The 72,089-nt window shown below is 40.9% G+C and overlaps 1 protein-coding gene across 3 annotated transcripts; it reads left to right on the top strand.

Moving 5' to 3' along the window:
• Positions 1-1,975: 1,975 nt before the first annotated feature.
• Positions 1,976-46,854, top strand: eng (endoglin). Of its 3 annotated transcripts, XM_086187651.1 has the most exons (14): positions 1,976-2,125; positions 2,972-3,157; positions 20,597-20,739; positions 28,174-28,293; positions 32,069-32,246; positions 35,297-35,477; positions 35,565-35,667; positions 36,172-36,367; positions 37,170-37,321; positions 37,917-38,147; positions 38,262-38,328; positions 41,831-41,941; positions 42,025-42,072; positions 42,163-46,854. In XM_086187651.1, the coding sequence occupies exons 2-14, from the start codon at positions 3,121-3,123 to the stop codon at positions 42,282-42,284; spliced, it is 1,689 nt and encodes a 562-aa protein (XP_086043777.1). In that variant the 5' UTR covers positions 1,976-2,125; positions 2,972-3,120; the 3' UTR covers positions 42,285-46,854. The 3 variants fall into 3 exon arrangements, with proteins under 3 accessions (XP_086043777.1, XP_086043779.1, XP_086043778.1); XM_086187653.1 differs by lacking the exons at positions 1,976-2,125; positions 2,972-3,157 and adding an exon at positions 13,316-13,399; XM_086187652.1 differs by lacking the exons at positions 1,976-2,125; positions 2,972-3,157 and adding an exon at positions 15,837-15,891.
• Positions 46,855-72,089: the final 25,235 nt, after the last annotated feature.

Below are 72,089 nucleotides of genomic sequence, written 5' to 3' on the forward strand. Positions count from 1 at the left end.
GTATTTCTGCTGTCGCTGTCAAACTTACACTTTAATTTATAACAACTCTGTCACTCTCATGTTCACCCAATTAGGCCCGACTACTTCCTCAACTTAGACACTTATGAATAATTTTTATTTAACACCATCCATCCCCGATACCGTAGAGTCGCACAGCTGCAGCAGCTTTAGTCATTTAAAAACCTTAACTGCTGCATTGTTAGATTTTAGTAGAAAGTGTTTTTTGACTTTCATTTCAGAGACGTGTTGGCATCAGCAAAACCACATAATTACCTGTGTTTCTCTGCCCGACATAAACTTGCTGAACTTAAATATTAAAAAGAATGAGCGTACGTTGAAAGAACAAGGGAGATGGTGAGAGTCATTGTTATAGACCTTGGTATGGTTATCAGACTGAAGAAGGAGACAAAGAATTAACTTCTCTTAGAGGGACTTTATGTTTGACACACCACCCTTAGCGTGTAAGAAAAACTAAACTGGAGCAAAGAGCAGACACGGCGTCCTTTATGGAGCAAATGAACATCCTCGGAGTCGTCATCCTCCCATCACAACAGCTCTTCACAAAATATTGACAGAGCACAGAGAAAATAGTCTCTTCAGGAAATCTACGGGGTCTAGGATAATTGCAATGCTGCTGCAGAAAACATGAACATCCTTTGTTTTATCTGTAACTCTATAAACTGGTAAGTGAGTGTACAGCCAAAGGGTGTAGGTTAGCATAGCAAGACAGAAGCTAGTGGAAAGTGGGGCAAAAAGTTAGTCTGGTTATGAATAAAAAAACCAAGTACCACAAGAGAAGCTCACATATTCTTGCTTGATATAGGCTATTTAATTAGCTTGAGCTAAATAAAAACCTGGTTACAACCAGGTCTATAGAATCACTCTGGCCCCTACACTGTATACCGCCACCAAGCTAACCCCCGGCTGGCTGGCATCATTTTAAATGTCGGCTAAGTGGGCTAGTTCTCAGCAAGAGATAGAATAATCCTCTACTTTGATACTGACAAAATATTTCAGTAAAAGCCAGGTATGACAGTAAATTTGTTTTGTTGAAAATTAAGTCAAGAGTGCTTAAAATTCAGTCAAAATAGCCTACCATTTTGAGGGCAAAATATCCAAATGTGGATACTTGCGCCAACTGAACCGGCTACTTCTGTTTAGCCCTCTGCTATTATAAATATTGTTAGCCTCATAGCATAGTTGCCAAAGTCATATTTTAAGGTTTTTGGGAAAAAAAGATGAAGAAAAAACTCATTTTTAGGTAATTTGGTTTGGCAGATATCTCATTTTGGCCAAAATATAACTTAGGCAATTATGCTATGAGGCTAACAATATGGATAAATGTGTATTTCAAAAAGGTACCAGACCAAATGGATCAAGTTTTGCTTCCAAAATGAGTAATTTTGTGGGGTTTTACAGCCTCAACATTTACAGTGGAGTGGGCCATGGTGAAGTCAACGCTGTAAGACTGATAGCTTGTAATAACTCTCACTGCCAGAAGATGGAGACAAATTCTCTGCCCTACAGCTTTAATGTTATTGTCTAAACATTGATTTTATTCTCAAAATGGTACTACAACTTAACTCTCAAAATTTTCCTTTTAATTCTCAACCCACATGTATGAAATTAAAACAGTGCCGTGTGTGTTGTATTTAAAAATATAAAACTTGTACATTCAAGAAATTCCTCGTTTTTTTTTTTTGTCTTATCCCTGGCTTTGCAGTGCATTTGTAACACCTGGAATAATCACATAAAATACAGTTTTATAGCTCAAGAAACATCTTGTGTGTTTCATAAAACAAAAGCCCCTTGAGGACGGCCAGTGTTGACAATTGAAAAAAAAAATATTTTAGTAGATTCTAGAACGTATTTTGAGGGCCTGAAAGCTGTGCGTTGACAGGATAACAAATTAGCCGTGTGCAGCACCTACTCTGGAGGGGAAGAGGCGGGTGGGAGGGGTACCACCGGGGCAAATCTGCACCGCCCAGCCTTGCAGCGGCAGGAGCGCAGAAAGTTTGGAAAGTTCTGAACATCGTGACGTCGCCGAACACGACCGCATCCTCGCTGATGGATTAACATTTTAAAACCCCAGATAACAACTCAAGAAGCCCAACCCACGTCAACAGTGAGTTTTATACTTCGTATTAACTTTGTTTTCACTTTGTCGTGAGTTCCTTCGGGGTCTATTTGATTGCATTTATAGCGGCTTCCTTAATCCTCGACCGGTCCAAGTTATGTCAGTGCTGGTTCACATAAAATAAAACCGTTAAATAACTACTTAAAAAGTCTAGAAGTTATCAGCTCTTGAATAGTTTTAAATGATGATTTAGTTAATGCAATTTACATACATATATATATATATATATATATATATATATATATATATATATATATATATATATATATATATAAAATAATCCCCCTTCAGTATGTTGGTTTAAAAAGAGAAATAACTTGACTTTTTTTTGGGTGTGTTTTCTTTTGGAGTGGCATAAACAGTTTACTCAGACTCTTCCTTTCCTTCTATATGACTCGTATAACAAGAGCAGTCTCCATCTTATCTGATCTCGGCATTGTGATATTATTTAAAGAAAGTCGTGCCGTAGTGCTTCCTGAAAGAGCCGGTGACCAGCAGATAACCCTGGAGTTCAGACCCTTATTGTACCTCAGGAAGACCAAGAGGAATATTGCGTGATTTTTCCCATCCTTTCTTCCTACTGGAGGAATTTAAGATATTTCAGTCATATTGTCAGTATTGGTGAAGTGAAGGATATTGTTAATTGCACTTCAATGGACCCAGTGAGTAGATATTCAGGACAGGAGCAGATGATTTAACAGTCTGTGGTCTGTTCTTGTTATTCTTATGCTGATCCAGTGTGAAACTGACATGGGTGAGATTTCAAATTGGTCATGTGCTTATCACAGCCTCCCCCCCCCCCCTCATCTCCTCTTCCTGCTTTCTCTTTTCCAGACCTTTCAACTTATTTAAGACAGGAATTATCTGCCTTTGTGCAGCCACAGCTACTGCAGCTCAGCCATTAGAGGAGGAGGACACGTTAACACCCCGCTATCCCCCGGACTCACCTTCAGCCAGCACCTGGAACCTCAACTTAAGCTCCAATGGAGTGGTTCGCCCTGCTTCTGTGCATCACTGTTGGTGAGTGACTGGGAAGTGACACTGCATTTTCTGATGATTTGGGAGTTTGTTTTTTTTGCTGATGTCTGTTGCTGATTTGACCAATATTATCATCTGTTTTGCAAACAAGTTCATGAGATATTCATAATTTACACATACTGGGGGGGGGGGGGGGGGGGGGAGGAACCCCAATGAATTTGAAAGTTTTTCTTTATTTCAAAACCATCTCAATTAAAAACCCATTAATCATATTTTTAATACATAAGACTTGAGCAAAATTCGGACTGATGCCTTAAAATCAAATTCTCACTGAGCAGAGAGAGAAAAAAAGGGAAAACAGCCTTCTCGTGTCAAACTGTTCACATCCATCATTCCACACCGTGAAGCTCAAACGAGAAGAGAAACACATTTTTGACTGCAGGGGGACTTAAAACTCGAGTTTGTTCATTTTTATCCTGAGGTCATTTCATTTCTAAAACATATTTCAGTGGTGTTTTTCCTCACACGTAAAATTACAAGTCTACCATGAGCCTCTCTAGAGGGGGCAGGTTCCAAATAGTTGTTTTGCCTTGAATAAAAATGAAGTACAGTGGTTCAGTTGTTTAAATTCCTTTCTCAACTCAAAAATACACTGTTTAATTGGAGTTAGGAGATGAATAAAATGGAGCCAGAGCTTCTTCTATGGAACTCCAGATAGTATTCAGACTGCTAAGTCACCTTGAGAAAAAAAAAATATGGAAAGTTTTTTTTTTTTTGAAGGTTTCGCAATCACAAGTCTTTCTTTATCAACAGTCATGGCACAAGAAGCAGAGGAAACATGCATAGATTATACCTGATCCTCCTCTGCTGGCCCTGGCTAACACGTCCTCCATCGGCTGCCCGTGGTTGCCTGTATCGAACTGTAAATCCCTCCGAGGTGGTAGAGGGGAGCAGAAGCCCTCCCTGTGCCCTCGGGCTATAATCTAGCCTCGCACTCTAACCTGCACTCCGCTTTGCTGCTTCGAGATATTTGGGTCTCACTTGCCTGCAGCAATCCGGCATTAGGGGTGGCCACAACGCCACATGGTTGTCAATTAAAAACAAAAAAACAAAAAAACAAAACACCAGTGCTGAATTATATATTATTTGACTTTTATTTCAGTTTTTTTCACGTCAACGTTAATACATTTTCAAGTTAACTGATCTTGACGTTGATTTGTGAAATATATAGGTATTTCTTTTAGGTCGAGGACATAGTTTTGTATTCTTTAGATGTACTACGTTTGAAAATTGTGCTTTTTTTAAAGTATTGAATCGACGGATATCTGATATTTATTGTTTTTATTCGTCAGTACATTACATGAAAGTCAAATTTGTAACATGTTAACTGCACGTCATCGGTACCAGCAGATATGGGTCTTGTTTGTAACATATCGGTATCAGCAGGTTTCCCTTGTTCGTCTCTCTGTTTTTGCTCATCATCCGTCGTTTATTGAAAAAGCACGAGGAAATCATGTTAACATGCGTTTTTCAGTATGTGCAAAATCTAAAAATCTCATACGCTTGTTTTTATGCAGACGATATCACCGTCAGTGTATATCGGCCACATCAGCTGTAAAATATCAGCCTATCGGATATTGGCCCAAAAAAACAAAAGCTATCGTGCGAGTTTCCATCTTGTTACCAAAGCCATTAGCTTTAGCAGATGCCGTCAAGTAACGCAGCTTTAACATTTCGGATTATCGTAATACACACATATTCACGTGTGTTCATCACACCCGAAGATGAAATAAACAGTTAAGTGCCAGATGACCTTTTCCAGGACTCCGGGTCCGTAAACATAAATCCAGAAATAAACAGGCCTTTTAAATGACCTGGCAAACACTTATCACTGTGTAACACTGTGCCAGAAAAACAAGTCTTTTCATTGAATCTGGCTTCAGTACTGACCTACTGTAAGACAAATCACAATGTTGCCACAAGTGCTCAACACCCTCGCAGCAGGGTGTGCTGGTGGCACAGATACAGAGCGAGGTTTTTTTGGGGCCAACTGGCAAAGCTGCAGGGTTGGCCTGATGTGGCTTCCTGAGATGAGTCCCACTGTCTGCTGGTGAAGTCTTAAAGGAACGCTTTAGCTCAGACTTAATTGCCTCTGTGACACATAGTCACATCGGTTTTCCTTTCTGTAAAGAGGTTCCAAAGAGTTCCTTTTTGCCCTTTCTTCTTACTTTTGTATCGGCTCCAGCAGCTGCAGGAGCGAACCCAGAGGGAGCTGTAACGCAGCTCTGGAGCAGCGGGGTACTCTGAATGTTGAAGCATTCAGCAAACGTTTGAGTGACACATGCTTCTCCTATCAAAGGCCGACTTGATATAACTTCGCTACTTTATTATCCGGTATTGTCATATTTATTTCTCATTTTCTCCTGGGCTGCTGATGTTGATCAAATTAAACACAAAAATCAGGCCTGACACACTAAAGCCAACAGAAAATCAAATTTACAGAGAATAGCTGTGGAAAATAAAACTTTGCCTATATATTCAGGAATTGAAGTTTAATAGCTTCCTTGTGCAAGTCACTTTGGGAGCAGACACAATGTGAAAGTATCTCAAAGAAGAAGTAAACACAGAAAAGTAGATTAAATCGCCTGCAGCCAGTCAGAAACAAATCCCACGACACTATTGTCCAGTTGCAGGTGATGTTATTTTACTTGAGCTCGGTTATTCTTGAGTTTATTTAACTTGGCTGACTCCCCTTCAGCTCCTTGGTGATTAACTTATTAAGTCATTTTCACAGTTTTGATAATAATAGACTTACCCCAGGAGCCCGCCCCCCCCCCCCCCCCCAAATGCTGGATCCTAGAAGATCTGAGGACCCGATAGTGGTCCAGTTCACCCTTGCCAAGTGTTGGGGTGGTCCACGGACCAATTATGGGCCTCGTCAGAAAAGTTTTGCTCTTAAAAACATAAGAATTGTTTTCCACCCCCAATGTAATCTTGCAGGCTGTTTATCGGTGCCTGTTAGAGCTCCAGGCTCATCTAGCGTGTCCCTCTAGTATCGTCAGAATCTTTGCCGAAAAGATGTCAGGACAAAGGCAAAGACAAAACTGAGGGTTAAAAAAAAAATGTCATATTTCCATCTCGTGTGGTGCTCTTTCCATGTTCTCTGCCTTGACAGTGTAGGAGTAAAAAAAATGATGATGATGATGATAGTTGACCTTCATGTCTGTGTGTCTTCTGAAATCGGGTTTGATGATGTGAGTTTCCGCGAGGTCTCAAAAATGTGTGTGTTCCTGCATTTTAGCTGAAATATCTGGTGTGAAGAGAGTTCCTGTGAGTGGGGAGATCCAGGCAGGTTGTCTGATTACACCATTACTGAACAAATATGGCAGCCATCAGCAGGTACATCAAACCTGCTGCAGCCTTCATTCACTCGCTGCTCCTTTGACTTTATGGCGACACGTTGGAACATTTTGAAACCACACTATTGCTGCCGCGGTCTCCAGCTTCCGTTCACTTCTCCCTGGACACGGTCTCACCTTCGTCCCCCTACGGACCTGCCATCAAACCCCACGTCACTGTATCCGAACCTGTGATTGGTTAGTGCGGTACAGAGGACTGCCTGACCTAGCAGGCAGGCTTCGCCTCATTTATATATATATTTGATAATCAGTCAGGCCTGTTGCAGCTTGACCATAATCTCTTGATAAAACATCGCTGGTCTCCGTTTCATTACGTTGCCTCTTTTTCCGGGTTAATTTTGTTTAAAATGTTGCTGTTTGTTTTAAAGCCTCTACCATGGTCCAGCCTATGGGTTTATCTCTGTGCGCCTGTGGTGCCACAGTTGGTCTAAATCCCGTCGGTTGTTTAACCGGGGGGGGGGGGGGGGGGGGGTATTTGTGCCAAGATCATGCAAGCGATGATGGCCTTGCAGTAGTGGAATTTGTTTTTCCTCCACATCAGGTCAGCCAAGTCACCCTTTCTTAACAAAGCATGCCTGAGTCTTGCCTTATTGTGTTTTACCATTCATGATACTCTTTATTATTCCAGTTTCTTGTGCATCCCTTTCTATTAAAATGTTCTTAAATTTGGACCTGTACGGTCTACATATATTTTTACATCTGTCAAGTAAAAGGTATATTTCTTCTATGAAGAGGACAAACTTGAGACAGATCATCTGAAATAATGCAAACCCCCACCCAGTCTTTCTGTCATAAATCTCCAATAAGTAAGATAACCCGAATGACATCAGGGATTTTGAGAGGCTTTTAAAAATTCCACATTTTAACATACAGATATTTTTCCTAGATAGCATCACCTGGCCTCTCAGCCTTTGAGAGACTTACAGAGTTTGTCTCCAAAGCTCAAGAGGAGAATATTTTTCATATTTTTAACCTCAAATACCAAATCTGCTGCTACTTCAACTTAGTTTTGTATTGGTAACATAAACATTTATGAATGCATCTGACTGAAAGTCTTTGTTTTTAGCGATTTTATCCACTGTGTGCGTCGGCATTTCCTGGCAGGAAAATAAATTTGAATATGCGCCCTGCTGCAGCAACTTTCCCAGTGGGAGTTGGGCATCATGATGTTAACTGGCAGACCTCCTGCTGCATTTTCTGCCTACCCCAGAGTCTCCCTCCACGCGCTGTAGGAAAAGTACAAAAGTGATTAGTGAGCTGCTGGAGAAGTAGGGAGGGAAGCTTGAAAATGGATCTGAAGGGGGGGAAAGAGAGCGAGCCAGACGGACAGACAAACAGAGATAACAGATTTCATAAAGACTGATTCATGGAGACAGTGAGGAAGTAGGGGGTCAAACTTATGTGACTGTCAAAGAGCAGATAACTGGTTCAGAAGGATGATGCAGGGAAAGATAGCTAAATAGGGGATTAGGCAGAGATAGGGAAAGGGACCAGACAAGAACAAAGAACAGAGGAGATGCAAAAGTATGATAATTAAGAATTTGTGGAAATATAAAACTATGAATAATTAGGAAAATTAAAGAACAGCCCCAGAAAGGAGAAACCCGCTCACCGACAGAAACGAGGTGTCAGGGATTTAAAAAAGAAAATAGAAAAGAAATGACAAAGCTTTCTCGGGAGGGACACTGTAGTAAAATCAGCCCAGGGGGGAAAAAAAACGTCATGTTAAAAATGGCGTTGAGAGTCAAAACAGTCCACTTCCCCTGTTTTACTGTAGTCAGCCAACTCTGGCTGCAGTCAGACTGGGTGGCAGGGAGACGCGACCACTTGTCGCTGCCTCAGACCGATTTCAATCTCCCTCAGTGTTATGCCCCTCCCAAAAACAATCCATTTTTGCCTGTCTTGCTTTTCCTCTGTTTGAACACAGGATTCAGAGAACACACTAATACTATGTTCCTTTCTTATGTTTGTTCCCACATCATTTCATTAGCGAACTGCTTGTATCAAGATAACACATGTAGGAACCAAAAGCGAAAAAAAAAGAGTCTTCCTGTAAACACATTTGAAGCCTCCAAGTGATCCTGTTCTATTTAAATTCTGTTGTACATGCAGCAAAAAAAACCCTTGTCTCACTTACGTTACGTAACTCCAGCACTGCTTTAATTTTTTTTATCTCCAACACAGACAATGAGCATGACACTAAAGAAGTCCTGAAGACCGTCAGTGTGTGACTACAAGGTCTGTTCCCGACGCGTTTCATTATGTTGCCGCGGGAACGCTGAATGGCTCATTAGTACTGCTTGAGATAAACGCCTCGTCAGCATGGCGACCACTTGTGCCCATGTCAACACGCCTGCCGTCTGCGCAGATAAGGCATGGCATTTGCTCTCTTATCTCCAGGTCAGTCTGACCGTGGTTAAGCACGGGGTCTGCACAAGCAAAAGATACGTACCTGTGTATCTAGATGGGCATCAGAGGGAACTCTCATGGTGCTGACGTAACCACGGTGAGACACCTAGAGGCAGGGACGGGTAGTGTTCCCAGATGAACCAAACGAACATTAAATTACGTTATAAGTCTTTGGTTTTGTTTTTTCAACTCCTTGGCAAGCAAGGTTTTATAACTTAAGAATATTAACCCGTTTACCTCACTGTGGTTTTACTTTCAGCTTGATTTCCATATGATGTCAATACGAGGGCCTGGAATATCGATCCAGTGTCCTGAAATAAAGTATTGTGATATGTTGCTGGATTTATTTTATGACAAATAAAACAATAAACCACAATGTGGAGGCTTTGCAACTTTTGAAGAAATTTGTTCGGTACCATGAAATCATCAAAGTCGATGTCTAGTTACTCGACGGTGCTCTAAGGAAGAGTTCAGGAATCGGGTGAGGTGGGCGCTCGGATTTCTGGCTAAACGAGAGATTATTTCACATCGTACATCTTAATTTCACTGAAACTTTAATCACCAGGGACATAAATTAATAAGGATACTGTTATGCAGGGCAGAGTCAGCTCTTTAATTTTCTTTGACACATTAATCATGAACAAAATTTTCTCAGCTAAATTGTGCTGAAAAGCTCCATGTGATGATTTTCACAAAGATCCTTTTCCTTTGATCCTTTCTCCCTCACGCCTAAAGGATATTCCAACACCATCATTTGCGCTAGTAATATTTACCCCAAATAGCATTTCAGAGAAAGTTAATGCAGTGTATTTGTACTGCTTCTATGCAGTAACATGTTGTGTTTTCTGTACGTAGCTGATGGAGTTGTTGGTGCTGTGTAATGTGCAGCTGAGTGTTAAATAAAGGCTCTGGATTCAAGTCCTGGGTGGGTAGTTTTCCTGTTGATTCAGGTGGCACACCGGTCAATCTGTATTTACAAAGCTGAAATCTCTCACTGATGTATGTGCAAGTTTGTGTGTGTGTGTGTGTGTGTGTGTGTGTGTGTGTGTGTGTGTGTGTGTGTGTGTGTGTGTGTGTGTGTGCGCCCACGCGTGCGTGTATGTGTTGAAATGCGAGTGCCCTCATTGGATTTGGACACTGAAGTTTTCATTTGCTCGTATTTCTCTGACGTGTCAGGAAGCAGAATGTGACTCAGAGGGGAAGAAAAAAAACCTTGAGACGTCTGACGGATTATTTTAATCTGCGCATACACTGTATCTACAACAAATCCAAACAGCCAAACTTAGGGGATACTTCATAATCTTTTCACGGATGCCGACGGGAATTAAGTTACTGTAAATTTGTCATACAACTCCTCCTGGATGAGACACTTCACACAGTTTAACAGTAAAGATGTAGGCGCACACTTTAAGACATCTCACAGATCTATTTTAGATTATGTTTGCTCAAATCCTACATGTACTTAAAGAGGCCCAGCCAGTTTTTCTGAGTCACATGAATCATAGTTTTCAGAGGCGATTTTTCATGATCGCACGTTCTCGTTTGTTTATGAAAAACAAACTCTGGAAGTCATAATTTATGTGTGTGCTAAACTAAACTAAAACTAATGACGTGCAACACAGTTTAATTAAACAGAAAGAAAAAGAAAATCCGACATCATGCACGTGTAAATATTAACCAAAATACTCATATACACTCAAAAAAATTACCATAAAAAGTATTTTTCAGAAACCTGGCCTGGAAATTGCCATCATCGGTTTCCAGGATTTCCATAACAACAACAAGTATTGACATGTGGGACGTTACTCATGTTAATATGCATCAGCGCTGTCTAACCTTTAGTAACATCAACGTAATTAAAACATGAGCTCAGGTAGTTGATCTGCCGAGCTGCCAGTAGCCTCCTTTTATCCTACGTGCCGCCACTTTGATGTTTTGATCCTTTTGCTGGGATCTTGGATTTAGACTTCACTCACTGTAAATGAGTCCAGTCATATTTAGAGCCTTCATTGCTATGCTGCCCTCGTATCGGAAAGCATCAATATTTACTGGAAATAATCAGTCAAGAAAAACGAGCTAATCTCTGTTGGTTCTGGATGAAGCATATGTTGCGCTAAGCTACATCAATCTTGAATGATTGGAAGCAGCCACTGTGCAATGAATCTGTAACATTTCAATCTGCTTTGGTTGCACGTAGTTAGCATGAAACTTTTTAAATTAGTCTATCTATCCACCAATTAACAACCAGATGATTAATTGTGTTTTGCTCTTGCTCTTTCATTGTAGCGGAGAAAAATAACCACATAAATGAATGCAAGGGGCGTATCCCAAACCGCTGCTGTCTGAAATATAACGGAACACCTGAGAATGTATGAGCATTTAAAATGATGAGATTTTTTTTTCATACGCCTGCAGCTGCTGTTGCTGCTCGCCTTCAAAGTCCATACAATCACATTTGTCTGCATGCATGAATATTTAAGGGCATAAAGTGAGTCAGTGAACAACAGAGGAAGTGAGCCATAGACCCTCCATACGCCACTGTTGGACTTGTTGTTCCGCTGGCATCCGACAACGATGAGACGACGGAGGAATGGCTCCCAGGGGTGTAAACAGAACGAGTGTGAAGACAGGCTGTCTCCAGACCTCCTATCACATCCTTAGTTCCTCTCCAGCACACACTTGAGCTTTGAGTTTGGCACACAGGCACACAGGCGCGCACACATACACACACACACACACACACACACACACACACACACACACACAAGTCATCAAACTGACAAGACTAATCACCAATTTCTTTTATTTTTTTTTTTGATAGGATTACAGGACTTTCAGGAGGTGAGATGGTCAGGAAGCTTGTGTGTTGTACGGAGTGTGTAATGTGTAGTATGCAGGGGTGAGAGGCCAGGGGACAGTGCATGCCCCTGCAGAGTACTGATAAGAGCTTGTTTACCTTCCTGTGGATGGTCAGGCCTCAATCTGCAGTTGCGGAAACGCCGGGACAATAGGTGTGTGTTCGTGTATGTGTGTGTATGTGTGTGTGTTATTGTGGAGTTGAGAGAGCTAGCCTTGAAGCTACCCTTTCCCTCTGCGACTAACTATGACAGGACCCTTGACCCCTCCCTTCCATCACCAACCCCCCCATCATGAATCCAATTCTGGACACAAACTGTTTATTCTAACCCAAGAGACCTGGCTACACGGTCGGGCTGTCTGCTGTCGGGGGTTTCTCCTCTTGGTTTTTCTTTTTTTTTTCCCTTCTTCCTCCCCTTATCTCACTTTTAAATGCAGCCATGCTCTCCAGCTTCGGGTTCTACAAGTTTTCATTTTGCATCTTAACTCCAGGCTACTAGCTGATGCTCTTTTCCACAGTGACTTACAATGAGGGAGTGCATGAAAGACTGGGCGTGAAATCAAGACTGCCCTGCTTGCTCGCCCAAGGTGAAGGAAAACCTAGCGAATATTTTGGGCTGTAGGAGCTCAATCCCTTGAATCTAAATCAACATTTAGTTAAGGTGTGATATAAATTTAATGTTCAAGCTTCGCCTGCAGCCTGGCACTCTTTGCTTTGGGCAAAGCATGGATGCTCAAATGAAAGTAAGGAGACATACTGGTGGCTCTGAAGAGATTTAATTTACGAGCAGGACGAAACAAAACAGCACTGACAGTAACAATAAACTGCCTTAAATGAGAGTGTACACCAGAGGTGGGGGCAAAATACCGATACTGCGATAAATCGGGATACTTCCTCTTGAGATACAGTGATGATTTTTTTTTTTAAATGAAGATAGCTGTCATTCTGAACAGATTTGACATTTAGATGCAAATATTTTTTGTGAATGTGTGTGTGCACACGTGAGGATGAGATTGTGTACTTTGTTGCAAATCGTCTCATCTCACTTCTCAAATTCAGTCATACTGGCACCACAATGAAGAGAATAAATATCCTGGTAGGCTTGACTATTCCGTCTGCTTAACTGTCTGGCAACATATCAAGGCTAATCTTTTTTTTTTTAAATTAGATATATAATGATATTTATTGATTAGTGATTTAGAGGATTGTTCTTATTTTTATGAAAAAACCCGTAATGTTAAGGTGGGATTTCTGCAGTGATCTGCATTAATGATGATGAATAGGATTCTGCCTGTCCTATTCAGTGAACAGGCAGATGAAGAATAATAAATAGAAATATATGAGCGGTTATTTAGACGTCTATGTTCAGATAGGACATGCGATGTGTATGACTGTGCTTCTGTACTGTGATTTTCACTTTGTTGTAGTTACCAGTGGGATCCCACCAGGGGTCACTGTCGAGTTTGTCTTTTGCCTTGATGAGCGAAGAATAAAAGACGGATGTTGTCCTCCAGAGAGCTCGAGTGGGAGTGAATAGTATAAATCAAGTCAAACGAGAGTTATTCATCTCCGCTGCAGGAGAATAGAACCTGCCAACAGGTGATGGACCCAGGCTACTATGAATAAGAGAGTTTGCAAGGAGTACATGCGTATTGCAAGCGGGAACTGCGGCAGTTAGCACAACGGGCTAAAGTAGCAAGCTAATGTCTGTGAGCCGAGGAAACGGCCCGCTACACGGAGCTACTGAGATGGAGAACGTAAGGAAGAGCGAGTGGCCCACATTCAGTGGACAGGCAGATGAAGAATAATAAATAAACGTATATTAGCAGTTATTTAAATTATTATCTATGAATAGACGTCTATAAATAGACGTCTAGTAGACATCGATTCGACGTCGAGAAATAGACATCTATTAGACATCTATTTGACGTAGAGAAATAGACGTCAATTAGGAGTAGAGAAATAGACGTCGATTGGACATCCATAAAAAGACGTATGTTAGCGTTTTTTTAAACGTCATTCTTCACGTTATGTGTATGACTGTGCTTCTGTACTGTGGTTTTCAGTTTGTTGTAGTTACCACTGGGATCCCACCAGGGGTCCCTGTTGAGTTTGTCTTTTGCTTTGACGAGCGAAGTATAAAAGACGGATGTTGTTCTCCAGAGAGCTGGAGTGGGAGTGAGTAGTACGATCAATGTTCCCTCTGAGATGCCTGCTCGCACAAACGCGCGCTGCTTGCAAATTGACAGTCAGCACACAACAAAATCTACGCTGCACATAGACTTGGTGAGTAACAGGTGTCCAGCCAATGATACGATACGGTTCACTTAATGCTATGATTGGCTGCGTAGCCTGACAGTGCTTGCGTATGTGCCCTGCCCATTAGGGCCGTGGCACAGTGGAGGTTAGCTAGCTAACAACAGTGAGGCAGCGATAAGAGACGACAACGGTAGCTCAGCGGTTGAGTTGTAAACCCCCAAAAATATTAAAAGTAAACCCATAGAAATTGCTGCTTTAATTTGATACTTTTAATAAGCCATGTACCTTGCTATGCTCCCAGGTGTTGAACAGGTGTGTGACCACAGCGTGCACAACTGATGTTGCTCACATTGATCCTCAGTGTGCTCAGGGATTATTGTGTGTAAACCCAGACACATGAGAAATTAGAGGGAACAATGCTCGCCACCATTCCCCTGAATCTCTCAGCTCTAACCGGATGAGAAAGACTAGTGTCTGGGTAACTAGAAATGCTCTACAGCGACACTAGCGGCGGCAGACCTAAGTGCTCTCCCTGTAAAGTGCGGAACACGGGGGATTTGAATGGGGCTTCATGTATCGATACTCACGGCTGAAAAATCGATTCTCTGTGGGGAAACAAAATATTGATATGTATCGCAGAATCGATAAAATTGCTCAGCCCTGCACAGGATCAGCCTTTAACTAATACCGCGTCTTCCTTAGATTTGAAAATTGTAGTCAGCCGTATTTAAGTAAAATTAAGATTAACTGTTCAGCTCAACCATATATCAATTATCACAGAATGACTACATTTTGATACTATTTTTTTGGAGAGCTAATTCAGCCCCTACCGTATTCTTAATGTTATGTTCGTGGTGACAAATAAAAATACGTCAAATGTATCTTCAGTAAATCACAACACTCTCAAGGCAAACTAGAGCATCCTTGGAGAGCACCAAGGAAATATGATGTCATTAGAATTACATCCAGTTTTAGATCAATCCGGAATCAATTATTCCACAACCTAGAAGTAGTAACATTCTTCAAATTTAATCAAATTCTATTGGCAACATTTTGAGTTATCCTGCAAACCGTCGTCGGCCGTCAAACAGTTGAATTTTTTTTTTTTTTTTTTTTTAATCTTACTGAAGAAACGCCCTTTTTCCATCAAGTGACTTGGATTCTGGTCGTTGCACATTGTTTTTTTTATGAGTGATCAGATTTCATTTCTGCTGTCCTTTAAGATGCTGATATTTCAGAATATGTTCAAAACAAGAAGTGAAATATCAACAGTAATACATGTGGTTACTTCTGCTTTTGAGGCATTCAGGACAGTCAGGAGCCACGGGGGTTCATTTCCAGGACAAACCATGTGACCGCTCAGCTGTTTTGTTGAAATCCGTCACCTATACCATTTTTAATAAACATAGGAAGTCAAGCACTTTTACTAAAATACATGGAGGGAGAGGGATTAGCTGATGTTGGAGCAAAGCAGGACACGATGAAAATGATTGGATAATTGCATCAGTAATAACTGGATGCACAGGAGAAGACTCTCAGAGACTTAAATCTTCACATTTCAGGAATTTTGTTTTGCCGTTGTGCTTTCTAGCATGTAGATGGAGTGGACAGACAACAGTTTCATCTTGTTGCATCAGGACTCTGTCATGCTATCAGCCACTCGAGGTTTTTTTTTTTTTTTCCAATTTATTTATTTATTTTATTTTTTCTTGGAGATCATCCTTTTCCCTCCTCTTGATCTAAACTCAAACGCAGTCCACTTCTCTTCGTAGGACTGAAGCAACTCCGTTCTTTCTTGTCACAAGAAGGTTAACAGAGCGTGCAGTTATGAGGTGAGTGCTACCCCGTACTTGGATCATGGTCTGGTAGCATACCCTGCAGTGCTAATGGCGCTATAGCTACATACTGCAATAAAACCTTTCTTCGGGAATTTATAATGATGTGGTTGCACCAACTAGATGGTTGCCACAGATACAAAGACATTTACTGTCATGTATTAAAGAGAAATAGCAAAAGAAGAAGAAGGAGAAATACATCTTGACAGTACTGTATAGAACTACTTGGATCCCTGTAATGATAAATCACCTTAAAGTCTCCAGTACCATCCAAGCAGGACCACTGGTTCTTAGTGCAGCTACGATGCACTCAGTATAATTATGTAGTTCCTTCCTGGACAGGGAGCCTTAATTTAGGAGGTTCAGCTTGGCATCCTGAATTAATAAGATTTTTACTGCGCTTTAATTTCAACCTGGAAAAACAGTCCAGTGGACATGCACACAGAGAGTTTGCTTAACGTGGACGGGACATTACCAGGGTAGCTAGCTGCTTTTATACAGCATTAACTCTTTATAGGTTCCATATCAGATACTGACAAAAAAGCCAATATTGTGCATCCCTATTTATAAATTAATGAACAAAGACTATTCAGATAAAACTTGCAGCCCACTCTCTGGATTAATCTTTATATATTTACTTTGCAGGATGCGCAGTGATGAGGTAATGTATCTTTTTTGCGTTTACGCAAGTGAAAAAAAAAAAAAAACTACGACAACAACAGTGAAGCCTGTAGTTGTAGCTAGTAAACATTTCATCATGTATGTTGTGTTGCTTGGTTCCAGTTCTGTTCATTTTTGCATGGAATCTGACCTGAAAGCTGGCCTTCAGAGCCACTAATGAGGCTAAGAATCCAAACCACCAGCTCATTCCTTTTTAATTGAGTCATAGAGTTTATTGCAGAGTTCACCCGCCAACATGACAAACCAGGATGAGAGCGCGTCCCTCTGTGCAAGACTCAAACATGTAAAGTTCCATCTGAATTTTTAATGACCGAACCACGCAGCGCGACTTTACTAATCCTTGGTGGTGACTCACAGTTGATTGGGAGGGAGCACAAATTGTCGCTGAGTGGTCTTACAGCTGCCAAAAAACTGTTGGTTTGTGCTTTGAATAAGGCTGTATTTCTTAGGAAGTAAAAGTCTGAGCCTGAACAAGCCAAGAAAATCGCAATAGGTGGTAAAAGTAGTCCATTTTGGCATCCAAATCCACTGATTGACACAAGTCAACAAACAATGATCTTTTCCGCTTATATGCACTTTTCATGAATTGAGTCTTTTTTCTGTCCTCCATAATTCCCTAATTGGTTTCCCTCACATCTCCTCATACCTAACATCTAACGAAATCCCCAGCAGCTATAAACATATCCTCTCATGGAATGGGAAATGGCGGGGACTGATATAAGTAGATAAAGAGGACAGGGAATGGAATAGCTCTTCTATACCTCATTTACCAGCAAACCGCTTAGCGAGGCCATTGGCATTTCCTGGGTCAAGAGGGCAAAATGAATGTTCTTCATATGCTATGGTGACTCGTAAAAAAAGGAGAACAGTGACAGATACTACACACAGACACACAGACAGACACACACTCAAACTCTTTACACAGTTTGTGTGATTTATACCGAGACCTCTTGGGCGACAGTCATGGAACATTGACTCTGTCACAGCAGAACAGGAGAAAAATACGTTTATAGATGTGGATATTGAGCAACAGACATTAACAGAGAGCCAGAATAACAGGAAACCAGCCTTGACCTCGGGGTTGAGAGAGGGAAAGAGAGATGGTAGAGGAGCAAATGTAGCTCTCCATCTTTATTTGTAAGAGAGAAGCAGTAGTCCAAAGATGAACAGACAGAAAGATTGAAAATCCACAAATGATACAGCCACCCCCACACTTCTCTAATAAGTTCCAAGTGTGTCAAAGATTTGGCAATTAAATCCTACAAAAGTAAAGTGGTGGGATTATTCCCCCCAAAAAAGTAACAAGATAAGATTTGCCTGGAACACAGATTTTTATTTTTTATTTATTTATTTTTTGCTATATATCGTCTTCAGCTGAAGTTTAAAAGAAAAATATTTGATCTTATCAGCACCTCTTTTTCCATCAGATACTGTGAGTCACAGATGTTATGAACATGTGAATTCAGGGGTTCGTTTTACCAATCTAATTGTCTGGACAACAAAAACAGCAGAAAGAGCTGATTATGTAACGTGTTCGCGCTGTCTGGTTCTGCTCGTTGTTCTTTGCATCCATCCCTTTCTATTCTGCACAATGTTTTTTTTTTTGCCATCTCTGTCCATTCTCCTCCACTGCCAGTGATGACATTGCCTCATCCAAGGACTTTGATTAGCGCTGCCTCTAAATCAGGCACATCCTGTTGACCTTCCAAAGTTTGCAATTTCGCATTAACCCCTTCCTCTCCATCCTTTCGTTTGCACTGAGCAATTGTGGCCTGCTGGTCAAACAGATCACAATTCATCATAAAACCAGCGGAGCTGAAATTTCAGCAAATTTCCTGTCATGATTACACTTAACTGCTAATAGCAACGGCTAGCCTGGCGCGTATAGTTGATTCTGAGGTTTTTATGGCTGTAGATATAGCCGTCAACAGACCAGGTGCTGGACAGACATGATGTAATCCCACTCCCTTGTGCTAAATCTGAATTTCTAAATTTAGGAAATTCTCAGGAACACATTTTGCAAGGAAACATCTGTTCAGCAATCCAGTCAAAAGCAAACAAACAAGCAGCTGTTGCGGCACATCTAAACTGCTGTGATAATCCTTTGTAAATATTGGTGTGACTTAGTTTTATGCACATTTCATGGTAGTATTACGAGGTAGCAGTGTTATTTGTAATACTACCATTGAACACGACTGGTTTGTGACCAAATACCTGATAAACCAGTGATTTTCCCATCAGCTGGTGATGCTGGAAATACGTCAGAATCGGAGCTCGTGTGAAAATGTCTTCATGGTGTTTCATTAAACGCTACGCAACATTTGTGATTTTTGTACTGAATAAAATGGTGTAAAACATCTTTGTAGATCATCAAAATGATTCACACTTGACAAGAATCCACAAAAAAAACACAATAAAATGATAAAAGCAAGGATATATGGAATAAAAGCAAATAACACAGCGAGTTAGAGGTGAATGCATGTCATTGTCTGAAGCTCAAAAAGTGCTCAGCACTGTTTGTAGTCTGCAATATTGTCAGGGAGGATCGTGGCTAACAGGCAGGTCCAGTAATTTGGTTTTTACCCTTGCTGGGTCAGGAGATCAGATAGCTGTTCTGGACCAGCCGTAAGCGTTTCAGCGATTGATGGACAAGTGGTAGAATTTTTAAGTGAGTTCTTTCAGAACCAGGTAGCCAGTGTGATCTGAAGTTGTGTCCTGCTGAGATTTTTTTTTTTGGTCTGTGCGACAGTCCTGGCAGCAGTAATCTGTACCAGTTTAAGCTGTCTGATTAGAATACGGAATATAGTATTGTAACCAGTACTAAAATGGGGGAGCACTGCAACGAAAAGTCAAAAGCACTCTTGCCTACCTGGTGCAGACGGGGGGTGGGGGGTGGGGTGGGGTGGCCATGCTGTCCACTTGAACATCAGACTGCATAGAAAAAAATGAAATACATTTCTTTTACTGATTTCTTAAACACAAGGGGGATGCTTGAGCACTGGCAGATGCTACAGCACACTGAGATGCTGAACAAAGAAGACAGGAAACATTCGCACAAAAGCTTTTAGCATTGCAACTTTAGCATGTCGATCAAAGTGCCCAAGAACACCTTCACTGCGCTGCGAGCATGACTCTTGCTTTTGTTGTGCTACAGTGAGGCTGAGCTTAGTCCCCAATTTATGATTTAGAGACATTCAGAAGTTCGGAGACAGAGACAGTCATGCCACAGCCCTTCGGCAATGCCCAAGTCAGACTCTTTCATCTGCAATCAGCAAATGGTGGACCTGGGCCAGGAAAAGGTTCCTGATTGGGTTGGAAAAGACATCTGACCTTTTACACCGCATTCCACCTCCTCTGTTCTCCTTGAGGAAAGAGGAAGTATGCTTGAGAATATTTTGTCCTGCATCAGCTTAAGGCAGGTCAAAGTGAATATGGGCCCACTTACTCTAATCTAGCACAATAGCACGCACACTCACAGCCCAGGTCAGCCATCAGGCGGTTCGCCCCAGCCTTATCCGAGACCACACAGCCCCGGCCAGATTAATTCGGCCACCAGAGACAGGATCCCCAGGTTAAACAGCAGAGAGCAGAATGAGCAGGCCTGATAGATGACTGAAGCCCTTTATCCTGACACCGCTGATAAACGTGAACCAGAGGATTCATTTTAAACAATGTTGTCCCGCTCACACATTTTAACATCCATGCTCAGAGACCCGGGAGAAGCTTTCACACTGACTGATAGCAAATTCAACCCCCTTCCAGACGAGGAATGTGTAACATGCCTGAGTTCATCCATCTGTTCAATAATAGCTTTTTGGCTTTCACACATACGCCGTATGTCTTCATTCATGTTGTCTGACAAGATTGTTTTAAATGTAGATGCTTGCTGCAATATTTGGCATTTAAACTGACATTTAAATCTTGATAACGCAGGAAGTTGCTTGTTAAGGAAAGAGACTATTAAGACATGATAATATACCACTGACACTGCTTAACCATTTGTACTTTGTGCTTATTTTAGCATCAAGTCAGACATGTGATCCAGTGGAGGTAAAGGAAAACCCCTGGGTCTCCGTGAGGGAGATGCAAATTGGCTGCTGGACCAGCTTCACTGGAGAGGACAAGGCAGAGGTCCACATCCTCAGCCTGAACTATGTTGCCACGGTAAGAATGTCAAGGTTATACGAATAAGAGGCAGCGCCACTGCAGCTAATTATGTAAATGTGAACAAGCCTGTATGACAGGGGCAGTAATGTATGATGTCTATGCACAGGCAGTAGCAATGGCAAATATTGCATGCAACACTTTACATCAGCACCAAAATAAATAAAAAATAACTCCTCTCAAAGAAGCTGCTGGAGATTTTTTAGAAAGTTTAAATGTAGCTCAATCAACACGATCACAAAGTGTCAAGCTGTCAAACACTGCTCGCCTGATATTTGATAAGCCAAAACAGCATTGCCTGTCATGCCTATGCTGTCATCTGCTGATAATTATGCTTAGCTGACAGTAGAATATATCAGGTCCAGTTACGTGTATTGCACAAACTTGTTAATGTTTCACACTTTGTTAGTAATTAAGTCTGTCACTAAATATAAAGTGAAAGAGTCTTGAGCACACAAATATAATTAAGTTTGATCTGTATGAGGAAAGAAGCTGTCAGGTATCCAGAAAAAAGTATCTTGACTGGAGAAACCATCTGCTGCGAGGGTTCCAGAGCTAGCATCAATGTTAGCAGTTCAAGCCTAGCCACTGGAGGTGCAAGCGCTATCTGAGGAGGTAGAGCGTTAACTGTTTATAAGAATTAATGTTTGTGAGGCACTGGGTTAAACAAATGAAATACAAACTGTCTGTACCAGTTGCAGTGTGTATTTTTCACTTTGGACAGTGCTAGTTGAGCTGTTCTAACCCGTGTCTCATTTCTATGCTGCTGCAGGATAAGCATGACCTGATTCTAGCACCTTACCAATGCGCAGACATGAAATCGATACCAATCTTCTCATCTGACTCTACAAAAGGAAGCCAATTAGAGTCATTTCCAAAACGTTGAACTATTGCTTTTATAGAGACAAATGGAGGGCAGAACATAGGCGAACAAGAAAAGAATATATGCCGAAATGCTAAGCTATCATGGATGACCTGATAGCTTTCCCACCGAGGCTGATAGCAAATGATGAGCTGTTGAGTTACAAGGTGAGTGGGTCGCACGATAAAATGAGGACAGAGGGAGAAAAATGGGAGGTGTGGAATGACCTAATGAGATGAATCGGACAAAGCAGAAGAGAAATGAGGGGAGGGTGCAGCTGCTGTCATGCAGTATTGATTTTAACACGTGATTTTGTTGGTGTAAAGGTAACTTTTAGGTGTTTTTGTTGCTGATATAATAAACTTAAACCCTTGAAAGAGGTTCATTTGATTATTAACCGTCTTCCCACTTTGTAGAACATTAACATTCATCTCTATTGAAGACAGATAACTGTCAACAGATGTCAGACATAAGGCTTCTACATCGCATGCCAAAGGATTCTGCTTTTCAACATAGCGACCACTGTCATTACAGATTGTGTTTTTGAGCCATTTTGATTGTTTACACAGGAAAGTAACTCTGGAAAACTTTTAATCTATATGTTGTTATTGCTGCTCCAGCCTCCATTTTTCACTGTCCAGCAGTGTCGCTCTGCTAACATTAGTCATGTTTTTATCAGTCTGCTCGCTCTGTTTGTTTTTTCTGTTTTCTCTCAGTTTGGGTTCTTTATGCATTTCTTCCACATAACTTGTTAAGCAACGGCAGTTAGTGATTCTGATGAGGGAAGCAGCTCCCTCAGTGCACCACAGCAAGACACTTTCCTGCCGTTGCTTTTAGGGGCAGAAACTCTTTGATATTTGCCTCTTAAAGTGACCCCCCCCCCACAAAAAAAGGATGTGTTTATCAATTACTTACAATTATATAAGACACATGACTTCTTGGGAATTTAGAAAATGCGAGCTGTGTACTAAAGATAAACAGCAGAACGATACGTTCAAGAGTTTAACAGATGTTTTGTGTCATTTTTGCTGTTGTCGCTCTTCCAGAGGGGAACAAAAAGACATCTTTGTGAACTGAGAACATCTTAGGGTGACTGGTTGAGTTATCACTTTAAGTTTCGCTCACTCTGGTTAGCTTATTGGAGTTTTACAAATCATTCTTTTGAGTTTGACATTCAAGGTTACTGAAGCTTAATGGAAGGTCAGAGGGTGACTGACCTCCCTGATTCACAGATCTGGAAGAGGTGTGTTGTTTTTTCTTATATACATTCGAAAAAAATGTTACCTCAGTTGTTGTTTCCAGTCTGTTTTGTAACGAATAAATGTGCTAACGTTGTGCAAGCCCAGGATTGCCTTTGTCTTTCTCAACGGCTGGTTTATTGCCATCAATGTTGCTGAATTCTTCGGCCAAGTCTTTAATCTCATTTAATGGACTGCTTTGTTACAGCATATTTAATGGACTGGAAATCAGAACAAAAAGCTGTTTGATGACAAAACAGATTTAAAGTGTGTGTGCGCGTGTGTTTGTGTGTGTGTGTGATTGTGTGTGTGTGGGGGGGTAGTCACTCAGTTGTCATATATGAAGACAAGAGTAAAATCGAGAGCTTTATTTTTTGCAAGAGAATAAGAAAAAGGTTTTTTTCATCCAACAAGTGAGATAAAGTTTGTGGTGCAAGTTGTCTTACGGAATTATACTTTGTGGGAGTTCACAAAAGGAATTTGGCTCGGGACCTTTGTGATGCAATCACTATTGTGCAGTTAGCACATCATGTTCTCTTGTGGGCCACTGAGTGGATATTGTACCGAATGTAAGAAATGTGGCTATGAAACCTTTTAACGGAGAATCCTTATCTGCTCTTGCCTGTCTGTTTAGAACAGACTTCTCTTGTAAACACAGAGGAAGGGGACTGTCTTCATCTTTTGCCAAACTGTCCTGTCAGATGGGAGGTTCTGTCCCCCCCCCCCCCCCCGTGTCTTTGTCCCAAAAATTTCCTTATCACCGTCTTCCCCATCCTTTTGTTTTTCCAGCTGATTTACAGCCAGCCAGAGACAGTTGACGCTCCGAGAATTATAGCGGGAGCATCAAGGGGCTCCAAAGGCCGGGAGAATTCATAGGGAGGAGCTGCGTTTACTTGGCCCATTGATGTCACTCACTTGCCTGGGTAGTCAGGCTCTTGGCACGAGGCCGCGACTAGTCCAACGGAGCCAATTCATGTTAAGGGGAGAGAGCCAAAAGAATAACTGGAAACTGCATCAGCAAAGGCCCTTCAAAAAGTGCTCCTGAAAAAAAATCTGAACAGGAAAGCGACTGTGTCTTGAAAGCACAGGAACAAAAGTAGAAAAGGTGTGATGGGGGTCAAGAGCAGACATGATTCAGAGTTCAAAAAGAAAGAATGAAAGTCACAGAAGGATGAAGGGAGGGAAACTAGACAATGAGGCTCATTAGAAAGGAGTATTTAGGGAACGCACCTCTGAGTCATCTTAGTATGGAGCCCAATGAACTCTGAGGGAAGTGCCATTCATGCATTTATGGGATGTGTTTGTAAAAACATGCAATATTGTAATAACTCACTCGTTGTTTGGCCCCTGTAGCTTCATTCTTCAGGGCAAGCAGACTATATTATGAATATATGATGCACCAGTGGAAACAAGTGCTTTATCAATGCGTGGTCACTGTTGTGGTCTACCATCTTCAGCGCGCAGCCAAATTCCCATGACACGTCGTCTTTACCTTTTCCTGCCGCCCTGGACATTTTAGTAGTTTGATTTTCATTCAAAACAAATGAAATGAACCCACGTTTTCAGAGTTGTTTTTTTTTTTTTTTTTTTGTAATCAATCGCAGGCCCATGAATCCTTCAATCTTCATTCAAATAATCCTTATTATTCTATATCACAATGACACGTGTTTTACATCCCTGGTTGTCGTACATGGATCTTGTTGGTTTCCTTTCTGTAGATTTGTCTCAAGAATTCCAAATATCTAAGTAATGAATTGGATCCATTTGCTTCGAACAGTGTAACAGATACTAGTGTTGTTTTTGTTGAGACCTCAGCACTTGAATACTCAGCAGCTTTAGCCCTCGTGTTGCCTCTTGGCTCTCTGTGTGAGTTATTATCTTCACGCTTAGGAAAAGTGAAAGTGGCTGTTTCACATACGATGACCTGGTCAGCACCGTTGCGTGTCCTCAGCTGGGATTGCACATTCTCCTTTGGCTCATTTCTTAAACATTTGAGGCTGAAAACATTAATTCTGCGAAGGGAGTCTTTATGCAAAACGATACGTTGGTGTGGCTGTATAGCGCGTGTGTGTTCAACGACAGAATCCTTTGTCCATTCATTTCCACGTACGAGGCTCTCTTTCCAAATACATCCGTGTTTTGCTCGAAGTAAATTTGTCGGCAGTCTCCTTAGACCTAATTTGTTCAGTACGGGTCTGAAAATTTCCATAGCTCAGGGCTGAGCTCATCACAATTCTCTTGGATCGCACTCTGGCAACATCAGGTAGCAAGTAAATGAATTTAATATCATGGATTCACAGTGTTTGCCCAGCATGCTCACCCCCACCCCCAAACAGCCCAGCTCTGAGAACAACCCATCTCCAAATATACATTATATAAAAGAGTAAAGTATTTGGTATCAAAACGCAACAAAAAAATAGAAATGCATGTTTATGAATGTTAAATTTCCATCGAAAGCCTCACCCCGTAGAGAGCTTTTAAAAGCTGTTGTTCATTTCCAATACAGTATCATCGACTTTCACGTTTTTCCCCTAACGCAATTATTTTATTGTACAAAAGCCAACATTATTAGTCGTGGGATTTATTTGAATTGACAGTCTTGAAACTCAGACTTTTTGTTTTGCAGTGTAAAGGTTTTACTCATCATTACTTAGATATCAGAGCAACGCGGGCTGTTTCATAAAATCGCAAGTGAAATCACGCCATCATTGCCCCCAAAAGAAATGTGGCTCATGAGTTTTAGTGTACAGAGGAACAGTAACGACTATCAGGGTAGCTTCTGCGTGGCGTTGGATGACAGAGAATGGCAAATGAGGTAATTACTAATAAAGCTGAGGACGACGACGACTCATAAATTTTCTTACCCTTTTTTTACTCTACTCATATACAGTTTTGATAGGTTTTTCAACGTTTTGAGCTGCGTAGAAGTGTAAAAATAGAAGCTGCATTACCTCATTAATGTCTGTGTCAATATGGAGACAGACAGTAAAGACAACTTTGCTCTTGTCGATCCACCAACCCTCCTGGAGTGATTGGCACTGCTTTTTCTGGAGAGATGCATATGTTGACATTTCATAGCAGCAAAAACAAGCATAATTGTCACCCCCCCCCCCCCGCTGTTTTTTTTTTTCTGATTCGGTAGACACAGAATCAAAGTTGTGCAGAGGTAAACTGCAGAGTGGAAACTATTTTTACACTTCAGACAAATGTCTATCTTTCTCAGTCAATTTGAGGTCTGTTCGTTTAATGACATTCATTGTCAGACAGGAGAAAGGAGAGAGAGGAGAAATTGGTGGATAGCTGTCACCTTTAGCTCAGAAAATAAAGAAGCGCTCGCTTGAATTTGGCAAATCTGCAGATTTTGATTCTGCGTGGAAAAAAGGTCACGGTAATTACTGTTCTTTTTGTTAACTCTGTTCTTGTCAGTGATGGTTTAGAGTTTACTGAATTTGCATAGCAAAGGTGCGCGCAGACACACACACACACACACACACACACACACACACACACACACACACACACACACATCCTTGTACTTATATCTTTGTGGGTATTTTCATTGATATAATGCATTCCCTAGCTCCTCACCCTAAACCTAACCAACTCAACTGACTGCCTGACCCTGACCTTGACCCTAAACCTAACCTGAACCTGATTCTAACCTCCACCCTAAAACCAAGTCTGGTCCTTCAAACGGCCCTTTGAAGATGTGAGAACCGGCTAAAATGTACTCAAGTTCCAAAAAGGTCTTCACTCTGTTTGTTACATACGTATTCTCGTCCTTAATATCTAGAAAGTACAAGAACGAACACACACACACACACACACACACACACACACACACACACACACACACACAGGCTGTAATGAAAGGATCAGATTTTGATCACCTTAATTTGAGAAAAAAGCAACACATTCAAACATGCATGTCTCAGGATCAGCACAGTCGTCTCTGGAAGTGTGTGTGTGTGTGTGTGTGTGTGTGTGTGTGTGTGTGTGTGTGTGTGTGTGTGTGTGTTCCCCTCACCCTCAGCATACTATTCTTGTTTGGTGCAGAGAAACATCACATTCATGACATTTGTCCTCACTGGATGCGCTTCATTGTTTGATAGAAAGATTTCATGACTGCTCTGAGTAAGACTGCACCCAGGCACTGCCTGAGAATAATATGTGATAGGAACAAGAAGATGGAAGAATCTCTGTTTTTTGTGATTATCGTACTGCTTTGTTTGTATGCAACTGTATATGGTGGCACAAAGAAACCCATTACAGGCAGCACAGTAGCTCCTGTATGGATGGTTTGAGTGAATATTTATGCTGCTTGATCTGTCAGTCGGGCGGCACGGTGGTGCAGTGGTCAGCACTGTCACCTCAAAGCAAGAAGATTCCAGGTTCAAGTCCTGGCTCCATCACAGGATCTTTCTGTGTGAGTCTCCATGTTCTCCCTGTTCCTGTGTGGGTTCTCTCTGGTACTCCAGCTTCCTCCCACAGTCCAAAGACATCAAGAGGGGACGAGGCTGATTGATACTCTAAATTGACCGTAGGTGTGACTGTGAGTGTGAATGGTTGTCTGTCTCTATGTGTTGGTCCTGTGATCGACTGGCGACCCGTCCAGGGTGAACCCTGCCTCTCAGCTGAAGGCTGCTGGGATAGGCTCTAGCGCCCCCCCCCCTTAACACACCCCCGCTACCCTTAACAAGACAAGCGGAAGAAAATGGACGGATGGATGGATTAAAGTTGTACTGCAGAGAATTTCTCTTCATCTTTTGGCAGTGAGTTAGTTAATAGGTCGTTAGTAAAAACGGGACGATTCTGTATGTTAAGGGACAGTTGGCAACCCTTCCCCAAGCAGTGTCAGCATCTGTTTCACTGTCACCCATGCGTCCCTTTATTAGCTCAATACAGGACGCATGCTGTTTCTAAAAATGGGACAATTGCATTTTTCAAGGGATGGTTGGCAACCTTACCTGGATTTGAACTGCACCCAATGTAGCTAATTTTTGTTCCTTTTTTTTGTTACTGTAAAATTGGTTTTATGTAAGTGTTTGATATTTTAAAAAAACTTTGTTTAAAAAACGAAACAAAAATACTGTTAAACATCATGAAAACATGAAGCAAATTACCGAAATGTAGTTACACTCCATTCATTTTATGGTGCCATTTTTCCACCCGGTGCAGTTTTACCACAACAACAAAAATGTCCCACAAGATTTATTCCTTAGGTATTGAATGACAAGACGTCTTTTGATACTCAGTGGAGCTGAAGCAACTGGATCAGTCGTAAAGGTGCGATGGATGTATTTCAAAGTAAAACTTGCTTTTGTTCCTTATCAGAATTCTAAGATGTTCTCCCTGGAGATGACCAACGCCAGACCAATGAAACTCATCATCACATCCCGGGACAACATTCACGGTGCCAACTACATCAACGCCGAATCAAACGTCAACATTTATGTGAGTTCTATGTCTTTGCTTTCATCTTTTAGCTTGTGGTCATACAGAATTAACACAGAACAGGTGGAGCAACTCGATCACTTTGTTGCGAAGGTATTCTTCTTCTTCTTACTTGCTATTACAGATACAGTTGCTGTTCAGACTACTAAGAGGTCAGGTACTGGTTGCTATGGAGGCGGTTTGGTCTACAGAGATCAGCTCACGGAGGGTTTCAGGTGCTGTGCTGTACAAATATATGACAAATATAAAGCATTCTGCAGGAGCTTTATAGTTTCAGTGCTGGTTGCTAACTGAAAATATATTTTGACAAGCTAGACTCTGATGCTAGATAACTCCTGACAGAAAAATACAACCGAGGGTCACCACCAAATATTTATAGGTTGCATTATTGCAGAACGTTTTTCAAAATTTTATTGGTCTGTGAAGAAAGCGGTGCCAAGCTCCTGAGCTGTTTTGTAACACCATTGTGCCAAATCCATATTGCACACATAGCGGTTTTCATTGTTTTGCCTTTGCTAAAAGTGCAACGCAGCTGTGTTGATCTTGATTGATGCAAGATGCAAGAAAAATTTTAATTCGAAACAGACAGAGAACATATCGTCATGTGGGTCTCCTGCATGCTGAAACTTTAGCAGGCTTGGATTTTCAAAGGTCATCTGGGAAACATCATATTTGAGTTCAGTGCCAAACTGTAGTTTATCCTGCTTTTTTGTCTCAGCTGTCAAGAGTTTGATCATTCTTCTTTTTTTTGTGTGTGCAAAGCAGCTCGTCTGCTCACGTTTACATGTCAAGAGTTTTCCTCCCAAACAAATGGAGGATTAATTGTATGTTTCCTTTTAATTAGTTCCACACACAAACTAACGACGAACATAATGCAATAATAATAACAATAACAATAATAATGATGGATAAATGTGTCTTTAAAAGCTCCAGAATGATACATTCTACAAAAGTTGTGGGAATCCACCGTCACGAGATCATACTTAAGTGTTATTTTACCCACAATAGTGAAAGTATCACAGTTTAATTAAGAATTCTTTTATCAACATCGCATATGATGTCTGTGAAATTGAAATATTCAACCGTTGAATTTGGGTGTAACACACACACACACACACACACACACACACCAATTATTTTCATGGTTAATTGATTAATGATTCACTTTGTTGCACATAGACTATTTCAAATATTAATACAATGTGCACTAAACCTACTACGCCTACCTTTCAATCATTTAGTCCATAAAATGTTGGCTTTTGAAGAGTGTGGAACCAACAAATGTTTGAGCTTTTTCCATGTAAAAAAAAAGAGACTAAAATTGGTAATTTAGTATCAGAAGTGTTGGTAGTTCATTCTCATTTAAACATCTAAGCGTCTACTTTTGGTACCTCTTTTCTAAACTGTCAAAACGTTCAACTCCAAATAGCGAAGGGGGAATATGTTTATAAAAAGAGGCTGTTGGAATAAAAATGTTGATGCTCTGTGCCGGTGGACTTGCAAAAGTACTGCAAAGTATCAATATTTTGTCCTGCTCCTACTCAGCACACGCTCTGAGTCATTGCAACTTTTTTTTTTTTTTGCGGATACAGTCTAAATGTGAATAAAAAAATAGAAAGTATCAGCAGACCAATCCCAGTCCTCCGTTACTGATATGCTGACAGCTGTGCGATACCACATCCTGTATCATGTCTCTCTGCTGAGGGCCTGGACAACATTGCCTGTGACTGCAGGATGTTTTCGGGGGGATGAGCGGCATCACAGGGGGATAATAGTGTTTTACTGCAGATTGCAGTGTAAGAGAACACAGCATCTGTTCTGTGTTGGAGAAAGTACGTCATCACTGTGACAGCTTGGCTCCGTGTTACAATCATAGCTCATGTTGACGTTCCAAAGCTGACCCGAGTAGGTCGGTGGTTGTTGTTTTTTTTTGTTGTTTTTTTTAGAAAACATGCAGAGAGCAGCATTTTTGCACTGTCCTTGCATGTGTGATGATTATTTATCCCACCAGATTCTGTCACAGTTTGTTAGCGCCAAAAGCAGATGGTGCACTGCATTGCATGCTTAATACAGAATGGAATTCATCATCGTCTATAACAAAATATTTACACGTTCTTGTTTGGATAGCTCACACACTCCTGAAGGTGAAGTCACCTGTAATGGAGCTCTCTGACGAGACGAAGCCCAGCATCAAAGTTGAACTCGGCTACGGAAAGACCAAAGAGAATTACTTGAAATTTCTCCAGGAGGAGGCGATGCTCTTTTCTCTCACAATCCTCAAGATCATTGGACTTTACTGGGAGCCTGTAGAGTATCAAACTGATTCCACGGAGACTAATCGTAGCTTCAGTTTCTAATGTGATTTCCTCATTTTTTCCGGTCTTTCCTTTCAGTCCTTAGCAATCGTCCTGATTCTAGTGTGACACTTATTTTTGTAGCTTTCCCACCATCAATTAAATATTCATACAGGAGCACGGATGGTGTGCTGTGCTGTGTGTGGCTTTCACCCTTTTCTGTGTCTCGCTGTGTGTGTGTGTGTGTGTGTGTGTGGGGGGGGGGGGCTTATGCACAGTAACAGGAAGAATGATTGAAAACACACAACTTCATAAAACCAGGTCCAGTAACATGAATATAAATACTAAATATACTATTTACAACACTGTACGTATAAAAAAAAGCAAAATCCTGCATCTGAAACAGTTAAAAACAGATTTACATTTTTTCAATGTAAAACAGATACGATGATAATTTATCAAAGTTGTTGCAGGTAGAAAATTTTCCCTTTAAGTATAGTTCAATCAACTGAGCTGCTCTGGAGTGTCAGTGGTTAAACATGTTTACAATATGAAGAGGTTGAGTACTTGTATACCACTTTATTTTCTACCTCTAAATTTGAACCGCTTGAGAATAGAAGGACATAGCCAAAAAAGATTATAAAAACCCGTCGGAGAACGAGCTGAAGGTGAAGCGCTCATGCGACTGCTTTTTTTTTTTAAATTTATGACACACTTTTACACATGTGTACATGTACACTCCCAATACCCCGCCCTGCCTTTTTATTCATGTATCAGATATTCAAGTAAACTCCATTATTTCCCATTGGCCCAGACGAGGAAACAGCAGTGTCTAGTCAATGGGATGGATGTATATATTTATACCTTGTATGGAGCCAGATTCCAGCCGACGGCGGTGACGCACAAAGCTAAAAAAGGTCCCATTTCCTGGCCCCACTCAGGAAGCAAAGGAAAGACCTTGGCTCCAACGGGGTTGTGCAACTAGGCTCATGGACACTTAACCATAATAAACATTTCTTTTTAACAGGAGGCTGCAAAGAGAATAGAGGGAGAGTTGGGTGGAGGGTAAGAAGGCGTAATAGTAGCGACAGAGAGGGAGAGAGAGGGAGAGAGAGGGAGGGGCAAACACTGAAAAAAAAACAAGGGAAGACAAGGTTATGAATATAACTAAAGATGAAGCTGAGTTTTCTTCTTTTATTTGTTGCTGTGTTTAAAAGACATCGGGGCATTTGATTTAAACACAGACACTTCATTTGTAGTTGATACGGTTTATTTACACATCCAGAATTTACATTCTAATCTGTATTTATTTCCCGTCTTTTGGCTCCTGAGAATAATGCCTCCCTAGCTGCTAAGAACTCCACTATGTCCTCCACTTATAGCCGCTTACAACTGAACAATGAACTGAAGCTGTTGGTCTTTTTTTTAACGCATCGTCACAATTAATTGATGATAATAAGTAATTTCTCTCTGTTTTCCAGATAAACAATGACTCCACAGTCAATTTACATAGTACCCATCATCCCAGCAACATCCACAAAAAAGACTTCCCCACTCAGGATGAGGAGCTGATGAAGTGGGCCACTCAGGAATTTGGAGGTGTGACATCATTCACCACGATCAGGAATCTGAAAAAAATCATCTTGACGGGAACAGAAGGTAGGACCTTGAGTACATACACGGTTGGATATACGAGGAACTGAAGTACTACACTGGTTACAGTATTGTAACAACCTCTCTGTCTGCCTGAAGCCATTTTAGATGCTATCTGTATATTTGTTTGGTCTAAGACTGTAGTTCAGGCGCTGGAGAAAGAGATGTAATTACAGCCAGGCCACTATACATCTCAAACTTACATCAGTCGACAGTCAGAACCGTAATCAAGATATTGTTGTTTCCACAGCCTCATTCCTTAAATTCACCTTCCTCTGTCTAAAGAGCGCTTTGATATTCCTCTGAATTATTCATATCTATTAATATCGTCAAGTTTGACATGTAAAGATCAGAACCATTTGCTGTGGGAAAGGGATCAAAAGCTCCATTTGATTTTACAAAATGAGCTGTTGGTCCATTACATTAAAATCTAATTTCAACATTCTGAGCAGTTCATTAGGTTTGCTGTCCAGTTGAAAAAATAGAAACTTGCCATGATTATTTTTAAGCTTTCACGTCATTGAATAACAACTAAACATCACATTTTTTTCCTGTGACGATTTGATCTAATTTTGTATTATGTGGTCAAATTATTTAGAAAAAAATATTAATAATTAGGAATCCTACATGTTTTAAGAGCATTCTACCTCATGAAAAAAGAAAAAAGTAAACTCACCCATAGCCAGGATCACAACTTGATTTGTTTATGGATGATGAACTCATCTTGATGTAGTTAGAATTAATTTAGAAAGCATGCAAAGAGTGCCTTTAAAGACGTTTTAAATGCATATTCCGACATTAGCACTGATTGTAAAGCTGCATGCTGGAAACACACTTCCCTCGACACAAACACACACAATTGGTGGTAAGAGCAAACCATTAGCTTGGGTGTCAGGGACTCATCTGAAACACTGTGCTGACAAGATGTCAATTCACGTGATAAAACATTTGGAAATGTTTGACTAATAGTTGCCAAGGCTGAATATGGAAGCACAAACAAGCTCTTCAATTCGGAGTGATCACACTGATGCTGAGTAAAAGCTGGGCCTGAAGGATTTGTTGCTTTTGCCAGCTGCAGCGGTAGAAGTAAAATACTCGGTGCAAGCACAATTATTTCCTAACAAAGCCCCCTTAAGGCTGTTTGAGCCAAAGAAGAGCTCTGACATGGGTTTAGAGGGAATTGAATGTTGGCGATGCTGAATAGTACTGCTTCCTTTCATGCCCAATTTTGTTTTTAACACTATAGTGGTATAATTTGTTTGGTTTCTCCCTTCGTGTTTTCCTGCTCTTCTGGTTTATGAACTGTGGGGTGTTCGAGGAAGCGACGGTTCATCGTATATAATGTCTCTTCTTACTCTAAATGTCTTTAAATTATGACTTAATGCTCATCCGCTGTTAGTTTTAACTAGCTTGCTCCTCTCCATCTATTGGGGCATTACATTTATTCAAGAGTTTACCATGCTGGCAGTTTTCCTTGACATGTACGGGGGTGGGAGGTGAACATGTGTGGGCTTGGTTATTCTCAAAAATAATCAATTTAGGCAACTGGACTCACCTCTTGTAAGCGAAGACGTTTCGCCTCTCATCCAAGAAGCTTCTTCAGTTCTAAATTTCTGGTGGAAAGTATCAGGAATATAATCACCAAGGTGAGAGGTGGCAAAAAACAAGTGGTCGAAAGGCCAAAACTATAGGTTGTAGGCTTGTTAGGCAAAGGTCGAGAAGGTCACACACCTGTTCAGGTGAGAGGTTGGTCCTCTCTGCTAGAGTGGTGGCGTGGTGGAGTTTTCTCTTGACTGTCTGCACAGCATCTCCTGTGGGGATGCATGTGAACAGGGATGTCACATCCTATGAAACCATGTTTTCTTCAGGGTCTGGACTAATTTGTTTGATTTTATCAGCAAAGTCCATGGAATTTATTATGTGGTGGAGGTTGTTGCCAACCAGAGGAGAAAGGATGGAGGCAAGCTACTTAGCAACATTGCAGATTACGGAGTTGATGCTACTCACAATGGGTCTGAGTGGGGCGCCATCTTTATGGATATTTGGCAGCCCGTAGATGCACGGAATAGCATCGCCAGGATAGAGTTTGTAGTGGAGAGCTCGGTCGATAGCTTGCTCCCTCTCCAGCTTCTGTAAGCAGTTAACCACCTTGATTTTGAAGGTGTTGGTGGAATCCCGTTTAAGATAAGGCTTGGTTATTGTGTTTACAAAGCGTGTGTGTGGACTACACAACTGGGCTTCAGGCAAGTTGAAGCTGATGTGGCTCTGTAGAAAATACTGTATGTACATGCTTCTTGGGTTTTGTGAATGTGATTTGAAAGTCATGTCGTGCTGGAGCTGGCGGAAAAAGAGAGGAGACGCATAATAAAAACTTGAAGGGTGGTGTGTGGGGGGGGGTACTTTTACATTCTTGGTGCCCAGTTACTAGTATAACAAGACTGAAACTAGAAGTATCATGAAATAATATTGGGAATACTCACACCTGCAGGCCTGTGCTCAGTATGTTTCAAGCTTTAGTGCATATTTCTCACTCCTTCACTATGCAATTCAATTTTTAGCATAATTTAGCAAATTGAGCTCCACGCCAGAGCAGAGCTGTAAACCATCTCTCATTGAACTGTATTTTGTTGTCATGTATTGTCTCTTTCTTGCTCACTCTCAGGGCAGAACGGATGAGCCGTGTGTGTTTGTGTAGATTGTGTGACCTCATAAACTTTTTTATTCCTAGTGGAACAAAAAAAAACCCCTCTGGTTCACAAGGAAATTGAACCTTGGGTTGTCTATCGATGCGTCTGTTTTGTAACAGTTTGTTTTTTTCATCCCTTGGTTGATCTCATGTTCTGGACGGCGTGAGAAAGAAAAACAGTTCCGTAATTTGCAAGTTCTTTCAGCCACTACACTGAGGAGGAATCCCTCCGCCCCACAGCCCCAGTACGAAATGGACTAGGAGTCCGTTTATGGAAGCTGTTGTCTTAGTTATTACAGTGATGATGCATGCAGAAATATTTTGAATTGCAAACAATGACTCTACAATAACAGAAACTTACATTTTGCAGGAACAACAGCTGGCTCTCAAGACTGCATACTCAAAAACGAAGACCCGGTAGAGAAGCCCTTTCTGGAGATTAATGCAGAACCCTTGGATTCGTCATTCAACTTTTGCTCTCCGGTCCAGCGGAGCCCCGGTGACGATGCTGAGCTGCACATCATAAACATCCCAGAGAACGCCAACACTCGGTAAACTCTTCAAAGTCTTAAGACGTTATCTGATGCGGTATAGTGCTACCTGAGCTGCTGAAACACACTTGATTCTTTACTTTGCAGCAATGTGTCAGTTCGTGTGGACACAGAGAAGACCAGCGTGTTCCTGAGAGGACCTCAGGGCACCACATGGACCTTTGTCAACCTACAGCATACAAAGCTTTGGGTAAGCGCGTACAAAGTCAAACTCCAGCTGTTAATGCCCTCCTAGTTATCATATTTATTACTCCACAGTAACACGCGAGATAGAGGACAAAGACTCCACTCTGTGTAATTACGGTGATGTAATTAGTGTGATTTCACTCACTTAATAACAGGGCTGCGGTAAATGATTTCCAACTCAAAACTGGAAGGGTGCTCAGTTGAGCACATATGTCTGCCAAGGCCAATGTGAAAATTATGCATTTTTGCTATGTAAATCTGATGTGCACAAATTTAATACCTTCCTCCTTGGCCCATTTGACATTCCTTAACTAGGTTTTGTGAAATTCCTGGTATTTTTTTCGTAAATCCGTGTATAGACAGACAGACACATGTGAAAACAACCTCCGTAGTGGTGGTGAGAATCTTTCCCATACCAATGAAACTCCACCATTATTGAGTGACTACTTGAACATGACAGTGTTGAAGTCTTTACTGATTTATTACATCTTGTCCTCCTTGTCTACAGACTAACAATAAGCTTGTGCTGCCCACCATCCCGCATAGCATTGAACCTTCAGTTAGACTCGACAGTGACAGTGCAGAGGATGTGCAAAGGGAGGCTTTGAATTACTTTAAAGTCAGTACTTTCACCAGCTACATGGAAATCCGACCACAGAGCTTGACGCCGTTACTTGTTCTTGGACAAAAGGGAACATCAAAAGGTAAGAAAGTACAAGGCAATTTGAATTATTGGGAGCACAGTGTAGGCAACGAGAAATCAAGAGGGTAAAGCCTGCCATAACAATAACCGCAATAATGATAAAAGTGTCATCACCCTCATTAGCACATTCAAGATTCTTATTTTGCATCTCTTTGATTTAAAAAAAAACAAAACTGCAAGTTTAAGTTGAGGATATTAAAGGAACACACCAGCTTTTTAAGAAACATGCCTATTCTGCATCGTCCCCAGAGTCACAAGAAAATAGATCCCCTTCTCTTCTTTGTGTGCACACGAGGGAGCTGAGACCCACAGACAACAGCTCAGTGCTAGTTAGCTTAGCACAATGAATGGCACTGGATGGGAGATGGAGGAAACTCTGTAAAATATTATCTGTCTTAGGTTCAGGATCTTGATTTGTCCAGAGGTATCCCTCCTCATCCTCTTAGTTTGGTTGTAGGCTGAAGGTTTGAGATGCTGCGTCAAATCACTGCAGCCCAGTCAGAGAAGTACTTCAGACGATTCAAAATTGACAACGACTCCTGATTTTGTGATTTCAGTGTTATAGTGCAGGCAAAAGTGTGTTCCAAATCAGGGATATACAATGAGAAATTGTTCCAGAAGAAGCTCTATTATTTAGCTCTCCTTAGTCAACGCGCTGAAAATGCTATTGACCCTACAGCAACACAACAACCGCATAAGGCGGTGTTCACAGAGTAAAAGGCAAACGAGGTACAAAATGAGTAAATCAACAGTGATGAAATGACTGTGTAGGCTTACATTTTGTTAATCTGCCACTTTCCTAGTTCCAAACATTATCCCAGAACCAGAAACTCCCTCAACAACCACTGGCCCTCAACAGATGCCTCTGCTGATGCAGCTGTACACCTCTCCGGATTACCGTTCTCCCCTGGATCCCAACACTAAGGTGCAGAGTGACAAGAGAATCTATGCCGAGGTAAGAGCTTGTGCACACTCCTGTCTGCATCTCGCTTCTCTTCAATCAGCTCAGAAATAGTTTTCCAAAACATGGCAGCCGATGATGCACGGATAGAGTGAAAAACATCAGTTCTTGTGACACATGAAGCTGCCGTGGTGACGTTACACCAGGAAAAGTCAGTGAAGCAAACTGACATGTTGTGTCTCAATCACTTAACAGAAACAAGCTGAACCTTATTTTACAACATGAGTAGAAAGGCTTGTTTTATTCTTGTTGGTGTCACATCAGCTCATTTTGGTATAATCTATATAATTTGGGTACAGAGTTTGTGTCGGGACATTTGTCAAGAATTCAAAACTTTAAGCTTATGTAGTTCATATTGAATTAAGTATTTATTCCAATACTCAGAGCTGTTGTGTGTAAAAGTTTGAAACATAAATCTAACTGTAAAAGGAGACTAAATTGATGATAAATACATCTGATGTCTCTGAAAGGGTTTGATATTGGTTTTAGTAATGTTCTTTTTTGCAGGTGTAACACTTCACCTTGCTCAGCAGTTTCATTCTGTTCTCTTTTCTGTTGTTTTTTTTGTTTTTTTTCCCCTCTCCTATAGATTTCAGGACATACTTTTGGGGATATTGTCTGGACCATCAAGGTGATCAGCTGTTTCGTGCGCTCAAAGGGTTCATGTCCTGTCGTCAAAGAGCTGCCCTTCATGCCCGAGGCCTGCTCCTTGAACTCGTGTCCCAACAGCACTCGACTCAGCTTCTCCTTAGATCAGATCCAAGAGCTGACATCCACCACTTGGGACCTGGAATGTTCTGTCAAACTTTGCTACAGTGAAGTAAGAATCGATCCACTGTTGTTGTTGTTTTTCCCCTCACACTGGATTATGTCATTTGTGACCTTTTTTTTTTTTTTTTTTTTGATGAGCTGTTTTCTTTGACTTACTCCCTAGAAATGTGGAGATGGCGGAAGAGTGAAGAGGAATCTGGAGGTTACTCAGCCATGTCTGCAGCCACCAAGTGAGTTCAGTTTAAACTCCAAAAATATGGCTCAATCTGTCTGGTGGCCTTAGCAGCGGATGCTACGTTAGCATCTTATGGCTTTTTCCATTGTTATCTTCTGTCTCCCTCATTAAAGCTTTTTTTAATACTTTGTGGTCAGCATGCATTCAAATTTTTGGATGATACAAGGACTCAGCCTGTTGATTATTCAAATATTTGCTACACTTTGCTTCTTTAAACACCAAAACAGTCTACAGAGCAGCGCATAAGTGAATTCTGTGTTTTTTTTCCCACTTTTCCTTGATTTATCCGTGTTTTTGTTCGATTCAAGGGCTGTTCAGTAGAGAAGATATTATTAACTGAAAGTGGGATCTTTATCGCAGTTGTTGTCTGTTTTGCAATTAATCACAATTAAAATGACTTAAGTTGCTTTTTCATTCATGAAAATTCAAAAAAAAAAGGCGAAGAAAGTCTGTCTCGGGTGGTCTCTCACACAAGACCGATGGTGGCGCTTTTTAAATTTATTTTGAGCGAATACGTATTACTATGCAGACTAATCTTTTCAAATTTAAAGCGCTAGTAAAAATCAGCAGTCGCAGAAAAAACTCTCTGAACTCTCTAATAACAAAAACTTCAAATTACCTTTTTGCCTTCAGGATGTAATTGTGTGTCTGGTTCTTGGACAGAGCATTTGCTGCCCACTGCTGTAATTTTGACAGCTATTGTTGCTTGCCGTTGCACGGAGCAATGCTGTGCAGGCGGTTGTCATAGCAGTGAACTCAGGATATGCAGTGAAACCAGTAAGTGGGTGCGGAGCAGGGTTCTCGTCCTTTAGGAAGGTCTGCAGGCTGACCTTGTGGCCACAATCAGAAGTAATGGCCCTCAGGGGAGAGGGCTGAAGTCCTTTGTGTTTCCAAGGGGGTTTGACTCTCTGGCTGTCCAAACACAGGCACCAGGTCGCTTTCTATCGTCAGGCTATTCAACTTAACTTACTCAAAAAAAAAAAAAAAAAAAAAAAAAGGAAGAACATCAAGATGATTCAATTTATGAGTAAAACGACACAAGGAAGGAGACGCTGATTAAATGTGGGGGAAACCTGGAGTTTGTCAGACTTATTTGTCAAGCGGAGAAAAGTTTTTTTTTCCTCTTTATCATCCTTTATCGTATTTCCTTGTAGACGAGGATATAAGCTTTGGCATGTCCTGTGTTGCAGTGTGTCTAGTGAGGAAGCTGATTAAGCTCTTCATCCTCATGTGACCAGTTTGTCCTCCTCTTTACCCGTATGTGACGATTTGCCTTCTGAAGTACAGATATTGAGCTTAATTCGATTAATAGAAACTAATGGTGTACTCGGTTTGTTTTGGTGTTTCCTTTCATAACTTCATTTCAGATGTGTTACATCCGCAGCATTACATTGTGCTGTGAGCCATCACTGGGCAAGACTGAGTGATCCATTTAGCGATCCTTCCTGTTTGCCAGAGTGGCGGACACCGGGGAGTCAGAACTGGTCTGCTGTCTGCCTCATCCTCTCCACCTGCACTGGGGCTTCAGCTTCCTGCTCCTGTTTATTCAGCTTTGTTGTCACACAGCAACTAATTACAGAGAAATCTTTCAAGAGGCTGCTAGTGTGATCGGGATGGCTGGTGTGAGGTCAAGGAATGTTCCTCTCTGTCTGAGATGCAGTCAACCCAAAAGCCCACAAGATGTCACTCTATCAGTGCTCTGGGTCATGTTTAATTCAGCTGATATGTTGTATTGTTTCACTTAAATACAAGGCTGGCAGTCCTCATGGAAGAGGGGAATGGAAACTGAACATGAAGCATCTTATTTTATTCCCACATCAGCATTAAACTATGTGATGTTCACGTCAGAGCTGCTGACATGTTTCCTTTTACCTCACTGACATGTCCGCTCCACTTCAGGGAAAAAAAACAAACTGGTGCAAATGATGTGTTGGATTCTCATTTGGACTTGTGGCAACTCTGCATGTTTTTAGACAAAAGTGCAAAATTATATCTGGAAACATTTTCAACAGGGTCAGGTACCAAGCATCCTGGTACCTAGTTAGGTTTCTGAGCGGTTTTCTTAATGAAAATCATTCAGAAACAGAGTTCAGTGGAACATTTTCAAGAGGGTTTTTTTTGTTCTTCTTCAAGGATTCAAGAACAATATATATATATATATTTTTTTTTTTTTTTGAAATTTGAAAGCAAAACTCAATAACTGCCCAGTGAGTTTAAGGTGAGCGGAGGGGAACTGTTAGCGATTTATTGTCGGCTGCAGCAGCGCTGTTGAAATGATGTCTGTAATTCATTCATGACCTTGCCAGACCACAGCGAGTTGAAGCCAAAACCTGGGCGGCCTCGGATAGACTGCTGCACTCCGTCTGTCTGCCTGAGACATGTTTGCTTGGTTCTCTCACTCTTTCAGAGGTGCTTTGAGGGAAAGTGTTTTTGGTTTTTTTTATTGCTGCTGACTCACTGTTTTATGTTTTCTAATATGCTTGTTAGCAGCCAGGCACATTGTGTGAGTTAAAACAACACGCGCGCACACACACACGCGCACACACACACACACACTAAAGCCAGGCTGCTAAATATTGAACATAGAAATCTGTATCATAAATTGTAAAAAAAAACCTAAAAAAACTTTAAGTGACATCACACAAGTATGGTGTGTTACATGAGGAATTTGGTTGTTGAATACTTCTGAGTGGTTTTTCTCGAAGTCATCTTTACTGGTGCATTCAAGGACCTTGTGCACTCTGAATTCAAGATTCAGCTGCCTTGAAATATTCTATTCACTTGGCACATTACAACTGTTCATGTTAGAACTGCACAAAAAAATGTAGTGCAGTAACAGTTTCACATGTTTGCCAGGATCACCCAGAGGAACCATTATCCACGCTGTCTAGCTACCTACTGTATTTATCCATCCACTCTCTGGGAGGCTGCATCAAAGAAATTAGGAGCTGGATGCTCCAGATATTTCTCAGAGTAAATGAGGACAAAACTGTCATTGTTTTTGGGTCCGTGCTCACCTTAACAGCCTGTCCCTGAAGTGTGAAGGGAAAAAAAACAAAACAACCCAAACACCCCAGAAACCTTGGTGTTATTCTGGATTTAAGACCTAAATTTGAGCAGGACCAAATAAGGACGGGAAATCAGCTCATACTCCAGTTCTCGGATGACTAACATTTGTTTTCATTGCCTCAGAGAATTGATTGGATTCGATTTCTTGTCCATAAGTCACTGAAGGGTTGAGATCCAAGATACGGATCAGGTCTTTTGACCCCCGTTCGACCCGGCTGATTCTAGAATTAAAACGTAACATCTGTGTCACTAGACCTGCATTCATCCATCATCCATCTTTGTGCTGCGAGATGTCAATGTGATATTCTGCTGCAACCTTTGCCCACATATTTAATGAGGAGTGAGCACCGCACATGATCTTTGTGATTGAAGTGTTGACTGAACTGAAGGTTGCATTCAGTGTTTTTGTTTTCATGTGTATGTTTCAGCCCCACCATGCTTTGATTTTGGCCTTCCTGGAGTTCTGGGCATTGCGTTCGGAGGATTTCTTATTGGAGTGTTACTTATTGGAGCTCTGTGGTTTATTAAAATTAAAACAGGTATGACTAACGAGGTTTTGTTTTTGGTGGAATGTGGCTCTGGATTTCTTTTTATCAAGATTTAAATGATCTGCTTTATTCAGGGTACCCAACTGGCCTGGACATGACCTCAACAGCAGCAAGTCTCCCCGGTGAGGATTTTATTTCTATTCTGCTGCTCTTATTCAGTGTTTTTTTTCCTCTCAGTCAGGTTCTTACTCGTGTCCCTCCTCTTTCTTCAGGATGCCCCTGCTCAGGAGCTAAACGACAACCTGTTTCTTCCAACCCTTCCCCCTCGGAGAACAGCAGCGCTAACGCTAGTATTGGGAGCACCCAAAGCACACCGACGAGCAGCATGGCATGAGGTTATGGAGATTCCCCACCGCTAGCAGAGCCAGCATCCCCTTTACAAAGTCAACAATAGGGGTTGTCTGGTCTTGTTTTCTTTAATAATGCTTAAAAAGGCATTTCTGCCCTCCTGACCCCCTTTAAATTCTCATTAAAAAGCACAGCCCACATCTTTGACATACAAGCCTGGAATGGATGTGATCTGGGAGTTTGTATTGGTGCGGGAGGGCGGCTTGACGGCTAACAGAAGTCAAATAATCAATGGCTTCTGACGCTCACCTCTGCAGCCCCTCTGTAAAGTCAAGCTCCTCGACAGGAAGTTAAAGAGGGCAAGAGAAAAAAAAAAAAATTGGCTCCCAGCAACAGGAAAAACAACCATATCCCCCCAAGAGCTAGCAGGAAATTCACTGCATTCCTTTGAATGAATTGTGGTTGTGTGATCGCTGCACAATAATTGTTAGACAGGAGACAAACCAGTCAAAAGACTGACTTTGAAAAATAGATGAAAAGCTGTTTGCATTCCCAAAGAGAGACAAAGACAAAAGAAAAGCTTTCGGCTGGGTCAGTCCAAAAAGAGCGAACAACATCTCTCAGCTCAATATGTTCCGATCGCAAACCAATCAATGAGATGTGCTCACCTCAAGGGGTATTGGTGTTAATTTGAGTTTAAGGTCAAAGGTTAACAGCTACCTCCTATTATACAGAAGTCTGGAGCTAAGTTGAAGCTTAACACAAGATTTCTCTGGTGAATTGATCGTATTTTCTTCTCTTTTCATCGTTTTATTCTGTGCCACTTAAGGTGAATCTCGAGTTGATCCCCCAGGGTTATTGGTAGCTCATGAAAATATAAAAAAAAATAAATTGACGCAGTTTAAAATGAACCATTTGCTAGAACAAGACATTTCTATGCATTTTGTCTGTCATTGGAGATGATTCTGATTTCCTAAGTAGCCAACATTACTTTGCATTTATGGCCCAAAGGTAGCGTTAAATTACCAACCATTAGGAAAATGTGTTTTTTTAATTTGTGTGGCCCCACATGCAGCGTACAAGAGATGTGTACATATAGGAGGTAAATGGCTGTACTCAGAGCTGAGTGATGCCCCCATAATGAGGAGTATTAGACTCCGGGCTTCAGTTCTGTCTCAAGTGGCACTGAGCTCACAGGGTGGCCTTCCCGGAAAAAGTCCATCTGGGGGTGGAATTCCAGTATTTTTCCTGTTCTCCTCACAGTATCATCAATCCATCCATCAACCCTTTTTCTATCCCGCTTATCTGTGAAGGGTTGTGGGGGGTGGGGTGGGGGCTGGAGCCTATCCCAGCTGCTTATTGTTGAGAGGCAGGGTTCACTCTGTACAGGTCACCAGTCCATCACATATAGACAGACAACCATTCACACTCACAGCCACACCTACGGTCAATTTAGAGTATCAATCAGCCTCGTCCCCTCTTGATGTCTTTGGACTGTGGGAGGAAGCTGGAGTACCAGAGAGAACCCACACAGGAACAGGGAGAACATGCAGACTCCATACACGAGACTCGAACCTGGAACCTTCTTGCTGTGAGGCGACAGTGCAAACCACTGTTCCACCCTCTCACAGTATCATCTCCCACCAAAATGTAGAATGAGCTCATCAGCACAGCTTGACAATTCACTGGAATAAAGTACACAAATAGAAGACTTCCATTGTCATTTCACTGTCAGGTGTTCTTGCAGTTGACTTTTAGCTTTTAGCATCAGATGCTAAACAAATTAGCAAGAAGCATCCCCCCCCCTCCAACTACAGCACTTTTCCTGTTCTGGGTTAAATACAACATTGAAGAACATGCAGAGAATTTATAGACAAATTTAGGATGAATTCGTGTATACATGCCTGAGTATCAATCCTTAACCACATTATCTAGCAGACTTCAGACTAAGTCCATTTTTAGGCAAACACACACACACACACACACACACACACAAAGATGACATGCATCCGTCATGTATAAACTGTTTTCCCTGCAGCTGAAGCTCCTCAATTGGACATGAAAAGATCATCTGCAATAAAAGTCAACGTTCTTTAAATGTCCATGTGGTGCTTTTCTTACACTACAAGATATCTGGAGCAAAATGTCATGCCTGGGCTTTTCTGTTTTTGAAGCCGCAGTTAGCGAGAACGGTCTCAGAGGCAAGGATTCAGACAGGAAAGTGAGACACGTCACACATCAAAGGAACCCACCAGCCATCGAGCCGTGTGGTGTTACATATCATTATCACAGGCCGACTTAATTACAGGAGAAACATGGTGCCATATAGTTCAGCAGTATTTTCTGTCAGAACATCTGTGCGTTTCTCTCTCCACAGTAGCTAACATTAGCACCACGTTAAAAGCTAATGACATCATAACATGGGTCCAGTCTTTCGTTTGGGGCCGTCAGTCCTTTTTCTGCTGGAACACCATCAGAAAAGCCATCCAGGGGGAGCGGAGGGGGGGGGAGGCAGTAAAGGTACTAACAAAAGCAATAATATTGGTGATTAATTGGTTCCATATTAAATAGTACTTTTTAAAAAAAAAAAACACTGTAGGAAGTTTTCTAAAAGTTTGACCAAAATTTATAATCCGAACCATGCAAGTTTCAGAACCTTTGACCAGCTCTGAATACGGACCATTTAGTCTCCAGGAGTACACTCGTATGTACTGTTTGCTACTAGTTACAGGATGTTCACTGAGCTGATTGAAATAGAAATGTATCTGACACAGGAACTCATTTCAAAGAGTCTGCACCACCCGTTCAGATCAGGTGTAGAAGCTTGATTGGGACTTTTAATGAGGGCTACAACTGCAGACCTAGACGGTTGATGGGTAAACCCACGATTTGTTTTATTGTACAAACTATATTCTGTATTTCTTTTACCACTCGTTCACCAGATATTACTGCCGCATATCAAATCTTGTGGTATGTTTCTGTTTGTTTTTTTTATATTTTAAGTCCATCTGTAGCCACGAAGCTCTGTTAAAAAGCACCCACAATGTGATGTTGAAGGTTTTCTTCGAATGCATTTGATACACTGAGTTACTTTTACCGATGCACATAGTTTGTAGTCACATTCCCAATACTGAGACACGTTTAGATTTGGGGTAATAATCGAAAACAATGTATTCACCTTCAAACTTAATCTAAATTATGTTCTGTTTTCCAACGGTAGAGAGAAAGATAGTACTCCAAAAAAAAAGAAGCAATTATCTTGTTGTATCAGGCTATTATCTCATTATAATGAGATGATTATCTTGTGGAAACCTCAGTTATCTTGTGATAAAGACTTAGTTGTCACATTATCTTGAGATAACGAGATAATCGTACGTTATTATCTCATTATCACAATTCTGTCATCCCGTTCTAACTGGGCTTAAATTTATCTTGTTAACACGAGATAACAAAGAAGCTCATCGTCCCGTGTGTGAACTTAATATCCCATTATCATGAGGTTCCACATCTTTCCTGCCAGTGCAGCCTTTCTCATCTTCCGTACTTTCCAAAGCAACGCGGTTGCTCTGTGGTGTCTGTATATGAGCTCTCCCGTCTCTCACTCAGTGGGTGCTTCCATGTACGTTTTCCTGTGCATGTTTTCTCGTGTATGTGTGTAAAGATAGAGAACAAAAGATGGCCAGTACAAATTGCCACTTGAGTATTTGTGCAATATGATGAGGTAAACTTGTATGTAATTGTCTATATGTGTTTTTTGTTTTTTTTTTTGCTATGTAAAAGTGTATGATATTCCTACTGTTTTTCCTTCATTCAGCCCTTGTTCTTTTGAAGAATTGGGACAAATCCTAATTACGGCACTTATCAAATGCACAAGTTTTGTATTTGTATAGGTTTTTTTTTCCATCTTTGGTTTTTTTTGAATTTTTTGAATTCTCATATATACATATATTTTATTTTTGATTAAATTGTAGTCACGGAAAGTATTTGTCATGTGTATGTGTCACGTTAGTGCATTGGCTGTCTGTTTCCTCGACTCCAAAGATTTTCCTGTTGTCCAAAAACATGCTGAAACTAATATCCTGACATTGTATTGACTTCATTGTATTACGGACTGGGACGGTGATGCACGTTCTGCTAGACGGAACAGTTACATCCCAGTTAAAAGCACAACACTCGCGTAGCTTTCAGGAAACCTACCAGTGAAAATACAGCAGTTAGTGAGCTTATTACTTTGTTTTTTTAACAAAAATGTCCACGGTATTAGCCATATTGTCTCTTCCTCTGCATGTCAAGTACATTGTGTTAAATTAGCTCCAGTGACTGCCAGATTCTGTCTGGGCACTGACAGTAAAATCAGACAGACTGTCAGTTAATTCTCTTGTTAAGCCTGAAGATCCCTTCATTACCTCTGACAACAGCTTCTTCCTCTTCCTCCTCCTCCTCTTCATCCTCCTCTTCCTCCTCCTCCTCCTCCTCACATACTCAATTAAACCAAAATGGGTCCATTTGCTGAGACAGTACTCAACGGATGTCATGTATTTTTATGCCGTCTCTGAATAAATATAGGATTTCGTCTAAAATTATCCAAATAAAGTGAATATGACTTTGTGGTTTATGTGTGTGTGTGTGTTTTATGTATGTGTGTGTTAGTTTTTTTTAATTTTTTTTTATTTTACAGCCTTGTTACTCTGTGGTGGATAAGCCAAGAGCATATGTAGAGTTTGCCAGCATCTCTCGGGACAAGCAATATCAGAGTTATAAAACAACACACTTGGCAAGGCACTGACACACAATAATGGGCTGAACAATGAAGCGCGCAGAATAAGTAACTGCTTTAAAATGTATCAACAGAAGCGACTGAGCTCACGTGAGCGACGGCTCACATGTTCAGGAGGTGAAGGTTTCTTTGTGACATTAATTCTGTTCTGACGACACATGCCTGAATAGAAAATAGAGTTGAAAAAATAGAAAAAAAAGAATACATTTGGATCAGAAGTGTGTCAGACTGTCTAAATGTGTCTGATAAAACATGTATAATAAATGATAAAGAATGTATAACCTTGCCAAACATTTTTTGACACTTCCACAAAGGCTTTTTATTTGTATTTAATTACTGTGGGGTTTCGTCCGCGCTGGAGAGACTAATTCAGTCTTTACTAAAGTTGGAAAGAAGAGATGAAAATGCATTTAAAGTGTTGCTTTAGTTAACAAATTAAATAATCGTAATAAAACCGTATGAAGATACTTAAAAACCAGTAGAGTATTAGAATGATGTATTTAATGTCTCTCGGACTGAACATTTTCTTTATTGAAAAAAGAACACATTAAAATAATTAACGCAATTAATCATAACTTTGCCCCTTGACCCCGAGTGCAGGTTTAACATGGAAACAGGGAGCATCAAGGTAACCAGCTGAGGGCAGTAACACGTCTTGTTTGTTTGAAGTCTGCAGAAAATTAAAAAGGAGAAGCGTCCCTGTTATTGTGAAGGAAGTTGTACGTTAACAATGTAACATGTCGCGAGTGTGCGGACAGCACGTCATGCATTCTCACATTAACCAAACTGGAACCAAAACGGATTTATTTCGACTGGTTACCGAGCGTGTAGTCAGATATGTGTTCATGACGTCTTGTGAAATGTTTGATTTCCTCTGCCGAGTTTGTGTTGTTGCTTGTTAAGTCCGTCAGCGGCACCACACCAAAACTGCCAGGCTGGTTTTAATACAATTTGGTGGAAAGGCCAAAAGAAGAAACACATTTTTGGAGGATTTTTGTTTCGGCTTTGTTCACCATTAAGAGCTCAGGCATGTTTTAAAATCTGCATTCATGTCCCGGGAAATACTATTTTAGAAAAGACCAGCACTAAGACGTGAAGGTTTCAGTTGTGGATTTGCATTTCTATACAGTTTCTAGATAGGGCAATTTTTTTGGGGGGGGGGGGGGTTATTTTAGGTAATCTCTTAGGAAATATTACATGGATCATTTTTTATAAGAACATTCTGGCATATTTGTAATACATCTGGAAATAAATCCAGACATGGTTTCATTTGTGGATTAGCATACAATAGAAGAGTGGGCTATCAGCCTTTGCGGAGGTCTGCACTCTCTGAGAACATTTGGAGTTCAAAATCACATAATTATGCAGGGCTGGACTGAAACACAATGAACCGAAACAGTCGGAACCATCAGGATGTTATGAGGCATACGTGCCCATTACTGTTGATCAAAATTGTGAAAATCACTGTGTTTTTGACCGTCTCCAGCCTTTACAAAGGGTCAACACTTCTGTTTCAGCTGTAATCTTTTCAGGCAGTACAGTCGGTGTTTATGGACAACCACAACAGCCTTGCACAGAACACACCGTGTATGCAGTTTGTGTGTGGGTGTACACTTGTTTACCTATTCAGGTTGTTTATGTGGCGGGTAAAGAAAAAGTGTCCTTTTCTGCTGTTTGCACATAAAGCATGCAACAAGGACTCATTTCAGGGCAAAACCCGTTGCACTGCTTGGTTTTGTGAATATGAAGGAGTACGTGGGAGAGAGAAAAACAATTTTGCTTTTCTCTCGGCAGGGCCATCCCGTTTCCGCAGGTAAATGTCGAGGTATCTGTTAACAAAGACGGGATCTCGGTTTTGTTTGAATCCTGTGACCTAACATTTGATTAAAAAAAATCTAAATGTTGCTTTATGACTTTGCAAACAATATTTCAAAAGACATTTAAGATGAATTAAAAAATGCCGTTGGTGTGTGTGTGTGTGTGTGTGTGTGTGTGTGTGTGTGGGGGGGGTGTTGCTAAGGAGTTGCTTCCCATCCATATAGTGTGTTGCTAGGCTCTCAGGGGCAGCAGAGGCAGTCATACATTAACAATAGAGCAGACAAGTTGAATAATTCAGCATGAAGGTTATACACAGGTAAAGCGCAGTGGACGCAGATCAGATAAATGCGACTCAACATGCCAAAAATGTGCTTCAATTTACCTCATCTGATAAATGATGTTGAATAAAATAACTTGACAAGTTGCGATGTTAAACGGTAGAAAAGGTCCCTCCTCCTCCTCCTCCTCCTCTTTCCCACCTCGCATATTTGCCCTCAGGCTTTTAGTAACTTTTTATTTCCAGTGTGCATTGTAATGTGGTGTAAAACACACACACACACACACAAGTACAACGCAAGCTGACTACATAATCTCACTACCGATGTGTAGACCCCTTCAATAGTTAAGTATTAAATGAAGGAACATCTGTAGTGGTCACATGCTGCAGTGCTGGGAGTCTTATCACCTTTTAATTCCCACTTCTTTTCATCACCATGATTGAGCTTTGCTTTCTGTCACGTAATCAGGCATCACATCAGAATTGCCAATCTTTTTGTATTATCAAGTTCTGAATAACCCGTCATTCACGTACACATGTACAGATTTTTGCTCCGACTCTATGATAAAACCGTGGAAAATCACGGACTGAGACCAACAGAGCGATGAGGCAAAGACGGAGGAGCTCATGTAAATAATCCGATCACAGGAAGGTGAGTGAGAGCGGAGAGATGCCTGGTTTCTCAGCCCTTATTGATGTTAAACTCATACGTTGACGAAAAAGATGTCTGCTTCCATTTTTCTGACAACTTTAAGCACCTTTTGATAAGTATTAACTATTAATTTCCATTTTCTAGGCTTGAACTTTGAACACTGTGCTAGAATTCAACAATTATGCGTCGAGTAGACCGGCAACATCGATCATGGAATTCAGAATTCGTCTTATCACAGCGTTCCTTTGTCTTCATCGTGTTACATTTGTTGTTGTCACTCTGCAATGAGTGGCTGCAGGCAAAGGTCCCATGACATGTAATTAGACTGATAAATGAAGTTCCACAGACCACCACCAGATGGTGCAATATTTTAGATTTTCTTTGAATTCACAGTTGGTAGGACATGAGTCGAAGAAGACGATGAATCTCATTCTGTTCATTCACACCTTTAATACTTGATATGTCTCGACCAATCAGAACAAACCGGTAAATTTGGTGACTGACAGGCTTGAGGGAGGGTTCTGTCCGATAACACGGGAGGCATAAGTGAAGCTACTTGGGAGTGAGCCGTCTCTCCCTCAGAAACTCACTTCAAACACCCGAAGGCGCCACGCTGCACACAAGGTTGTTTACACACTTCGAGACTGTACACAGGCTGCATCTCTCTCTCTCTATCTCACACCAACACTGAGACATTCACTCACAAACACCCACAGAGTTGACAACACCTCTGCGAGTGTCCGCAGTCCAGACCGGGGTAATCCTATCACGTATAGGCACTGTTGGACGCTTGGAGCAAATCTTATTCCTTCAAAATGCAGACACCTCATGACATGAGGCCCAAACACCTCTGCTGAGCTTTGTCTTCATTTTTCTTCACTTCTCTACTTCCACATATTAGTAACCTCTTTTTTGTTTTTTAAATGAAATAAATACTCTACAGATGAAAGCAGGAGAGTAGGAATGTTAAACACCGCACAAACAGGACCTGTGATATTTTTAAGCTCGTCTCATGTGTGAATGTGGAGCCCGAAGCACTGCATCTGTATCTGCGAGAGCGGTACCACCGGCGGACGACTGGCAGAGGAGGCCAAGCAATGACCAGAACAGCTTGGAGAGAGAAAAAAAAGGTTGTTATCAATGTAAAAGTATGAAGAAAAAGAAAAAAAAAATGTCGCTGCGGCTCATTTTCACGAGATGGAGCGCGACCGACTCAATGCTGTGACAGCAAATTAAAAAATTTAACTTGAAAGAGTTGGATGAGGGTTGGCCGAATTTTCCCACCATAAAGGTCCGATTTGGCTCGCCAGACAATAATTTTCATGCAGTTTTCTTTTTTTCATGTGGTAAAATTGCTCTTTACTGCTACCTACATCGAAAAACGTCAAAGAAATTTCAAGACTGCGGGCATACAAGACTTAAACAAGATGTGCTTCTTTTACAGGATATCAAGGAAAACACAGCTACTTTCTCCAACAGACGCTAACGTGAAATGTGTCCAATTACAGTTTTACTATCTTTTAACTTGGAGTTTACCCCATTAAATTAATTTACTTTGTGTCTTGTGTCACAATTGTGAGATGAAAAGACGGCGATTTCGTTCATCTCCCTCCGCTGTGATTATGTTTGCAAAGAGTTGTTGAACCAACAAAACAAATGAGTTGGTTGGAAAATACAAAAAGTTTTCGCACATCAAATAGAATCTCAGTCAGTTATGTTGGGTCAGATTTACTTAAATGATTTAATTACTTTCAGATTGTCCATTTATATGACTTCAACTTTTTCCAACTTAATTAGTTTGTCAAGAAAATTCTGTTTTGTTTTTTTGTTTTTTACAAACTGATAAACTACAGTGGAACTTTTCTTTGAACGTGTCTGGCATTCTAAAATTTCCTTTTTTTCTCTCTTTTTGTTTTTAATAAATGTGATACGCTCTCTGTTTAGATCTGAATCATTACTGACCTTGTCTAGCACGTCTGTTTTCCTCGCAGATCATTTTATGCATCATTGTTCTCCTCCTCAAATCTGAGCGTGGGCCAGGAAGTTATTGCAGTGCTGAAACAGCCAGTGTTCGTTAGCTTAAATGTGATTGATAAATTTCCTCTGTGAAGGCAACCTACTCCCACATTGGCAGATATGGAAATAAGTGGATTGGAAAACACAAATGTAAATTAAGTAAGCAGTAAGTGTAGCTCTAGATAAACCCCTGACTGCCTGTAAAGAGAAGTGCCTTCGTGCAGAGAATGCTGAGCACAGCTAGCCCCTGGTAAACAAAGCTTCTGCTATTTAGTTTCAGTTGGCTTAATGAAAATGAATGAGGGGGCCTTGTGCAAAGAGGAGTGTTTTTTTTGTGGGTGGAGGGAGAGAGGAATTGGCTATGGTGGATGGAAAGCTGGACTGAGAGATAAAGTTACTAGCGGGTGGCACCAACCAATTTGGACAATTACAAATAAAGCCTCCGGCCCAAAGCACGGCCATAATGAATTTAGAGGAACAACATACATGTTTAATGTGCATTCAAATCAAATTGGTAGGATTGTTAAAAAAAAAAAGGTGTGTGCATGTATGGTTGACAAAGATGAGCTTTTTTAGGGAACTTGCACGGAGGCAAATGACAGTAAAAACTTGGAGAAGATGTGAGATGCTCAAAATCAAAATGAGGCAGGTGGTTTCAACCAATACTGGCTTCATGAGGTGGGGGGCTGTTGTTTTATCCCAGTTTCCTCCAGTGTTTGACAATGAAACTTTTCAAGTCAAATTTTATCTATACAGCCAAAAATCACAACTTGTACAAGGTCTGACAATCCAAGAAAAGGCACTCAACAGAAAACATTTCTTTCCTCCAGTCATTGTTCATTTGCCATGACTAACCATGGCTTTCACCTCTGTGATAGTTGGTTATAAGAGCCATAATAATAGCTGCATGACATCCAGGGGGTAGTGTACTGAAGTGCAATCCTTTCCTTTTTTTCTGTGCCGTGAAGTAATACTTCCCCCATAAAGGACATTTTGCTTTTCGAGTCCTCACTAATAGGTGTCTTGAGCTCCCTGAAACTTTTTTTTCCCCCTCCTGCATTAATTGTGCCTCCAGAATGCAGAAAGAGCCAGCAACATACATTTAGCTCGAAGCTAACGGCAGCTAACAACAACAAAAAATCCCATAAAACTGTGTTTACAAACTCTAAAGAGCATCATCAGGTATAATCAACAACTTCTTATCCAAAAACACTTGGCTTTGCACAAACCCCCCCCCCCAAAAAAAAACAAAACATGCAAACAAACAATAATAATCCCAAAAAAATGTCAACATTTCTGGTTAAGCACTATCATGAGCAAGTTGGTTGAATTTAATGCCACCTGGTGAATAAGCGCCACAGTTATGCAGTTGTTAGCCAGCGGTTGCCATTAGCTGCGAGCGAAACATGAGTTACTGGCTCTTCCTGCATTCTGGAGTCACAATGCAGGAGGGGAAAAACTGTCTTTGTGAGCTAATTGTACGAACTTGAAAGGCAAAATAAGCTTTTGGGATGAAGTACTGCTTTCATGCAGTCGTGCCCCAAGAATATTTTCTCATTGATGGTGCAACAGAAAATGTTGGGATGGAACACTGAAACCCAAAAATTCCTCTATGCTGTTGTACACTTTGTGTGGACTAATAGCAATAGAGTTTTGCGTTGATTCCTTTTTGTTTTCATGCGTTGTCTCGTGGGGGGGGGGGGTTTCATTTTTATTCAACTTGCCGCCCTTTTCGTCCAAAGCACAAATACGCTGCACAGCTTTCGTTTGAAGTCAGTCTGATTGTGTTTTTGAACTTGAGTAGGCTTCCCAGTAAATGTTGTTTTTTTTTCTCACAGAAAGTCTCCAATTACTTTCAATACTGCTTTATTCAGCTGTTGCTGTGTCTCATGGTAAACAACAATATAGACTGTGCCCATAAACACCCCTCATTTTCGTAAGTGGCTTTCTTCCCATTTTTGAACCCCTCTTCAGATGTAAACACTGAATCTCCTGAGGAAGCGGGAATGAAGTGCCGGCAGGCATAGCAGTAGCCCGAGACTTCACTAGTATTTCAGTATTTATGCATACTGCGCCACTCTTTCATGAAGCCCCATCTTCTATCACCCTGAAGGGTTCCAGGGAAAAACTTGGTGAGTTACACAGTGAGACATTTCTAATTTTTTTTTCCCCAACCTGTTTTAAATATCTGGCATGGCAATGATATCAGGCACGCCTCTTACTAATGGTTCTGTTTCACCAATCATCCACTTGCTACAGAGCTGTCATGGCTGTCACTTCAGCTTTGAAGTGTGTTGGTGCCCTCTCTCTGGAAGAGGGCCCAGGTCTTCTCCTGTCAGCTCCTGGGTCCATTTCATGTCACAAAGGTAGCACCGGTGTCTCGTCTTCAGGGGATTCCTGCACCTGTAAAGTCCATCATCCGTGGGATTGTCTTCAATTATGTATACTACGTCATTAATAAATCCAACCTGCTTCAACGTCTTTACCTTGGCCTGCTTGGTTGTTATCCTTTTATGATAGGAATACAGTCAAATTAAATATATTTTCATTTACGTTTTTTGTGCTTTGCTGTTAGAGAACTGGAAGCGCACAGTATGAAATCATGACTGAATCACAGCCTATTAAGGCGACACCTCAACCAGCCGCCCCGTTCAAGCCATTCCCAAGCTGCTGCTCAGGGCTTCTTAATTCTGACTTTCTACACACAATATCCAACAAAGTCACCATACGCATCATTTGGAGGCCACAGCTGTGCTGTGATTTCAGATATATTTACATTACACCACACACATACAACACACTCTCCTTAGTTTTTTCCTTCACGCGGCAATAAAACCTTGGTCTGCCAGAGAGATACGCGGCAAAGACGCAAGAATCTGAGTACATTTGTCTAATTCATAGTCAAAAACCTCATTAGATTGAATTTGACAGCAAAACTTGTTCTTAAGCAGTACAACTGATTTCAAAAAACAATCTTAGGAGCAAATTGTCACTCATTCCACTGACAGATATTTGTATTTATTAAACAAGAAAACTGAATTTTTTGTCTGGTAAAATGATCCTGCTGCATGTTTCGATCATTTAAATAGTGTCATTGTCATTTCCTCATCAGTATCTGGAATTTGTTCTTGTATTTTCGCTGCGTTTTTTTTTTTTCCTTCCAGTGAAAGTGCCAAGAAATTAGATGAGTTTAATTATGTGTTGGTTCCTTTTCCCACAGTGTGGATTTTCAGCGGTTCCTCTCAATGATGGACATCCTAACAGTGAAGATGAAGCACGGTGGTTTTTGTATACAACCGCTCTCCACAGATGTAACCGGGAAGGATTGTTCTCCAGCTTCAGTCGATCTTTGTCAATTGTAGTCATGAGCACGACTCCGCTGCATACTTCTCCCTGTCAGCCACTGTTGATGTTCCGTGTGTACTGAGGTCAGTAAACGCTGGATGGTGGTTGAAGCGGTTACTTTTGCGAATGGATTTCTTTGTAAATGGTGTAAGTTTTTGTATGTTTCTTTCTTATTGATAAGTTTGACACGAATGACTTCACATAAAGTCACTTTCATTCATGACCTCGTGATTTGACAACCAAGTTTCTTTTCCAACCAGGTAACGCCAGCGTAGAATCAGCGCAGTTGTTTCATCACAGCACGCTATTATTCGGAGTATTTGAGCAACCGCAATATCAAAGAGTCCACAAGGATGTGATCTGGATTTTATTTAGGCGCGTTTATTGTTTCATCAACTCTTGAAACACAAAGACAATTTGGTTTTGCAATTTATTCCTGAGAACTGAAAACAAAATTAGACGATGAAATCATGACCATGAAATAATAAAGTAAAAAAAAACAAAAAACACAAAAAAAAACCTTCAATGAAACAAAACCGACTGCAGCGCTGCCAAAAAATGCAATATCAACACAGGCAAAATGGACTGTTATTCAGACTCTGCATCAATAATGTTTTAGCATTGCTCATTTCATCAATATATTGACACCTCAACTTATCGTTACTCCTGACAGTTATTCTCCTTTTCATCTTCATCATACTTACTATATTAAAGTGGGATTGCGTGCAACACACGAGTTTCCCACTGCAGATCAATAAAGTATTTCTGATTCTGAAGCGGTAGACAAACTAAAGGATGAGGCAATTCATCATGTCGTAGGTCACGTATGTGGACACGCGAGCGGGTCAGAGTTCCCGTCCACTTTGAGAAAGCCATAAAGGAACATAGATGGAGACTGGGACACAATCAGGTTTGTGTCACACTGAGTTTTGTCAACCACAGAACACTGAGAGATAAGACAGGCGCCGATAAACTAATACGAGAAACTAAACTTTCAGCGAGTTAGAGGAAAATCTCTGATGAACCCTTAATGTAGTTTAACATGTGACATAGATGAATACAGTTCATTTACATTTCGTAGGGGACGTTTCAGGCAATGAGCAATGGTGATTAATCAACGTCTCCCATCAGAATGCTTCGCATCCTCCGTGGGTTTGGTGTATAAACAACAATAACACAGAGGTTAATATGTGATGTTTTCAAACACGAACAGGTTGAACATATTGACTTTATGTCAACCTACCACTTGGCCTTTTGTTTTCCTGGGAATGGCCTGTCACTGTGATGGCAGCAGAAGGACGGAAGATTTCTCGGAGGAAAGATGGCAAGGGAAAGGTCACGGTGAATAAAAGGCTTTTAATCTGAGTGCCTTGTGTCGTGTGCCCAGGGAATATCAAAGTCATCCCATTTCTAGAGAGGTCAAAGCAGGGCAGCAGTCCTGTTTGCCCACTTCTCTGGTCTGTGTTTGTGATGCCTAAATACCCGCGGCTGGTGAGCTTTAAGAAAAGGTTAGAAACAGCATGGTGTTTTGTCTCTCTGTTTTCCTTCCGATGTGTGTGTGTGTCTCTCCCTCTCTCTCTCGCCATGTGTTCCTGTGTGCTCGCTTGTGCAAAGCTCACAGCATAGAGATAAGATATGTCTGTGTTTGAAGCTTAAGACTGTGATGTTACCATCCCCAAACAGGAGGAAGACACTGTTGCTGTCATTTTGCTTACAACCACTAAATAAATGGAGCAAGACTCGGTTGCTTTCTCTGATTCAGCCACAAAGATATCAAGAATGATTAGATGTCCACATCTATGAACGGATGAGTGATTCTTTATTTGTTTTGGATGAACAAAAATGCAATAATAACTTTTTTTAAAAAGTAAGGTGTTGACACAAATTAACCTACAGGTGTGACGGAGAATGAATCTGTTCTAAATTTCCATTTTCCACCAGTAGACGTCATCGCTATTTGTGATGTATTAGTAATGTCAGAATACGACCAAAGATCGAAGCTAAAATGCTACGTTTTAATTTACCTTCGAATATGGAGGTTTGAGCTGGAGGTCACGTCACATACAAGTTGACCAGTAGAAGCTAAATTTTGTCAGCACCTCACTTTCGTGCAAATTAGCATCGTAGCAACACATCTACAGGTAAAATATGAAGAGCACTATGTGCATGACGGTGTAAAATTAGGAGTAAAAGTGCTAAACACTGTTTATTTCCAAAGTGTGGTGACTGATGTAAAGAGTAGCCATTCTGAATTGTGAACTTTGGGTTTGTCAGGAATTCTGACCTCAGAGGTAGGTTCCGGTTAAACTTTCTGGTTTGAAACTCGGTAATTCCAACATCCAGTTTCAGCAAGAATGCACCCAAAGTGTTGAGACGAACGCTGGTGCTTTGGTTTTCAAAACATACAATCACAAGTAAATTATTCATTGCTGTTCTCAAACTCATCGAAAACTGTCCCAGTTACACGTAAAACTCAATACAATTTATAATTACTAATGTATTTCACAATTACATATACAACCCAATAATCCCAAATCTGTGTGCACCCACATATGTGTGTCAAATAATCACACCAGTAACAAATAGCAGTCGACCAAAGCTAACACAACCCCATCTTCTTTCATCTATCTGGACCAAAATAAAACATTGTAACTCAGGTGGATTCGGGTCCGACAAATGCTCGATTGTTTCTCTGACCCTGCCAATAGAGATGGATAGTAAAACTTTAATTTGATGTCAGCAGCATTGTTAGCTAGTCCATTAGGTGTGAAGTGAGATCGCGTTTTCTGCAACATTGGCTCCAATCATCCGTCGTGTCACACATTGGCAACCATTCAACTGCAGTGCTCCCTGGTTGCTTTTAAAGACATTTTCTAGTTAGAAAACAAACACGACAACAGACAAAGCTGTCAATTTAAATATGAAACTTTCATGGACGAGAGAGGGAGCCTTCATGAACAAGAGAGGTGACAGCAACACTATCCAGCTTGGCATTTCAGCTACATCCGCTGTACAAAAGCAGCAAGAATCCTGACTTATCCCATATATATACATATTCTTGGTGTTTTTGCAGTCGATGGATGTGTGATAAATTTGGCAGCTGGTCACAGTGACAGGTTGCAGGTTGGTTTGACAGAATGGAGACAGTGTTACAGAATGAAATCAGAAAGTGTGTCCAATTGTGGAGATGTTAAACTGTCATGAAAGTAGACACTGAGCCGATATTTATTTTCTGTCCTAGTTGAACTGACATCTAAAATCCTTCGTTGGATGCAGATGCATTTAACGTCCTATAAATCACATACCTTTGCACATAGCACACAGAGCTGTGTTGTCGCTCTGGGATTAAATGCTAAGACACAACATTTACTTTATAGAGCAGCAAAGGAATGAGTTTCTAAAACCTGCAAATGAGTTATTAGCACTGTTAGCATCCCTCATCTCAAAGTGTGTAGGTATTTGGTTTAATACCCGAAAAACATCTGAGACTCATGCAAGCTTAAGATATTTTAACTTTTTGTTCTGAGAAAAAAAAAAAAACATTCGTGAAAAGCTTTTAATTTGTTAAGAACAGTGGGTGCTGCACCCACAGTATTCATATGAGTGTAGTAAATTGTGAAGAACAATAAATGTCATCAAATCATAAACAGAGGAAGGGCAAAGGTGGAAATGTGAAGTTTATACCTGTTGAGGAGCTGGATGGTAGCATAACGTTAGCTACAATGTTAACGTTATAGCATTTAAGCTTCAAAAATCATAGAAGTGGTGTTCATTCAAAATAGAATGAAGAATAGCAGGCATGACCCCCCCCCCCCCCCCCCCCCCGGTAAAAACAATGTTGTCCTGTCTTTACTGTATCATTGGAGAAACCAACTATATAATCATAGACAGTAATATGCACGGACAACACTTGATAAACAATAGATTTTAGAGTTTCAAAAGATTACAAAGATTATGCCCTCATGCCTCACAGTAGTTTGGTCCACTGCCTTCCATCCCTAAACCCCAACACACATTAGCCCCCACAGTGAGCGTTGGGCGAACTCTGGAAGGGTGTCAATTGTAGCAGACCTCCAGTAGCTTGCAAAGGTTAACTACAAACAATGGATGTGTCTGAAATTTTTTCCTTAACTTCTAAAACTCAGTGGAGAAAGAAACACATTGGGAATCAGACTGCTTTTTATTTGCTTTTACCATTTTTTTCAAGTGGTTTGGTTTGTTACAAATGCCAGAGATGTGTGCCTACCTACTGTGTTATCATTTAGCCTATGTAACTAGTCTTTTTTTTTTTTTTACTGCAATTGTTTGCGATTTACCACTTAAATCATAGACTACAACCACTGATCATATATTAAGTGTATGGCATTCATAGTATTCTGGAAAGATACTGGCGTTGGTCTTCGATACCAGATATTGAAGACAAAAGAAGGAGCACTATGCCAGATGTTTCAGGCAATGTTACAACAAAAATAACAGCACAGGGTTCTTCATATTTTAGATGCCCACATCAGCACAGTAAGTAGAATGTAGACCAATGCTAGTCTAAAACACACAAAAAACACTTGTTCAAAACTGCAAGAGGCCAGTACAAGGGAAACGTGTTCTGTCTCATTCCTGGTGAGGAATGTGCAGCTCAAGACAAGTAAAAGCGAGGAAAATAGAAGAATGTCCATGGACGGAGACCATTGACAACTTGCTCTGTCTTTTTAACGGCGACAGCAGCAATCAATTACTGACAGATTGACATCATTAGCATTGATATGAAAGGTGGACACATTTCCACATCGGCAGAAAAAAAACCCCATAAACAATAATTTGTATACATTATATTAGCTGGCTAATTCAAAAGCGTTTTTTCTTATTAATTGAAAACATGATGTGTGTCTTGAGATGCAGGTTCAGGCAGCCTTTTACTAATTAGTAAAATCAATGGGTGTTGTGCGGACAGGTACAGGATGTATTAATCTGTGTTCATTTAGATTAACCACAGCTTCAGACAGCTCAGCATCCTCCTGGGTTGTGCTAAATGAGAGAAGTCAGTGGCGACACACGTGTCAGGACTTGTCAATGTCTGTGTGACTGCTCCATGACTATTCATTTAAGCAACATTCCCCTCCCCTCTTGGACTCTTTTCTGTCTTAGTCAGTCTGCCAGATTGCCTTTGTAGAACATGAGTGCAACAAAGCATGTTGGGGACTCAAAGAAAGCAAACAGTGATTCCTGGCAACTCAACAAGAGTCTGCCATGTCCCACTTTGCCAAAATAGCACTTGGTTTTATTAAATCACATGAAGAGGCAACACCTGTGGCAACAGCTTTCCTGTCGCTTTTTTCCCTCTCATCTGGGTTTCCAATTATTCTGTTCCTGAGCTGGTGACTAAGGTCTACGCCTTAAAGGAAAAGGCCAAATTTTTGGAAAGTAGAGCCAGAAAAGAAAAAAAAAAAGATACCGTTCTCTCCTCTCCGCATGTAATAAAGAGCTGCAGAGCTCCACCGGTGAGCTGACTGCTAATAAGCTTTGCTGCAATGAATGCTAGCATTGGAGCAGTAGAGAGAATTACCTCAAAAGTTATCAAATACATTTTGCCCCACTACAATCTTTGCATTTCATGAATAGAACCAGGGTTCTCGATAAACATTGGCCATAAAAAAACAAACAAACTGCTGAAAGCTTTTTTTGTTGTGTGAGATACATACCCATAAGTAACTACGGCAACTCCCTCATCTTGCTGTCTCGTCTTGTTGATCCTGCAGTTCCTCCTCTGTCTTCATTGTGGGTCAAAATCTCGGCAACCAACTCCATCCATCCATCCATTTTCTACTGCTTATCCTGTTATCCACTCAATTTAGAGAGTCTACGTCTAAATTACATTTCAAAATTTTCATAATTTTTTGAATGTCTAATTAAGGCAAAGACTGTTTTGTAGAAAATTATATTTGATGACTTTCGCGATGGTACGCTCCTGCGCTCATTGCCGCTAAACTAACCCGCAGCATCTGTCCTTGAGGGGTTTGAAGCTTTGTAAAGCATGCAGAAAGAAAGAAATACATCTTTTTGTCTAGGACTAAAATTGATGGACAGTAAGCATATTTCCCCCAAATGTTGGTATTTTCCTTTAAATTTGGATATTTTAGGTGCCTTCTTCGTCTATTTGACCGGATAATATTCAATGCACCCTGAATAAACAGGCCCCGCAAACTGCTGGACCAAAATGTTTTATTTTACAATCAGTTACAACAAATTAAGCTGTTAAAAAAAAAGAAGAAAAAAAAAGCTTAAATAAAAGCCACAAAGACTGAGGATGCAGTAAAATTTTACAATGAGCAACTCAATTAACCTTCTAGCCCACATGAAAACAGAATACTTGGAGCTGGTCTAAGCTTGTAGGGGAGTTAGTGAAAAGATATACAAGCAAAAACAAGCGGGATAAGCTCATGTCACGTCTAATTTGACATCCAGACCACTCAGCATTCACCTAATGTAGCAAATCCACAATTCAGCCTTCCTCAACACAACTGGAGGCTCCGCGAAACTATATTTTTCAGTATTTATCTGAAGTACAAAGAAGCAAAAAGAAAAAAGTCACTGAGGCCTTTAGAATCCAAGATATGAATGGAATTTGATAGAAGAGATAAACATTAGACATGACAACTTTAAGATCTGATTTATGTGTATGATGAGAAGAAAGGAGTGCGTTGGGGATGAAATATATTGCCATGTCTGAAAAGAAGACGGCGCATCTTGGACCTGTTGACCTTCCTTGTTGTGGTCAGGTAAGGCAAAGGCACAGAAATCTCATTGTACTTTTATGTCTTTTGTTTCTCTGCACATTTCTCATGAAAGTCCACTTAAGTATTCCTGTCGAAGGTTATTTTCTGAATACATCATTCGTTACACTGAATGAGATGATATGACTTTAAATTCTGCTTTTGAGTAGCTTTCTAGCAAGGTAGCAAGAAATACAGCTTGTTGATGTGCCAGGACACTGATTACCGGCAGCCTCTCATATTAATGGACTAACTTATGAAGTAATTAAATGCAGAAATTACTTTGCATTTCTGCAGAGTAAGTTTTAGCAGAGTGAAGGATGGTGCCTCTAGGGGATAGAAGATGGAGCTGAGCCCGAGCCCAGGCTTAAGAGGACGAGTGTGTGTTTGATTTATGGCACCACAGGCCTACTCATCAAGAGGTTGTAAAATATGAGGGCATAAGTCACACCTCATCCCAGGGTTCTGACAGGCGTTCAGGTCTTTGTTTCATGCACAAAGTAGCCCAAACCAAAATACCCATCCTCCTCTCCTGAAGCTTATTCGCTTTTAAACATTCCATTTTTAGGCCAGAAATAAACGATTCTATGATCTGTATGATTGAGAAGATGGACATTCTTTCAACATGTGAAATGTCCTCCGCTTCAAAGCAGAAAAGCAGGGAATAACCGGTGTTTCAATAGAAATATGAGAGTCCTTCCAACTATCTAATGCAAGACTTTTATGTTGAACTCCCTGAGAAGAAGAAAATGCCTTTCGACGTCTTCACTGCAGTAATGGACTGAGCAAGACATACACTGTCACAGACTGTCATGTTAGAAGATGGTAAACCCAAACAGACAGTTCTAAAAAATCTAGCCCTTGCAAACGTCTCCCGGTCCAAGACCTTGACTGAGGGGTGTGTGAATGCAAGTGGATTGGCCACCATTACTCAGCTTCAAGCCTTCAAAGTCACCAAGCAGCTGAAACCTGGAAATATCTTTACAATTTATACATATATAACATGTATTTAGTATGCCAGTTGTTTTTATGAAGTGGACATAGCAAGTGTGATGTCACCCCGGTGGTTTGTGGATCTTAAAAATCAGCATGGTAGCATCTTGAAGCTGAAGAGGAGTGAGGGCCGGGTCTGACTGAGGAACAGATAGCCAACCGTGGTAGCAAGTAACCCAGAAAGTAACCAAGCCCTAAAGGTACTGTGCTTTTCCGTCTCTAACCCTCTGGTGAAATATTTTCCTGAAACTGGTGGCATCCCATGTGACGATAAAGCAGTCTGTTGCTGCTGCACGGGTTGGAGGTGAACTAAGGTACTGCAGATAGCATTCAGAAATGCCACATGTGAGGCCTCAACCAACAGAAACCTCAACAATGTAGCATGTCAGCTTCAGTAGCCGACCTTACGTCGCTGTACGCTTGTGCGGGGTGCCTGTTAGTCTTTCTGCTATGCTAGCTGGCTGACTGGAATGGTTTTATTAGCAGACAAACTGCTGCAAAACCTGACTGGATTACAGGGGTGAAATTCCAGTTGGGTCCAGTAACAGAAAGATGCTCCAACATTGTACTGTACTGGTCAGTCAACGTAGATACAAGTTAGCCACAGTAAATTTGAGGCAGGAATGAGGAATTCATAAGTACGGTGTATCTACTGTCAAATACAGTAGAGGGAGGCTAGTCGAGAGCAGGCTAATGGCTAATGAGATGGTAAATGGGCTGTATTTAGAAAGCACCTCTCTACCTTATTGGTACTCAAAGCACTTTATAATGTTGCCTCACTCACCCTTTCACACACAAACACACTCGTACACGGACGGTACAGGCACCAACATTCTCAGAGGGAGCAATTAAGGATTTGGTATCTTGCTCAAGGACACTTCAGCAGAGTCTCCAGAGGATTAAACCAGTGACCTTCCGAGCCACTACCCCCCGAGAGTATGAGGAAGAGTGTAGAGAAGAGTCTCTACCACGTGAATAAAATGCTCAGTACCATTCCTTACTGGTACTAATGGGATTTGTCTGGTTGTTATATCCTCTTGACTAAAGGCACCAGTAGTTCTATAATGACTTTTTGGGGTCCCTGGTTCTAACAGACAGTTGCTATGGTTCAGTATCTATTAAGAGCAAATGGTTAAATATGGGCTGTTATACGTTTCCAAATCCACCAAAACTGCCCCACGCAGATGGATACTTGGAGGTTTCCGCCTCTCCCCAATCATCCAGCAGTGCATCGCGTTGCCTTAAAATACAAAATCATCTCATATTTGAAAGGAAAAGTCGTGTCCCTTATTGAGCTGATGAGAGATGAACTTTGTTTCAGTGATAGAGCGATTTATATGAGGAGCCATGGCCCACCTCATTTCCATTTCAGAGCAGTTGTCACCTCTAACTGCAGTAGTTCAGCTGCTCGGTACTGCGTTGTGATTCCTAGCAGCCAGGGTAGTTCCTAAACATATTACAATTGTCACATTTATTGTGGAGCCATTTAACAATCTCTGGGTCATTCCTCCCAGATATTAAAATGCAGTCGTGCATATTGTTACAGCTTTTCCTTTTATACCTTTATGCCAAGTCATAAAATATTGCTGGATATAACGCAATGAATCATGTTTAAATTTCCTGCTCACGGGGAGTTTGTGATAGTAATAGTTGATAGTGTGCTACACAGAATCTCGAAGATATATTGACTCCCACAGCTTCTGACATCAGAAGATACCTTTTCATGTCATGCTGTCAACCAAATCCTATATTTTTATATGTTTTATTCCTCAAAATGTTTGTATGTGTGTGTGTGTGTGTGTACACGCTCTACACTGTTGATACATTTTGACATTTTTGCAAATCCAAATCAATTTTGAATAATTTTGTGTAGCGTATAAGGTGTCAGTCATTCAGGCAATCTTTCTGAAGGTCAAGGGAAGTCAGGATATTTAGCTCCAAGAATGTTAATTCTGACTAACACACTCAAAATCAGCTGGATGGAGAACAAATGAATATATGTTGTTTGAATGTGGAGGTGTAAGAATCATATTTTGGTGTATTTCAAATACCCCCCCCCCCCCCCAACAAACGTACAAATGGGACTCGGCTACTTGTACCTTTTTCTAATTTTAGCAAATACACCAGGAAGTAAAACTGCAGTAGGGTGCTAGAAAGTACATACAGAGCCACTGGTGAAAAGACTCTGTGGAGATAAAATGTTTCTACAAATGCAACGTAACTGGCGCGTGCTGCCAGAAAGAGTTCACATCAGATGTCACTCATTCAGATTGGTGCGTTTCTGTTCAAACAAGGCATTGTTTCACTAAGAGGAAGCCATTAAGCAAAAGTTAATTACTGCAAATAATAAAACTTTTCCCACAGATGGTGACCTCATTTAGCTCAACAGAGTAACAAGTGCTGCTCCAACTATCACTTACAATTTGGCAAGTTGTTTACGTGTAGGAGTTGCAACAATGATAATTAATGTGCGTACTAACGAAGCCCATCCCTATTCTTGGATCTGTAGTCATGGGCTTTCACACCCAAGTTATCTTTGCATACTTTGCCTCGAACCTTTATTTAAAAAAAAAATAATAATAAAGATTTCAAAATGTTTATCATCTTTGTGCATGCATGTTATATGCAAATATTTTGTTCACTATTCAGTTGAGATTTTTTAATTGTTTCCTTCCTCTAGGTTTGCTCCAATTAAAAGTCTTGTGAGGGCTCTCAGCTGCGCAGTTTTCATGTTTCACACTCAAATTATACATGTAAATATGCTCCTGGAAAATACAGGACTAACTTCACGAGTAACAATTTGTGGGATTTTAATGCTGAATTGATGGTTCACAGTCAGTGAAAGCAATGGCTGGGTATTACCTGTCAACTCCACTTCCAAATTTTAGAATATAAATGCTGTAATATCCATTGTATTTTCCTCCAAGTCTCAAAAACTTGTTAATTAATGATTATCCAACTTATACAGGCTGTGACAGTTTGCTAATTAGACTTCTTATGCACGCGTGTGCGTTGGGTGGTCGGATCTGTTGTCGTGTCACGTATCGAAAAGGTCCCCGATTGTTTCTGTTCTGCCTGTTGATAAAGATGCTTCTGAACCCTCCTCTTGCCTGAGCGCCGTCCTGATTCTGAAGTTTGACTTATCCTCACCAAACAGCAAGCTGGCACAAAAGCACTTTTCTTCCACAGATGCTTTAGCTCAGTCGTTAGAAACGCTGCCACAACAACAAAAAGGTCCTGGACTCATCTCCATCCAACATGTATGCTGGTTGCCAAAGATACTGCTGTCGCTATATTCTACTAATGGAGTCCAAGGAGACTGCACACACGTGTCAAAAAGTATCTCACTTTTGACTGTTTTTAAATTGGAACTTTTTGGAATTATAGATCAGTCTTCTTGAAAACATGTTGTTTTTTTTCCCCCCAAGGTTTGCAGGGTTGTTGAAAAATATCGTATCTTACTTTTTTTTGTCAAAATCGTCTGTAAAATTTAAATGGTGGCATTGACAATGGAAAGAGATCACTTTTAAGGATCGGTTGAGGTCAGGCTATTCAAATGATTTGCTTAGGGTGAAGGAGATGGAGCTTGTGGAAGAATAAAATACAAAATATTGCCAGATGGCATAAAAGATGATTCAAACCTTTGTCATGTGTCACCGAAAAAAGAACACCCTTCTATCACTGCAGACATCAGACATCTTTTCTTTTATTTGTTCTGTATGAACACAACCTTCCTATCTAACATTGAAATATAACATGGGCTCTCTGTTTTGTTTTTTTTTGCCCATGAATGTCTCTGAACAGATTCTGGTGGGCCTCAAAGTTGAAACAGAGGTCAGAGTGCTATCTCCTTTTGAATTTTCCCATTTCCTGTCAAAAGTGAGTTGGTAGGAAGAGACTTGTTGCCAAAAGTGTTGGGGTCCTCCAGTAAACCCAGAGAAGAAGTAGACATGACAGTTTAAATGTTGAAAGAGCTTCACATACAGAATTGGTAGGGTTGCCAACTCCCTGAAGTGCGACTATGGGGGGGGGGGAATAAATAGTAGATGTTATAAAATCTGCAAGACATGAAAGAGCATGTGTTGTATTTTGTAATCGTATTGTCCTTATTCTGAAAAGATAGTTCAGCAAATACTGACAACTTTTTTACCACCTAAAAGGAGGCAAAGATTTATGCTAAAATATGGAAAACATGCAGCAAAACTGAAAAAAAAGGTTCTGATCATAAATTTAGGATGCACCAAAGACAATGTTTTGTTGTCCGACATCTGCTCCTCTCCTCTTTTTATCTCACTCCTTTCTTTCACTCTTCAAAGAGGTTTTCACTGTGTTTGCAACTGGGTTTAGTAACAGTCAGAGTCGCAGCGTGCAGCGGATGTTCAAACTATTGATCTGGCGGTCTGTCATGGTGCGCCATGTTCAATACCTGTCAGTCAAATCATGATCTGAGGGGGGACGGGGGGGGGATGACACTGATTTGAGGTTCTTCTTCTTCTTCTAAAAAAAAAAGACCTTGGTAATTTGTTGCTATTAAGAAAAGGAACAGAGACGGCATGTATACATTTGGCCCAATATATGTGAAGACCTGGCTAATACGGGACAGTTGGCAACCCAAGCAGTTGGAATAATCTTCGTACCAGGGTGGTTTTGCTGAGTCAGCTAATAGGATTGCTAACGTTAGCTGCACAGCTAGCGGTGTATCGGCGGCTAACTAAAACAAGAGAAGCTTTCTGACCAACAGGAAACTCAGATCTCTGTTAGTAAGCCCAGAGGCTGTTTTCAGTCACAGTTCTCTCGAGTAGGCCAACAGTTAAGTACAGATGATGAGAGCACTGTGTTTTAGTACTCATAAGTACTTAGTATTCAGTAGGCCCAACCCCCAGAAACAGTACAGATTCGTGAATCCAAACTCTGACCTACACTACATTTGAACATGATTGACGGGTGGAAGATCTTCTACGTACTATTACATTTTACAGGAAGAACAAAAAAGAAAGGTTTTGTTGTGATAATAAAAATTTTTGTGAGTCTTTTTTTGGCATATATTGTTGAATTGAAGAACAGTGTGACCAAGGTTGGAGTAACAGGGCTAAAAAAAAGAAAAGGCAATTTCCATTTTAGCTGTAATGCTCTCACGGTACAAGCACCATATTGTAGAAAATTGTCTTTTATTTAATCTGCCTCCTCCTGAATCCCATTCAGTATAATGTAATGTTCTGAATGTAGACCTGTATCTGAGTATCCTGCAGCTGCCGGTATTAAACATGAGCTAGATAACAGATTTGCTGTCGAGTGGTATCAGAACGTGCTAAGTGTTTGCATTCATTTCCACAGCAAACTCCCAGCTGCAATGCATCTCAGTGCCTAAAAGACCTCGTAAATGATGGGGCCTTTTAGTAAAATCAGATTTTGTCCTAATTGGATGACAGGCTCAGTGTGGACTCCCTCAGGACAGCGGTGATGAACATACATGGGGGTCGGCGCAGTAACAAGAACACATTACAGTATAATGTAATGAAATGCAAGAAGGCTACAACAAGAACGAATGTTCAGCTGGTTGTTATGACTTTAGTCAGAGAGACTTTGTTAGTTTGCATGTCCGTAGCGTTGTCAAGCGAATACGCCCTTCTCTTGGCGTTGGTCTCAATGTCACTGTTTGTTAATGCGTTTTCCTTTGCACTTGGCAGGTATGAGAACTTTAATTTAAAGTTGGTTGTCAACAAAGTTAACACAGAGCAACAACAACAACAACAACAAAAATCTGATTTTGACAAAAATCACGTTTTCCTGTCTGGACAGTCTGAAATCAGTCTATCTGGATAGAATCTGGATATGCTGAAAATCTGATGTGTCTGGCAGTCTGATCAAGGCCAAAGAAGCCTCCGTCTTCCTCCATAAATAGTAGCTGGACCCACCTAACCTGACAAATGCATCATAAATCTGTATTTGTCATTTACAGCATGCCTTTAAATGAGTTTGTCCCTTGCAGACTGATTTCTTATATTTAACTTCTTTTCACAAACAGGGACAATAGATTTTTTTCATGGCAGATATTTTGACTTGCTGTGAAAAGTAAATGCAAAGAAAATAAATGATAATGATAATAATAATAATAATAATAATAATGAGAGCAATGTGTCCATTCAGTTGTTAATGTTACAGGGTATCATTAGACACTGCTTCCTGATCAATAGCTATTTTGATATTTATGACATTACACACCTTTGCTTTTTGTTTTCAGCTCCTTGGCATTTTCACATATCAAAACAGTGTCATGAAAATATAAACCAAAACGTGGTTCCCCTCAATCCGCTTGTTCAACTCTAAGGAATTGAAATATGGCATTGACTGACAAGATGCCTCTCATATGTGCTGATGTCTGTCTCGACAAGATACCATCATTATGTTTGGTTTGGCGTCATTATCTGACAGGCTGTTTAAGGTAAAAGTACGACAATGGATGAATCAAATCAAATAAAGACGCTTAGCTAATTGGCCAGACAAGAATGATCCGTTTCTAGCCACATTTGGGAAAGCTCTTAATTACCGCCAGATTGACTGATTGAGTGAAATAGAGACACTAATAGGAGTCACTGCTCCCACTCACAGCCCTAAACACTGGCACCCCCTTAAAGGGTCTCTATCTGAGGAATGTCCTGCTGGTTTCCCAGAGGGAAGATTCAGGCTATACAGCCTGTCAGGAACTTCAAACAGAAGCAAAGACAGAAGCAGTAGGGCTACTGGCACCCCGTGATATCTCCTCTGAACACACAGCAAAAGAAATGGAGAAAAAAAAAAAAAAAAGATACTCTTTTGGTAATGCTTTGCTCCTCAGTGGGGAGCTGGTCTGTTAGATAACGCGTCACTTTTAACACAGGTACAAAAACAAATGAGGCAAGATGATGGGAGAGTTTATTCATTCTCCTTTAAGGGTCGTTTATCAAGTATCGAATATAGCAGGCAGCATTCGGTAATGGTACAGCTGGAGTGTGTGCCACGATGCAATCAATTCTGGCTTCTATTTAAATGACGTTTATGTGCATAAGACAATAAAGCCCAGAAAAAAATGACCTCTACAGAAGGAAAGACGGAGATAAAATATTTGCTGAGAATTGTAAAGCTAATGATCTTTTTCACTCCAAACAGCCAACTTTGAGGAAGCATAACGTGACATTTTTCTGTCGTTCTTTGCTTGTTTACCCTCCTAACATGCTTAACAGGGCATAAGGAGGAGGAGGAGGAGGGTGGGCATCTGACTGGGCTCTGCTGCAGTCCATTGACTGTTTTCTTTAGAGGGAAAGGTCAGAGGATACAGTATGTTGGGACACCTGCTGAAGATAATCATTAATAAGACGGCTGTCCTGTCAGCAGCCCCTGGCTCTAGCAGATGTGTTCTACTGCAAGAGGGAAATGTGGCAGGAGGGACCACATATCATTACGACGCTGATGGGCTGTCCGAAGCAGACATGCAGCACGGTGAAGTCGAGCTTAGGATGCAAAAGACGAGAGCTGATGTGCTAACTGGCATATTTCGACTGTTGTTAGTTATGTATGTGACCTTTGAGACTGAGGAACTGCATGCCACACAGCTTCCTCTCCACCAAGGAATGTGTCCAATTTAAAGGTTTATGTGAGGTTACCAAGGCAGCCATCTCTCATAGAGTAGATGTGTCTACCAAGGACAGCCATTAAATTTCAGTACTAGGCTTCTGTTGCATTTCTAATAGGATGCTGGAATGCAGCTGCGATAGCAAAAACACAAGTTATATTGTAGTTTACAAACTGTTCACACTTTGCACTTAGGCAAAAGGGTGCAAATTTGAAATGCAAATGACAGAGTTGCCTATAACAAATTGGCAGCAAAATTTCCATTATCCAGTTAATGGCTTATTGGACCTATTTAACCCCTTCATCCCCTGTTTTCCTGCCTTCCCTAATACGCTTCAGTCGCAACTTAGAAGTAGAACTGGTGATCCTGGTGAAAGTTTGTTGATAATTGAACTAAACAGGACACCTCTCCCTGCAGAGCACCTTCAAAAGCTCTGGCCCCCCAAAGTCACTGAAGAAAGATGAGACAAGGAAGGCAAGAATATCAAGCAAAGGCAGGAAGACGGGCAGACATCTGAAGAATTATTCAAATAAAACCAGCGCCAACTGGTCAGAGTCTAACATTTGTGCTTCAAAGTTTCTAAATCCATTTTGGAGGTGAATTGCCGGCAACGTGATTCACGTTGAAAGTTACAGGGGCTCTGCCACGCGGTCTCGTTCGTTTCCACGTGGAAAACTTACACTTTACACCAGGAAAATATTCAAAAACTAAAATTAAACTGACATCAAGATATGACCTTTATCAAGCGTAGGCAGGTCGTGTCTGCAACTCCGCAATATTTCGTTTAAAACGGTATTTTGCTTTGAAAGTCTACAGTTTTAAGAAATCAAATGTGATCACATACAATACCCATCGGAAATTCATGTGCTTTTTTTTCCCCCTCTCTTTTTTTTCTTCTATAAGGGCTCAAGGCTTGAACACGGTAACAGTCAAACACAGTAAAAAGAATTTGGAAGCACATCATGAAACAAAAAAAACCAAAAAAAAACTGGAACACGGATAAGTCAACTCGATAAAAGACTAAGAGCTGCTTGGCGAGGATTCTTTTCAAAGTAAATGTTATTTGGAGGTTTCATCAGATTGGTGTTTGGTTCCTTAATTCAAAGAGAGATCCAGACCTCCTGCTCCAACTCTCAACAGCCTGGTTGTTCTAGATGTTCTCTTTTTCAGAAGCAGCAGCAGGTCGTCAGGGGGCTTCACACTCTCAGCTCCGACGTGTGTTCTCGGTTTTGGTTTGCTTGCGTGTTTGTTTGTTTTTTTTCCCCGTCACGGCTTCCCCTCATCCGTGCTCTCCTTTCCTGATTTTGCTCATTTTGTCGTCAACTATGAGATTAAGAACTTTTGTTTCAGCCTAGTTTTCACGTTTTCTCTCCCTATTTTGGTCTGAGCCTCGAGCCAGTTCATGACAGCGCATCCGAGACAGTTCACGTCACGCAGACCTCCGACCCTTTTTAGTTTTAGATTTTTAACACCATCATGGTTTAATTTGTGGAAGAGGGGGAAGAGTCCCCCCCCCCCGCTGACAGGCTATGATAGTGTTGTGTGTGTGTTGTCTGAACCACTTTGTTTCCCATTTGCAGAGCTAGGTCCTGTGTAC

This window comes from Aulostomus chinensis, chromosome 19, assembly GCF_037954235.1.
Source record: "Aulostomus chinensis isolate RoL2024-O1b breed Wild chromosome 19, RoL_Achi_v1.0, whole genome shotgun sequence".
Lineage (NCBI taxonomy): Eukaryota > Metazoa > Chordata > Actinopteri > Syngnathiformes > Aulostomidae > Aulostomus > Aulostomus chinensis.

Coding starts and splice junctions, on each gene's coding strand:
- eng (XM_086187651.1), top strand. CDS start 3,121: ATGGAGTGGTTCGCCCTGCTTCTGTGCATCACTGTTG. Junction 37,322..37,916: donor ACAAGAGAATCTATGCCGAG/GTAAGAGCTTGT, acceptor CCTCTCCTATAG/ATTTCAGGACATACTTTTGG. Junction 38,329..41,830: donor GCCATGTCTGCAGCCACCAA/GTGAGTTCAGTT, acceptor TGTATGTTTCAG/CCCCACCATGCTTTGATTTT.